The sequence below is a fragment of the Aegilops tauschii genome, chromosome 6 (assembly GCF_002575655.3).
Source record: "Aegilops tauschii subsp. strangulata cultivar AL8/78 chromosome 6, Aet v6.0, whole genome shotgun sequence".
NCBI lineage: Eukaryota > Viridiplantae > Streptophyta > Magnoliopsida > Poales > Poaceae > Aegilops > Aegilops tauschii.
In genome coordinates this window covers 13,820,550-13,892,164 of record NC_053040.3, presented here as the reverse complement: position 1 = coordinate 13,892,164, position 71,615 = coordinate 13,820,550, and the positions used below count along the sequence as shown (strand labels likewise).

Below are 71,615 nucleotides of genomic sequence, written 5' to 3'. Positions count from 1 at the left end.
CCTTGTTGTCAACTCGGCGGAGGAGGCCTGCTTGATCAGAGGGGCCATGTCCGGGACTAGGCTCCCCCGGGCTGGTATTGGGAGGTGCTACCTTCCGGGGGCGTAGGTTGGTGAGGAGCCAGCCCGTCGCTGACCTGATCCTTGTTTGGTGGAGGTCGCCTGGGCCAGTGACGGTGTCGAGGCTTCCGGACACCGCGGAGGTGGTACGTCACCGCGACAGCGAGGAGGACGACCACGTTCGTCGCTACATGGTTGCGTTGGAGGGCTGGTTCGACAATACCTGGCAGGTTCTTCAGGGATCTCACTGGAGCTATGATCATGTGATGGCTCCTTCTCTTTGGGTGTCCACCGCCCGCGCCGATACCCATCGGGCGCTACGGTTCTAACTGTGTATTAGCGATGCTATATGTATGATAGTATTCGAGGTGTATTAGTGATAATATTCGACGATGTACGGACGCAAGAGATGATGTAGTTTTGCTTATAATTGAATGCATGCTAATTTGAATACTACTTTATTTTACGATTTGGTTTTGCTTATTGAATGCTCAAATTGGAAAACTACTCCTACTTAGAATGCTAAAATTGGAGAGCACTATGCAAGGCGTATGCATTTGATTAGTTGATAGCTTATAGGGTTTTTGTTTTTGCAGAAATCTAGGAGCCCCCTCCATCATCCCCGCCGTCGTCCCCGTCACCGACCCCCCTCCGACCTCGAGGTGAGACCAGCCAAATCTCCATGTCAATATGAGTCCTATAAGATATTTTGAAATGTTTTTGCTCATATTTTCAACCATTGAAATGTAATGGCCATCAAGTTTGAATGCTCATATGATGTAGATAAAAACATGTATATTTCCATTCCGGCAAATTTCAGGGCTCGATATGTCCTTTTTTAGAAAGATAATTAAACGATATTTCGGGGTGACTTTAAGTCTGTCGAGTCTCCACCATATATGAGAGGACGAAGAATCCCGACTGTTGTCGTGGGGGTAGCTTCTCGTTCATTCCCGTGTGCTAAACAATTTGGTGTAATGCACTCGGGAACGAAACGAGGAGCTACCATCACCGACGGTCGCAAATGTCAGAGAGGAATCAATGAGGGAGAGTCTCCACCATATAATATATATATATATATATACGAAGAATCCCAACTTTTGTCATGGGGGTAGCTTCTCCTTCATTCCCGTGTGCTAGACAATTTGGTGTAATGCACTCGGGAATGAAAGGAGGAGCTACCATCACCAACGGTCGAATATGTACACCACGTGAGCTGAGAGTTTTCAAGAAAAGACTCGACAGACCGATAGTCAACCCGTGATGAATAATAATGATCTAATTTAGGTTTTTTAGTACATATATTTAATTGTACAAGTTTAATATTTGAATTATGAACAGAAATATCATACTCGGACGACAAAAGTCTCCCGGGGGAGTGCGACTGGTGCCACGACAACCGAGGTATGTGCGACAGGCCTCACCTAGACGAAGATCGGCGCTTTAGCATTAAGCTCGAGGAGACCTTCGATGTTGAAATGGTACGCAACGACGACAAGTGTTTTTTTCGTAATTAAGCACGACTTCAGCTATTTCAACATGTAATTTTCATCTTTTACAATTCGATTAGTTTATCCCATTCTCCGCCCTCGTCCGGAAGTTCCCGGTCTGAAACGGAGCTCGGCTCGCACGCATCTCTGCGATTGGACTGGGCCATTCCTTCCCCGCCCGTCGGCCCGCATCCGTTCATCCACGAGCGCCGGCACCTCCTCTGAGTCCGGCCGCCACCGCCACCTCAAGGCTGAGCGGTTCGTCCGCCAACATCTCCACGAAGCGGTGCTCTGCTTCACCGGCCGTGGATCCCCCAGTAATCCAGCCATGGCTTCAGCTTCTATGGTTTTCGCCGGCAAAGCTATTGCAACGTCAGTCATCACCAATATTATCAACAAGGCCCACTGGTAGAAAATGGGCCTTTAGTCCCGGTTCGCAAAGGCCTTTAGTCCCGGCTGTGCAACCGGGACTAAATATGCGCGACTAAAGACCCCCCCCCCTTTAGTCGCGCCTCTTACGAACCGCGACTAAAGGCCCGTCCACGTGGGCGCCAGGGGTCCATCGGGGCGGAGGACCTTTAGTCCCGGTTCTCGTGGCTAACCGGGACTAAAGGCCCGTCCACGTGGGCGCTAGGGGTCCGTCGGGGCGGAGGACCTTTAGTCCCGGTTCTCGTGGCTAACCGGGACTAAAGGCCTGCTCCGCAGGTTTAGGGTTTTAGCCCCCCTAAACCTGGTTTCTTTTTAATTTGTAGTGTTTTATTTCTTTTATATTTTATTTTAATTTTGATGAAGTTTCAGTACACATATTCTACGCTACTATATACATGCATATGAAATTTCAAACAAGAAGAATTCAAGAGGAATATATAATATATATTCAATCTCGGGTGACCATATACAACTTCGAACAAGTTTCCATACACAATTAGGATGGATGACCATATACAACTTCGAACAAGTTTCAATCTCGGGTATGCATATAAATTTCTTCGTCCTCGGTATAGTGTTCTCCTTTAGGATTGATGACTTCCCTCATGAAAAATCCTGCTAATTCATCTTGAATTGGTCGGAAGCGAGCTTCTGGACTAAGCCTCCTCCGCAAGTTATCCGTCGCCTTCCGCACGCTATCCGATGCCTTCCGCTCAGAGGTGTGTCTCCGGATGTTCTCACAAACATAGTATCCACATAGATTGGTCCCCGGTGGCTGCTTATCCACATTAACTAACCTTCTAAAATCTAGCTCATGTTTGAATTCACCGACAATTTCTTCTGAGAACCGTCTCCAAACCCTACAGGGCAAAGAAAATTAAATGAACAAGGGAGTTATTAGTTACTTGATATTAGGAAATGAACGAAAGAGACCGATCGATATAGAGCTCAAATGATTGAAAATAATTACTTTTGCAGCATTTTTCTCATGTCGGCCCAACGCTTTGGATCCGAATCCATAGAGTCCATGATTAGAACTCTGGAGGTGTGAAGTTCAATATTTAGCAGAATCCAGTGGAACCTGCGGACACGTTACATGCACAGTCATGCATAACTCATCGATTAGACATACCATGCATGGAGTAAACAAAAGAGAATGGGCACAAGAGAGAAACACTCACCCAAAATGGTAAGGAAATAGAATATGACTTTTGAGTTGATGCTTTCTAAGAAACTTGTACAAGTCTTTCTCCACGTCTTCGGGGTGATTTTGTAACACATGTCCATTAACGATATGTGGGTCAATGAACCCAACATCATGGATGTTTCTTATTTTGCATTCCCAAATCTTCAATCTGCATAATAGCGTACGCAACAATATAGTTAGGACAATATATATATATATAGTGCAGGCAATGAAGAACGAGATGAGGTAGAAATAAATCACTTACAGAACGTAGCAACTCAGCATAGATTTGTCGAGGTCGCGCAGATTGAACAGCTGGAACAATTCACTCATATGAACTTGTACAGAGTACCGTTTGGTGTGATGCTCCTCTGTAACATCCGCATAAACATATTCTTTGTCGGCCCATGTTATGAATTGCTTGTACCAACGTAGCAGATTTCGCATTTGTGGTGGTAGACTCTTTTCCCGCGCAGGCTCGACGAGAGGCCCATTCCGCACATATTGTAATGCTATCTCACATACTGGCGCATCCTCAAGGCCTAAGAAGGCACGAAGAGTCAAACCCATCTCGGACGCTTGTTTCATGGCACTCGCTACAATCAATCCAAGTGCTGCCGCAGCTGCTATGATCTCGGGGTCCTCTTCCGGACCGGCTTTCACTATGAGCGGGGGGATCGATTGTTTATTCTGCATCCTGAGCTGGTCAACTTGTTTCCCTCTTTTTTTACTTTCTTCTTTCTCCTCCTTCAATATTTTTGCTTGCCTACGAATTTCATGTCCATAGTCGTCAGGCATATTCAGCTCGGCTTGGGACGGTGTCGTCAAAAAATCCTTAGCCCACTTCTTTTGCTTCTCAGTGAATACTTGCTTGGGCTCAGGCTCTTTTATCGCCTTCATATCCGCCTTCCATTTCTCATAATGAGCAGACACGGCCAATTTGGTTTCAGCTTCACTAAGTTCCCAAGGCCTTGGGAGGAGAGGCTTCAGTGATGGCTCCGGTACCCTTGTGGTCTTAGGTACATAAGGGTCCGGGTTAATAGTCCAGGAGCGGGTTTCCTTGCTGTCCGCCTGCTTCTGCTTCTTCGCCGGAGGTGGATTGGGGGGCGTCGTACCCGCCGGAGGAGGATTGGGGGGCGTCGTACCCGCCGGAGGTTGTGGATCGGGGGACGGCGTCGAATGGCGTGAAGGAGGTGTAGGTGAACCACCACGACCACCACCACCGCCACCACCACCACCACCACCATCGGAGGGGGGTGGACTTGTTAGCCTTGGCGCCTCGCCTGGAAACACTATGTACTTCTTTTTCCATAGAATGATCTGGCGCTTGACATCTCCAAGTCTTCTCTCCCCTTCGGGTGTAGCTTTGTCAATCTCCAGGTCTTCAAACCCTTGGACTATGTCTTCCACCGTGACACGAGCATAGCCATATGCAATGGGGTTGTTGTGGTGGAGTGCTCCAGGTGTACAGGGTAAAGCACTGCCGCTAGCTACCTTCGTGGAAACGTTCCCCACGGGATAATGCAGATCACATTCTTTCATCTCCTTTACATCATCCACGGGGTAGTGAGGCTCCGGTGCACGAATCTCGATCATCGGTGCACTAGCACCAGGCGGGGCATCCGTGGAAGCCACGCTGCTTCTCCGCTGCTGGCTTCCGCGATCCGCTTCATGATCTTCATGCGGCCCTGCAGCCGATTTTTCTTTTACTAGTTCATGCACGGTCTGCTTCAACTCATGGAGTTCCGATGCAAACTTCGCCATAAGATCTGCATCCCGGTCCGTCTTTCTCTTACGGCTTCTGTAACAGTACGGGTCATTGTCCTGGGAAAACCCTACTTTCCACGGAACTTTGCCTTTGCCTCGTACACATCCTCCGTGTTCATCATTCCCAAGGGCTGTTGTCAGTGTATCTTTCTCTCTGTTGAACTTGATCAAGCCCTCTTGAGCTTGGGTCATTGCGTCAATAAGGGCTTGGGTGGGAGCAAACTTTTTCTTCCGGTGAACACACACCCCTGTCTCCGGGTCTAGCGATCCCCCATGCTCGTACCACCAGCTTTTGGCCCTTGGGTCCCATCCCTCTGTACCTAGAGGGATTCCTCGCACCCTCAGGTCCTCCTCCATCTTCTGCCACTTAGGCTCCGAAAGGCGGTATCCTCCTGGCCCCATAATATGATGGAACTTTTTCTTACTCGCATTATCCTTATTTTTTTCGATATTTCCTTGAAATCCTCCGATTGCTTCTGCCTCACAAATTCTGGCCAATCATCTTTCAGTTTCTCATGTTGTCCATTGAAATCCGGAGTCTTGCCCTTGTTGACATAGTCACGGGTTAAATTTTTCTTGAAGTTCCGGAATGCTTCGCCCATCTTCTGAAGAGCGAACTCTTTAACTAGCCTCCTCCTCTCACGTCCACCCGGAACCTCGTTACCGAATTCATCGACTTTGTTGTATTCCGGAGGTAGAATGAAATGTTCCATAAGCTTTCTCCAGCAATCCTTTTTCGTTCTCTTGTCGACAAAACTGAAACCAAGACGTGCCTTCTTTGGCTCCTTCCATTCCTGGATGGTGATCGGGACGTTGTCTCTAACAACGACTCCGCATTGGTTGATAAACTTTGAGGTGTGTTGTAGGGGCTTGCCGGTTTCACTGACAAACTCAATGGCATATGTTTCTCCTATTTTCATCGCCTTGGATTTGCCACGCTTTGTCGTACTCGATCCGGCCGAGGGCTAAAAAAAGAAAGAGAGTCGCACGCGTTAATACATATGTATTCACATTTCAGTAAGTTTGTATCACGAGAGGCTCAATGTATATATATACCTCGCCGGAGGTGGTTGCTACTTGCAATTCGAGATCGTCGTTTGTTGACGGTTGACCTCCGTCGACAATGTCCGTTCCTTCACCTTCTTGATCATCGACAATGTCTGTTCCACCGTCAAGGTTCAGAAAAGAAGAGACTACATCCTCTTCTTGCTCATATTCTGAGCCTGGCACATAAGGAATCTCGTTGTTGATGATGCCCATTAAATAACGTTCAGCCTCCGGATCCCTAAGCGGCTCGGCTCTATCGTCCGCCATATGTCACTCCTGCATGTAGTAAAAATTCTTTAAGTATAAAGGAATTAAAAAAATAAGATTAAGGGGTCATAGAGGAGGAGGAATTAAAAAATAAGATTATTGAGCACTAATTTGCATAGAAGTTTTTGTTTCGCACTGCCAAGTATTTTGTTTTTCCTTTTCTTTTTTCTTTTCTTTTTCCTTTTCTTATTTTGTTTTTCCTTTTCTTCTTCCTTTTCTTTTTCCTTTTCTTCTTCTTTTTCTTCTTCCTTTTCTTATTTTGTTTTTCCTTTTCTTCTTCCTTTTCTTCTTCCTTTTCTTTTTCCTTTTCTTATTTTGTTTTTCCTTTTCTTCTTCCTTTTCTTCTTCCTTTTCTTTTTCCTTTTCTTATTTTGTTTTTCCTTTTCTTCTTCCTTTTCTTCTTCCTTTTCTTTTTCCTTTTCTTCCTGCTTTTCTTTTTCCTTTTCTTATTTTTTTTTTCCTTTTCTTTTTCCTTTTCTTCTTCCTTTTCTTTTTTCCTTTTCTTCTTCCTTTTCTTCTTCCTTTTCTTCTTTTGTTTTTCCTTTTCTTCTTCCTTTTCTTCTTCCTTTTCTTTTTCCTTTTCTTATTTTGTTTTTCCTTTTCTTCTTCCTTTTCTTTTTCCTTTTCTTATTTTCTTTTTCCTTTTCTTATTTTCTTTTTCCTTTTCTTCTTCCTTTTCTTATTTTGTTTTTCCTTTTCTTCTTCCTTTTCTTTTTCCTTTTCTTATTCTGTTTTTCCTTTTCTTATTTTCTTTTTCCTTTTCTTATTTTCTTTTTCCTTTTCTTCTTCCTTTTCTTTTTCCTTTTCTTCTTCCTTTTGTTCTTCCTTTTCTTTGTTTGAGGAGGACGGCGGCGGGCGGGCGGCGGGAGGCAGGCGGCGGCAGGGGCAGGGGCAGCGACGGGAGGCAGGCGGCGGCGGCAGGGGCAGGGGCAGCGGCGGGCGTTGGCGACGGCGAGGAGGAGCGGGCGGCGACGGGGCAAGGCGCGGCAACGGCGAGAGTGCAGGGCGTCGGAGCTCACTGGGGGCAGGGCGAGGTCGGGGAGGCGTTGACGACGGCGAGGTCGGGGAGGCGTTGGCGTTGGCGACGGCGAGGAGGAGCGGGCGGCGATGGGGCAGGGCGCGGCAACGGCGACAGCGACGAGGAGCAGCCTGGCGGCGTCGAAGCGCAGGGGCGTTGGCGTCGGGGGAGAATGTGGAAAAATCCTAAGTGCCACCTATATAGGAAAAGCATTAGTCCCGGTTGGGGAGACCAACCGCGACTAAAGGTACCCTTTAGTCCCGGTTGGGGACACCAACCGCGACTAAAGGATACCTTTAGTCGCGGTTGGTGTCCCCAACCGGGACTAAAGGTTCTTTCGCGCCGCTTTCGTTCCCGCGCGGAAAGAGCCTTTAGTCGCGGTTCGTGTCACGAACCGCGACTAAAGATCCTTTTTCATATAAAATAAAACTAATTCATTTTAAAATCTTAAAAATACAAATAATATATCAAAAAAATCAGAAAAATAAAACTAATTCATTTTAAAATCTTAAAAATACAATTATATATCAAAAAAATCAGAAAAACAAAACTAATTCATTTTAAAATCTTAAAAATACAAATAATATATCAAAAAATTCAGAAAAATAAAACTAATTCATTTTAAAATCTTAAAAATACAAATAATATATCAAAAAAATCAGAAAAATAAAACTAATTCATTTTAAAATCTTGAAAATACAAATAATATACCAAAAAAATCAGAAAAATAAAACTAATTCATTTTAAAATCTTAAAAATACAATTATATATCAAAAAAATCAGAAAAATAAAACTAATTCATTTTAAAATCTTAAAAATACAAATAATATATCAAAAAATTCAGTTCATTGATCCCTTGAAGGTTTGACAAAAGGTTTGATACATCATTCAGTTCATCGACCAAATACAAATCATCCGGATTCGCCATCATACGTTTTAATTCACATGATCCATTCAACAAAGTTTGGTACAATAAATTATTACACATCAATTCTTCCCTTGTGTCCCTGCTTGCTTACGATTGTGCCATATCTCCTCTATGTAACCATAATATGTGACCTTTTGCCCATTCTCGGTTGCTGCATCAAAGCGGACACCACTGTTTTGGTTGGTGCTCTTTTTATCTTGGGCGATGGTGTAAAATGTATTCCCATTTATCTCGTACCCTTGGAAAATCGTTATAATCGAAGATGGTTTCTTGGCCAACATGTACAGCTGATCTCCAACATCATTGTCATTCATTAAATGTTTTCGCAACCAACTGCCGAAAGTCTCCATGTGGGCCTTTCTAATCCAGGATTCAGGCTTCCCCGGGTTGTCCGAACGTAAAATATTCTTGTGTTGCTCGAAGAACGGAGCCACCAAGCTGGAATTTTGCAGAACTGTGTGGTGTGCTTCAGTCATAGAATGACCGTCCATACATATCGTTGATTTCCTTCCGATCGTGCCTTTTCCACTTAGTCTCCCCTCGTGCCGCGATTGAGGAATACCAATCGGCTTAAGGTCAGGAACATAGTCAATACAGAACTCAATTACCTCCTCATTTCCATAGCCCTTGACGATGCTTCCTTCTGGCCTAGCACGGTTACGAACATATTTCTTTAATACTCCCATGAACCTCTCAAAGGGGAACATATTGTGTAGAAATACAGGACCGAGAATGGAAATCTCTTCGACTAGGTGGAGCAGGAGGTGCGTCATAATATCGAAGAAGGATGGTGGGAACACCAACTCGAAACTGACAAGGCATTGGACCACATCGTTCTGTAACCGTGGTAGATCTTCTGGATTGATTACCTTCTGAGAGATTGCATTGAGGAATGCACATAGCTTCACAATGGCTACTCGAACATTTTCCGGTAGGAGCCCCCTCAAAGCAATCGGAAGCAATTGCATCATAATCACATGGCAGTCGTGAGACTTCAGGTTTTGGAACTTTTTCTCCGCCATGTTTATTATTCCCTTTATATTCGACGAGAAGCCAGACGGGACCTTCATACTGCTCAGGCATTCAAAAAAATGACCTTCTCTTCTTTGGTAAGAGCGTAGCTGGCACGACCTTGAAACCATTCCGGATGCCGGTCATCTGGGTCTTTCAAAAGTTGCTGGTCCTGCCGTGCTTCCTTTGTATCATTTGTCTTCCCATACACGCCCAAGAAGCTTAGCAGGTTCACGCAAATATTCTTCGTAACATGCATCACGTCGATTGCAGAGCGGACATCTAGGACTTTCCAATATTCTAGCTCCCAAAATATAGATTTCTTCTTCCACATGGGTGCGTGCCCGTCAACTCCCCGCGGAACTGATTGTCCGCCAGGACCCTTTCCAAAGATGACTTTCAAATCCTTGACCATATCAAATATCTCAGCACCAGTACGTTCCGCAGGCTTCGGCCGGTGATCTGCCTTGCCGTTGAAATGCTTGCCTTTCTTTCTTACGTTATGATTTCGGGGAAGAAATCGACGATGACCCAGGTACACGTTCTTCTTACAATTAACCAAACGTACACTTTCAGTCTCATGTAAGCAGTGCGTGCATGCATTGTATCCCTTATTTGTCTGTCCCGAAAGGTTACTGAGAGCAGGCCAATCGTTGATGGTTACAAAAAGCAACGCTCGTAGGTCAAATTACTCTCCTTTGTGCTCATCCCAGACATGTACACCAGGTCTGGCCCACAACTGTAAAAGTTCATCAACTAATGGCCTTAGGTACACATCGATGTCGTTCCCGGGTTGCTTTGGACCTTGGATGAGCACTGGCATCATAATGAACTTCCGCTTCATGCACAACCAAGGAGGAAGGTTGTAGATGCATAGAGTCACGGGCCAGGTGCTATGGCTGGAGCTCTGCTCGCCAAAAGGATTCATGCCATCAGTACTTAGACCAAATCTTATGTTCCTTGCGTCAGCTGCAAAATCTTTGAACACTCTGTCGATCTTTCTCCATTGCGTTCCATCAGCGGTGTGTCTCAACTCCCCGTCGGACTTACGGTCCTCTTTGTGCCATCGCAACGACTTGGCATGCTTTTTGTTCCTGAACAGACGTTTCAACCATGGTATTATAGGAGCATACCACATCACCTTGGCGGGAACCCTCTTCCTGGGTTTCTCGCCCTCAAATCGTCACCAGGGTCATCGCCTCTAATCTTATAACGCAATGCAGTGCATACAGGGCATTCATTCAAATTCTCGTATTCACCGCGGTAGAGGATGCAGTCGTTAATGCATGCATGTATCTTCAGAACCTCTAAACCTAGAGGGCAGACAACCTTCTTTGCTTCGTACGTACTGGCGGGCAACTCGTTATTCTTCGGAAACATATTCTTCAACATTTTCAGTAAATTTTCAAATGATGAGTCACCTACACCTTCCTGTGCCTTCCATTTTAGCAAATCCAGTGTGCAGCCCAGCTTTTTCAGACTATTATCGCATCCTGGATACAACGACTTTTTGTGATCCTCTAACATGCGATCCAAATTCTCCCTATCCTTGTCAGTTTCGCAGCGTCTCCGTGCATCAGCAATGGTCCGACCAAGATCATCAGCGGGCTCATCATGTGCCTCTTCTTCACCTTCACCTAACCCTTCCCCACCTTCAGCATCATCCTCCATGAAAGTTTCACCGAAATGATCATGATAGTTGTCATCGATATCATCCCCTTCTTCATCTTCTTCCATTCTAACCCCTCTTTCTCCATGCTTGGTCCAACAATTATAGTTTCGCATGAAACCGTGCCGAAGCAGGTGCATGTGAACGTCTCTTGAGGAGGAGTAACCCTTCTGATTCTTACAGACAGCACATGGACAGATAATAAAACCTTGCTGCTTGTTCGCATTTGCCACTACGAGGAAATCTTTCAAACCCGTAGTGAACTCGCCGGAGAGTCGGGGACCGTACATCCATTGCCGATTCATCTGCATTATTATTATTATATAAAGTATATAATTAACCATCATGCATTTGTTAAACTAACTAGCTAGAAATAATACAAATTAAACAATGAACTACACACATGCATATTTTATCAATGACACATGAAAGGTTCAAGTTGCTAACCGCGATCGCGGAGGAAAAATAAATGAGAAAGCTCAAGTGTGGCTCGGACACTTCATATCATGTTTGTTTCAGGCTCTCGGGCATTTCATCGAACACCTTGTGTGCATAGGAGGAACCAAAAGCAAACCCACCACCCCCTTCTGAATATTGTGAAGTGAGCTGAGTGAAGTGAAGTGAGCTGAGTCCTATATATAGGGATGGGCCTTTATTCCCGGTTGGCCTGGCCAACCGTGACTAAAGGCCTTCGGGGACCTTTCCGCCAGCTGTCGACCGAGCGCGCTGGGCCCAGATAGTTGGTCGCGGGTCTCCTCCCGAACCGCGACTAAAGACCCCTTTTGTCGCGGTTCGATTATTTTGGGGACTAATGGGGGCGTATGGAAGCCTCTTTTTCTACTAGTGGCCTTTGACTATTTAAAAGACAACCAGAAAGCTGGAGGGCTCAAGACCACCAGAGAGAGGCTGCTCCCACAGATACAGGTGGTCTTTGATGCCGTTCATGCCGAGGAAATCAGGGATCAGAGCAACGCGTTGGATGCATGGCTGTGACAGCTCCGAGATGCCATCGAGGAAGCTGAAGACGCTCTTGATGAGCTTGACTACTACAGGCTCGAGGAGGAGGTGCAGGTGCCAAGGCAAGATAACAAGGTGCGTCGCTCTCTCCGTAAGTACAAGCGCAAGGTCATTCAAGGTTTCAATCGTGCATTCAACATGGGGTCACTAGAGAGGCTGAGAAATTCAGTCACGACTTTGGATGATGTTGGGGCGGGTGTAGAGCGTTTCTTCCAGGTTCTCAACCACTTGAATAATGATAAGATGAAGGAACATAAACGGGACATGGAGTTTAGAAACTCGCGCCAGACAAGCTCACAGCCTCGTGGCCTTTTGCTTGGTAGGGAGGAAGAGAGGAAGATTATAGTCCAGTGGTTGACCAAGCCTGAAACTAGTGCCAGCGATATTGCTCTGTTTTCTGTAATTGGTATCTGTGGGATAGGGAAGACGACACTTGCTCAAGATATATGCACCGCTGGGGATGTCAAAGAGCAATTTTATTTCGTCATCTGGGTTTGTGTTTCTCACGATTTCGACATTGAGACACTAACAAAAAAGATCCTTGACGACATAACTGGAAGAGAGACAACCATGGTTGGTCTAAATGCGCTACACAAAGCACTCAAGGAGAGGCTGAGTTCCAAGACCTTTCTCCTTATACTGGATGATGTGTGGAATGATGAGAGGTATGAGGAGTGGGTGAATTTTTTATGTCCATTGAAATGTGGGAAGGAAGGAAGCAAGATCCTGCTGACAACCCAAATGCAGTCGCTAGCTGATGTTGCTGCAAGAGCAGTGCAGCGGGAAAGAACACAACAGGTGGAATGCCAGTCTTTAAGATTTTTTGGGTTGGAAGAAACTGACCTCCTGCTTCTTTTGAACAGGCATGCATTTTTTGGTGTTAATCCTGATGATTACAGGAACCTACAACAGATCAGCTAGAAAATGGTAAACAAACTAAGTGGTTCTCCATTGGCCGCAAAAGTTCTTGGTGGATTCTTGAACGGCAACAGGGATAGTAGCACGTGGAACAGAATTTTGGACTTGGGTGTTCATAATGTACAATAGGGAAGTGAAGGGATTATGACGGTGTTGAGGCTAAGTTATCAACATTTACCAACACATTTGCAGGTGTGTTTCAGGTATTGCATTTTATTTAATAAAGACTGAGTTCACAAAGAAAGAATTGGTGTACTTATGGATGAGTTCAGGACTGATCCAGCCATTGGTGGATGACATGATACAACCAGAGGATATTGGAATGGAGTATTTAGACACATTGTGCAGAAAGTCCTTTTTTGACATAAAATCAAAGCCTCATGATAGTCGCGTTATCAAATGTTGTTTATATGATGAATATTATGAAGAAAGATTTGTTATGCATGATCTCTTGCATGAGTTGGCCCAGTCTGTGTCAGCGAGTGAATGCACAAGAGTGGACTTACATTTCTCTGGTTCTATTCCGAAGACTATCCGTCGTATATGCATTGAAATGATAAACCCTGCTGTTGTTGAACAGATTTCTCATGCAAAGAGACTGCACACACTTCTTATGCATTTTGAAGACCAAGACGAGGTAGATCAAGTGCACATCCCTCTTTTGTGCGCCTCCCCTCCTCCATGTTCGGCATGCGGGCCATCCTCGTCGGGCCGCGCTTCCTTGGGTCGCCGGTTCTGTATAGGAGGCGCTGCTGGTGGCGGGGATCTAGTTCGGGCGAAATCCCTGGTCGGCCATGGCCGGCCGCGTCGACGGCGACGCCTGAGGGCGTCGTTCCCCTCCTTGGAGGCGTCGGTATGGACTGATCCCCTCACTTCCCCTTCCCCTAGGTCTCCCGGGCGAAAGCCCTAACTTTGTTGGGCGGCGACGGCGCTCACGGCGTCGTTCTCTTCTTCAAGGCGCCGCTTTGGGAACCTTGGGACTGGGTGACGATTGTGGGTGGGGGGCGACGGCGGTGGTGCGGCCCTATCCTAGCATGGATCTGCGTCCGTTGCTTGTAGATGGACTCGCGTAGGTGGATGTCGTCGTTTGGCATCATGATGGCGTTGATGGCAGAGGTACCTTCCAAGGTTGGCACCTCAATCTGCTCTGAAGATGGAGCAGTGAAAGATGGTGGCGACGACACATGTGAGTGTGTCGGACCGGTTTGTGCCTCGGACCCGGTATGTGGCTCGGTCGGGGCCTCCGGCTTTAGATGTTAGGCTTAGGTGAGAGGTCTGGGTATTTGGCCCAGCTTGCACCCCTTCATCATATGGATTGGAGTAGCGGCAGATGTTGCCAAGATGGCGGATTCAGGCATATTGTTGTACTGCTTTGTAAGGTCCTCGAGAATAATCAATAAAATGGCCGCATGCATTTCCCAGATGCAGAGGCCGGGGGTCATCCTCCTTTTCTAAAAAAAAAGATCAAGTGCACATAATCAGTAAAGTTTTGCGTGTGGCCAGAAGCTTACGGGTGTTATCCATAATAAAAAAGTCACCGTGTAAGCTTCCTGATTCAGTGGGTGGTTTAATGCACCTTCGTTATTTGTCTCTTAAGTGGGCCTGATAAAAATGACACATTTGTGTTGGTTTCCGAAGCTTGTGTACAAGCTTTATCACTTACAAATAATGAAGTTCGATGATCGCCAACTCGCAGCTCCTTGGAAAAGGGAAATGGACAGAGTGTCCAACCTAGTTAATTTACGCCATCTGCACCTATATTCCGGAATAATACCAATGATTCCTTGTGTAGGAAAGCTTACTTCTCTCCATGAGCTATATGGTTTCTGCATCAAACAACAAGATGGTTACACTACTGGTGAACTAAAGAATCTGATGAACATCCATCATTTATATGTTTCTGGTCTTGACAAGGTAAACAGCGTAGAAGAAGCTGCTGAAGTTATGTTCGACCAGAAAAGGTGTCTGTCAGCAGTAACTTTAAATTGGTCCCAGGCTCTTCAAATTCATGCATGCCAAGCCAAGCTGAGTTGGTTCTTGATAAACTTGAACCACACCATAATTTACATATAAATTGATGATTCATGGATATCCTGGTTCTCGGTCTCCATGTTGGCTGCAAAACCCCACTCTCATTAATTTGACATATGTTTCCATACGCAATTGTGAAAGATTGCAGCATCTTCCACCTCTTGGTCAGTTACATTCTCTACAATATATTTACATAATTAACTTGGAATTAGTAGAGGGTGTGGATTCTTTGTTTTATGGAAGTGAAAAGCCTTGTGAATTGCAATATCTGAAGGTGCTAGAGATTGAAAGCATGCCAAGATGCCTGGAATGGGTTGGATTGGAGGGTAAGAATGTATTCCCTAGGCTTGAGATGCTAAAAGTTCGTGACTGTGATGCGCTGAGAACATTGCCAAGTGTACCTACCAGTATTCGCCATGTTGAAATCCATAAAGCTGGTCTGTTGGCTATGCCAGAATATTTTGGTAGTTCTGATACAACCTCGTCACCATCATTGGACCTAGCTCTCTCTAAGCTCATGATTTGAAACTGCCAAAATCTAGAAACTTTATGGCAGGGATGTTCTCTATCTGCACTCGAGGAGTTGTCCATCCAACAATGCCCAAGCTTGTCATGTCTACCGAAGGATTCATTTGGTTCACTTGCCTCCCTAAAAACCTTTAAAGTAGTGAAGTGCCCAAATTTAAGGACAGGAGAGATTAGGTTGCCCCCTACCGTGAAATACATTACTTTAGGATTGTGCGGTGAAGCTGAACAACCACTAGTTCATTCACTGAAAGGTCTTGATTCGTTGGTAGTGTTATTCTTAGATGGTTGTGCACTGTCACTTTTCCCTTCAGAAGTGTTTACATGTTTGGCAGGGCTAACTATTATGGTGTTTGGTAATTGTGCAATTACATCTCTTCCCTTGGCTGAAGCCTTCGCAACATTGACAAATCTTGAAAACCTATCCATATGGGATTGCCAAGAGCTAGTTTCAATCAATGGGATCCTTGGGAGTCCATCACTACTGTCACTGCAAATCGAGGGATGCAATAAGATCACCGCAGATCAGTGGGTGGATGACGCTGCTAGTTTTTCTAGCCTATATGAGCTTGATATTGACAATCCGCTGCTCTTGCTAAGCGAGCCATTACAAAGCATCTCGTGTGTCAAGAAACTTATAATTGCTGGTGGTCCTGAACTGAGATACTTACCTGAGGATTGGTTACTGCAAAATGAGGCACTAAAAGAACTAAAAGTATCTGATGCTTCTCACCTGATATGTCTGCCCCCACAAATGACGAGTCTGAGCTCTGTCGAATTATTCGATATATCCAATGCGAAATTGATCCAGAGTTTGCCAGACATGCCTGCTTCTCTAAGGAGTCTACGAATAAACGATTGCCACTCTGAGCTCAAGAAGCGATGCCAAAAGAATAAGGGACTTGATTGGGATAAGATTGCACATATCTGTAACATAGATATTAGCTAAGAGGTAGCAAAAGGTTATGATTCCTGACCTGCAATATGATTGGCCAAACCTAAACGCAGGCCAGTGTATGTTGGTTTCGATGGTGTTTGCCTTAATCTGTAAATAGCCAATGTGCCTGCGTACGCTCTCCAAAGAATGCACTGTTTTGGTATGTCCAAACTTCCCAATTCTTGTATTTTTCTTGTAATATGATCTGCCAAAACCTAGGAGCTTTAATATAATCTGCCAACACCTAGTTGCACTTCTGTATTTTACCTTTTTATTTTAACACACGTGGGAGCACACGATGTTAATGAGAAAGTGTTAAGATAGCGCAAAGTAGCAAATATAAAAGTATTTGCTTTAAAAACGGAAGAAGAAAGTATGTGTATTGCATTATCTTTCTACCATAATCAGGCTCACATGCATCAACCGTATCACTATGGAGCATTTGGTTCTGTGGTCTCGCTAACTATTTTTGTACTGACTACTGAACCGATCATTTGTGTTTCTTGAAAGTTGCAAAGTAAATATTATTTTTTATTTGAACTGGGCTAACCCCCTTTCCATTGCATAGAACGGAAATACACCAGTCTTACAAAGATAACAGGAGACGGGAAGGGAGGGAAGCGAGTTCAACGCACTACTGGGAAACCAGCTGTTTCCAGCTGAATGAACTGGAGAAATAATCCAATGATCTTATCAGGTACTACCGGTCTTCAATCTGCATTAAATTGGCTTATGGAACATGGAAGTGACCCAGACGTTAATTAGCTACCATTGGTTTGTTTGGTACGAACATTCGTACATACCCTTATTACTTTACTCGTGAGGAGACGAATGCATTCTATATTTTAGATTTTGTTTTTGAGCTTGGATACAATAGTTTCACATGACTACATGGTAGTGTACAGACACCCTCTTCAATTTTTTTGCGGGGGTACAGACACCCTGTTTAAACAGTATGCAGACTTCTTCACAATAAGTTTTTTCCTTGTTGTGACATGATAATTCTCTCATTTCTCCTGGTTTTGCTAAGGCTGTACAACCATGTACAATATGTAGTGGTATGTTATATGTGTATTCCTCCAATGCTTACTTTGTAATGCAGAGTATCAAATAGCTCAGTCAGTACATGTTAGTAGTGTCAAGTGAAAGCCAATTTGAAATTCATTAATGCAAAGAATAAATTTATTTTTAGACAGAACTTTTGTTGCTGTAGGGAATATCTGGTGTGTTCTTTGCGTGTGGTGACGATGATGAGACTAACAACAAATGCTTTGTTACATCAGCGAGCAAGGGAAATGGCAGCATGCTTGTTGGTTACAAAGAGATGAGTGGAGTTTCAGAAACTGGAGAAGCTGCAGGCACTGAAACTAGAGGTCTGGTCATGCATGCATCTTTCTTACAGATGCCCTGCTCTTTAGTCTTCACAATTTCAATAATCCAATCTACTAGTGCACTATATTTCTTTCTGGTCATTTTGTCTGAAGCATGAATTCCTTGTCACTTGCAGGGAGCGACACATAAAAAACTCTGCAACCAAAGAGATTTTCGTTTGGGTCATGGCTTAGAATAATGTGAGCACCCGCACATCGATCCTTTCATTCATAGTTCCATCCCTATGTTCTCCAAAGTATTATGAATCCTGTCCTATCAACTGCCCAAATCTGCCCCTTTTCGAGCGAGTATTACTGATGTTCTTTGTGCATTACTTATCTGGAGCTTCCATTTTATGGTGCAGAATCTTTGACACCTGCTCACCTTGCTTGCAGTTGCAGGGAACGACAACACCCAGGACTCTGCATCTTTCGTTTTTCATTCAGCTTCAACACCAACACTACTTGCATGGCACGACAACACAGCTTCAGAACCAGTGCTGATGCTGGTGCCGTATCGGTGCCTTGGTCTATTCAGTCTACGCAAGAAAAGCCTTAATATCATGATGAGCAACACGAAAAGCCTGGCTGCAGCTGGGAATGTGATTCCATCATTGCATCCTACGTACAAACACAATCTTACAACATCTTCTTGTGCTTCAGTTCACAACTGTCAGCTCGGAAAATCAACTGTACTTTCACTTTGTCCTTTCAATAAAAACACCCGTCATCAATTACTACTGCGAGACTGAATCACAATTGCATTTCCTTTAATAAGTCTATCTAGCAACTCCTATTGAGTAATTTGCTAATTGAGTAAGATGCATTTAAATGAACTTGCAGCATGTTCAATGTTGGGATTAACCACGTTGTCCAGTCCGGCTCGAGCTTGGAACCGTCACCGTGTAGGTTTTGGTATTAGCTAGCCTAGGTGCTATTTATATACTTTGTAACCTGCCCCTGTAATTGTACCAAACCCAGTTCAATAGAAAGATATTCAATGGGAGCGACACGCTCACGTAGCCATCAATCTCGGCGTCTCGTGTATCCCGTGTGTGTCCACGGCAAGTAGTACTTTGTAAGTGTGTCTTGTCCAGCTAACCGGCGACTCGTTCAAGCTAGCTAGCTGTCGTAGCTAGAATCGATCCACCTGCCTGAGTGTCTTCTTGGTTGTGTTGTACATGCATGTGTTGGCCAAAAGAATCGGCCGGCTAGAACGCATCAAGCAGCCGGTTGTGCATGCGTGCCACCTCGACAGAAAGTACTCGTCAGTGTCACATCGTACGGGACCAGTGCAAACAATTGGTATCAGAGCTTGGTTTGTCGTTCGTGATCTTCGGAAAGCACTCGAAGATCATGTCGAACACAGGCAAGGAGATCGTGGCGGCAGCAGCGGGAGTACCGATGCCGATGGTGGGGTGTCGCAATTCTCCCATCTGGATCAAGAGGACTACGCACTATGGGCGATGAACATGGAGGTCGCGATGGAGGGGGTTGAGTTCTGGGAAGCCGTCGACCCCGGCGGCGCTGAGTATGCGAATGGCGCGGTGAAGTATCAGATTGATCGTCAGGCGTTAACGGCTATCTACTCCACAATGCCGAAGGATGTGCTGCAGCACCTCGTCAGAAGGAAATCATCGAAGGAGGCATGGGAGACCATCAAGATCCTGCACTAGGGTCATGACCGTGTCAAGGAAGCACACCTTCAGTCCCTGATGAGAAGCTACGAGTGCCTGAGATGGATGAAAGTGGGACGGTTCATCAGTTTGCCTCCCGTCTCAAGACTCTCGTCAACGGCATACGCAGCTAAGGTTCAACTCTAGAATAAGTTGCCATCGTCCGACGATTTTTGCGCACCGCGCCGGCATGCTATATCCAGATCGTCACGTCGATCGAGCAATGTCTCGACCTGAAAACTCTCACGGTTGAGGATCTCGTCCGAAGGTTCAAGCCCCATGATGAGAGAATTCGTCTCAGTTTCGGCGACGTGGAGGCGAGTGAGCACCTGATACTAACAAAGGCGCAATGGATCGCCCTGTCAAAAGACAAGCAAGGCGGATCCATGAGCAGCGGCAAGAAGGGGAAAGGGAAGCAGCGCTCGGAGAGAAAGAACTTCGCCGACTCGGATGATGAGGATGCGCCTGCACCACTGAGGAGGAAGTTTGACATCATAAAAGTAAGGTGTTATAAGTGTTCCCTCCTCAGTCACTTCAAGGCTAACTGTGAGGAAGCACCGAAGCTGAAGGCGCTCATGGCTAAGAAAGGAGACGATGGAGATATGATGCTGATGTGCGAGCTAGTGGATGAGTAGGATCCAGATGATCTTGGTCAGCTGGACACAGGTCCGGTGAGTGCATCCGCGCCAGTAAACCCAGGCGAAGTCGTAGCGCCAAAAGACCATGACACATGGCGTGATGGTGTGATCACGCTAGAACCAGGAGAAGAAGTGGAGCCAAAAGTCCACAACAAGGGGCGGGACGGTGTGGTCGCGCCCGAAACAGGCGAAGCTATGGCGTCAGAAGACCATGACACACTACATGACGGTGTACGTTTATATTGTCCTTTTCGCACCCAGCCTGCCTCATTGTTCAAAAATGGTGCCGCAAGATATCGGTGAATTAACATATAGTTGGAATCCACTTCATTTAAGAGGACTAAACCACCTTAATTTCATCATTAATTGTTCTGGGAGTGGCTAATATGCATCGAGCGAAATTTAAGTTTGGCTAATAGTGATTTTTTTCATCTGGTTGGAGAAATGGCAATCTAACTCTATGATCGACCATGCCACTTATAAGCTCGTGAATGACACAAGCCTTTTCATAATGTATTGTTTTGAAATCTATTTTTTTAGATAAAGGGAAAAGCATTGCGCAAATAAGAGGATCTTATTGTGAAACACTTATAAACGAGGCCTGTATTGTTGCTTATGTTGGACCATCATGGACCAAACATGCATTTATGCTTTTATGGAAACCATTTGGTGATTTGATTGGCCAGCAAAATGATCTCAAAATAAATTCAGAATACAATCAAATTTAAAACATACATTTTGTTGTCAAGATCTGTCAATATGTCGCCTTGTATATTTTCATGCAAGTTTAAGAATACAACTCACGGTCTATGTATATGTATGCAAACTACAATAAGAAAATAGGTGCACTTGTGCAGGGGTAATATATCTCCATTGCTGAGTTGACATACATGATTCAGTCCACTAAGAAAAGTAGGGGAGTAATAAATCTTTGGAGTTTTAAAAGCCCTGCAAAATGCAAAAAAGAAAAGGCAATGAGCTGTGAGTTGAAAACATGAGTAATGGTGCAATTGGCCCATATAAAAATATAAAGCCACATTGCTTGTTGTCTTAGTTACATGCTTGATGGATAGAAAAAAAAATCTCATTGAATGATATTAGGCCTAGAAGGTCATGACTCCTATTTTAGTTCCACTACCATGTTTTTTTGGAGATTATGATGACCTTTTTGCGACTACGACTCCTACCAGTCCTATTTTAGTACCGTGGATAACCTTTGGTAGGTGTTCATCTTTTGGGAAATTTGGATCCTCTGATTTGTTTATAAAAAATCAGTTATAAAACCAATGGTACATATGACCTAGGTTAACATGCATGCCACTAGAGGAAAATGTTACAGGTGGTGGGACCAATTCATCCCAAGGGAAGCAATAAATTTGTAGGGAACAAGCAACGAGTTTAACTATGGTTTAGAAATCTCAAAAAAGATAGATAAAGATTAAAAAAATCAAGGAAATTGAAGGATACCAGTAGTGCATACTTATAAACAGGGCATCCTTGGTGCGTTTATTTAACTTTTGGGGACCGGACTTATAATGCTTAGGTGGTACAATTCTTTGCGGCTTTATGGAATGTCAATATGTTGCAGGTTTAATACAATTCAATAAAATTTAAATCATATGTTTTGCTATCATAGTTTATTAATACAATTTTAATAAAATTTAAGAATACAAATCATGATGTCAAACGAGTCCATATATGCAAAGTAGAAGAAAGATGTCGGGAAATTGTGCAAGGATAAAAAGGTTGGTATTTTAATTGTTGACTTGGCATACACTCTTGAGTCCCCTAATTTGAGCAGTGGCATGACGAGTGGTCAGATTTGAAAGCGTTAAATGCGTCAAGAAAGGTGCAAATGTACAATTCGAGTGAAATGGGGCAATGGTGCAATTGGACCTTATAGAAATGTGTGGCTACATTATCTGATGTCTTAGTTTCATGTTTGAAGACTTCTAAATAATTTTATCATAATTTTTAATGGTGCACCCCAAGGAGGACTTATTTTGGTAGAAATATCATGTTTTATTTTGAGATTTTAAAGAAGTTGGGCAAATTTCTTGGCTACTTTAATATATTTCCGTCTGATAGTAGTTCTTTATATTTATGTTCTTTAGGATGCATACCTTGTGTTTTACACAAGGAGAGACAACCATCACCACTATGTACATATGTGTAAGCTTTTACGTGGATGTATAAAAACAAAAAGTGGATGAAGAGGAATTCGGTTTTAAACTTTGGTCTAGTAATAAATTGAGAGGATGCAGTGCTCTCTGCTTATAAATGTGCCAGTATACTAAGGTTCCTCGTCTCGACAAGCTAGATGTGGTGTCTTTTGGCCAAGAAGGACTGGCTCCCCAACCCCACAAAGGACTGCATCATGGCCCAATTGGACTTCTTAAAGTAGAAATATTTAGAGTTGGTGAATTTGAACCCCAAATACATCTCATAATAGTTGGTATTTGCACATCCCGGTGAGTTATGGGTAGGAATGCATCCCTCGTTGGAGGTGTTCGACTACCTTACTTAATGCATAAAAACTACAAGAAGTAGCGATATGGTGGAGGTAGTGGGCGAAGCTAGCCATCTCGTCTCTGCTAAAAAAAGTAGATGTGTTGCATCCTAATGTCGGCCCAGAAATCTTGGTTAGCTCAAGACCCAAAATTTACCTACCGCTACTGCAAAACCCCCACGGTGGTCCAGCATAGGACAAGATGATTTTTTGCTTTAGATGACTACTGATCCTTCCCACCACTTTCAGGAGAGACTCACTTGACAGTTAAACATATTATAATCATCACCAACAAAGGTATCATCAACTGTTACACCTCCGATGACTACCTAAGCAGTTAGATTAACCCACTAGGTGCTGGCAACCAAGATCCCCACTAGGTGCTTGCTTGTTTTTAAGGAAACAAGTGATGATTTTTCTCAAAGATATGTTGACCTGGTTTGTAAGTCGTTATCCCAATTCTTGGATAAAGTCACAACCCTTTACATGCAATCCCCGGTGAAAACTTAGGTCATTTATGGATCATAATGACTCCCACCTCCTCATCTACACCACTGGAAGTTGAGGAGTTTGTCAACAAAGACAAAAAAAAATCATGGAGATCCAGAGGAAGCTAGCTAGGAAATTATTCGTTCCTTTTATTCCCCTTCTAGAGATATATTTGAAATACAAGGAAACAAACCCCCTTTCCATCTTCTAGACCTCTTGAATGTATGTTACTAGAGTAATGTGTCTGGACACTCATATGTAGACGTACTATGTTTGTTCATGTTGGTACGATATACCTCCCTGATTATAGACCTATACACCCGTACACTGCCCTTCTCTCTATTGTCGTCAACAACCTTCTAGTGGATCATAAGATCGTTGGTGTACTAATATCTGACATGGACCCTCTCACTAGTAGAAAAAGACCCATTTGTCCCGGTTCATGAGGCCCATTTGTCCCGGTTCGGGAACCGGCCGGGACTAAAGGGTCGGTACTAAAGCCCAATACCTTTAGTCCCGGTTCTTATACGAACCGGGACAGATGGGGCTCCACGTGGATGTTGCGGCTTGCCCTGGCAGGGGGGCCTTTTGTCCCGGTTGGTGATACCAACCGGGACCAATAAGCTACCACGCGTCATCATTTCAGGGGGCTAGGGTTTTTGTTTTTTTCTGAAGGGGGGGGGGGTTGGTGGTTTTAGGGGGTTTGTAGGGTTAATTTAGGTGTTTCATATATTGTTTTAGCTAGATAATAGAGAGAAGTGTCCTCTCTTATCTCCGTGCTTGGTCGATGCTACGTACTATACGTATAGAGAGGACTCGACACGCTAGCTAGTAAGCAAATGAAGGAAACCATTAAGTACAGAAGATTGTCATGAACATATGCATACAGACAGAAGTGATATCGACCTCTCCTCCGAGAGATTGGTCGAACAACAAGTTTTCGTATATCTATCCGACGCTACTACTGGTTACATATATACAATATAAGATCTCTTACAATCCCCTAATATCTGAACTCAACTTCCACATGGTATTCTCCGGCTTTATTGATGACGTGATCAAGAAAGAATCCCGCCAATTCCTCTTGAATTGCTTTCATGCGATCTTGTGGTAGGAGTTCATCCCGCATCTGCCACGTCTAATTTGAACAAGAGGCTCACCACGGTGGTGCCGGCGACGAGATCGGTGCGGGCGATCGACAGCGGTGAAGACGGGGATGGGACGTGATGGACCGGTAAACCTAGACAAATCTCGGGGAAAATGGAGCTTGGAGGTCGAGCTTCGAGAGGAGAAAGCTTAACTAGTGTGGCTCGGGCATTTCATCGAACACCTCATGTGCATAGGAGGTGAGCTAGAGCACCACAAAGCTCTCCCCTCGCCGGCAAGAAAAACAGAGCAGTGGAGTGCTCTGCTCGCGGGCGAGGGTTATATATAGCCACCTCATTGGTCCCGGTTCATGGCTGGAACCGGGACTAAAGGCCCCCCTTCTGTCCCAGTTCTAGGCACGGACCGGGACCAATGGTTGTGGGCCAGGAGCGAGGACCATTGGTCCCGGTTCGTGCCTAGAACCGGGACAAATGGGTCCACACGAACCGGGACAAATGCCTCCCGAGGCCTGGCCGGCCCCCTGGGCGCACGAACCGGGACGTATGCCCCCCATGGGTCCCGGTTCGTGACAGAACCGGGACTAATGGGCTGGCCAGGCCCCAACCAAAGCCCTGTTTTCTACTAGTGTCTCCTTCATTTCACCTTCAACTAAAAATGGCATAAGATCGAATGTGTACTGATCACTGACATGGACCCTCTCCCTTCTTCGATCTTTGACTACAAATGCCATTACGCTATGTGTGATGAATGCTTTGTGTATCATCTGTGTACTACGTGTGTTCCCAAATTTTCTTGTGTGATGGACATGTTATGTGATGAATGATATGTGTGATGATGGGTTGATGACAAGTTAAGAGATGACAAATCCAAGATCGAATCATGTATTATGCAAGAGAAATCACATGCATCTCCTAGATCCAACAATCTTTGACATTTGTGTATCACAGTTAATTAAAGTATCATTTGTGGCGAATCCTAAATACAAGGACCTATAACTATCTAACAACATATGGTTCGCAACCCATCTTTGCTGTGGTTTCTAAACAGTATGTGATATACATGTTTATGGTCGTGCTCTCCCCTAAAAGATAGTCATTATGTGAACTGCTTGACTATCCTTAACAATTATATGAGTAAAGACATTATCATTCACTTCAGTAATAAGAGAAGTGTGTATATCTTAGGATGTGAACTCAAATGGCTTAGAATTATTTTAAGATATTTTAAATATTCATGCGATTTCTTGGAACATTATGAAACTATAATTATCTTTGCGGTATGCATAGAAAGCAAAATAATATAAGCACTTAAGTATGGTGTGGAGGCTTGTATATTTAGCTTCAATCAATTTGTTGTTAATTTTGTGTGTTCAATGCATGTAATTATACATAGTAATTTGTTCGCAAATACATATGTCAGGTGTTTTATACCACTTCATTTTCTTTCTTAAACTATTTCTTGTTATGGATTGGGGCAACACACACAACCTAAAGAGCAATATTTAAACCAAGGAAGGTTTGGATCAAAACAAATATACATGGTGTTATTTATATGCGGGTTGATGCATAAGATCATAAAGACATCGATTTATAAATATGGTGCATGAAGCGCTATAAAAATGTTTAGACCCATGATAGCTAATAATTTTTCCAAACCTGTAGCAGTGTCATGTCAAGTTCTATCTATAAAGGTAATAGAAGGAATGCATGCAAGAAGAACACTTCAACTTATGACCAGGAAAGTATATGGGCACATTCTGACATGATTTCTAAAAAACCATATTGTACACCACTTGTAATATCATCCTCAATTCTGGTTCGCCAAATGTGGAAACATATTTATTTTTGTTTCGATCAACATTAAGATTGCTATTGCGATTAAATATAAATCTTACATTTAGTTCCCACATAATATTATTTGTGAACAAGGTAAACTATGGAGATAAATTTGAATTCAGGGTACATACCAATAGCTAAATGACATCTGGATGCATTTGGCTCTCTTTGACAATAATTATCTCAGGCGATATACCAAAAGTAATCAAAATATTTATTATTTCCTGAACCCACATATATTGTCTTTCACAATTGACTTTGACTTCCTTAAGGGTCTCCATTAATAGGGGATGTTCCAGTTGATAATGTTCTCCGTTAGATTCGACCACCTCTTTAGGCTCCTAGAGTAGACAAATAAATTCATAAATGTTATCGACCGACAATCAATTTTCAGAAAAGATATAGTCATAGTGGCCATACCTCTAAAAGTAGGAGATTCGGCTCCTCTAGAATAGGTGAGTTGCGAAGAACGCGTGCAAGTCCATGGAGGTTAGCAACCAAAAACCATTCATTGAGTATCAGTGTCCTCAAGTTTCGAAATGTAGGGCATCGCCGCAAATCCCTATCAAAAATGAACTAGATAAAAGAGAATAAGAATGATGTATTTTTAGGTGTATTAAGTATATGCAAGTGTGGAAAGCCATGTGTTCTAGTATTGAAACATGTAATAGCCAAAGTTGATTATAGTAAATTGGTGAAAGCAATAAAGAAATATGCATTTCTTATCTCTAATAAATAATTAGACATACCAATGTTGGCAATATGCAAAGAAGTCCTAATTTTTAAAATATAATAACTCTAATATATGGTTTCAAGTTACATAGTGTTCAGGGCTCTATAGATTAATATTCTTGTATGGTGTTCCAACAAATCCAAAATAACAGCCCACTAGAACATAATAGTAGAAATCGACATGTATGTTGTTTCTAGTGTTAGAGTAATGCATATATACATTTTGATTGCATGTTACTTCAATAGAAAAGGTTACAAAACAATATAAGTAATTCAATTGGTGGATAATCTACCATAGATTGCAAGAGCAAGGAAATATGAGCAATAGGGACGCCCAAAAAGTGCAAACATACCATGCTTGGTTCACTTAGCAACTCCAAGTAACTGGCATTTGATAAACCTTCCAGAAGAATGCTATCATATTTGTAACCATCAGTGCAACCAAAACCGCAGTCCACATTATCACATCCCCAAGATTTATTATTGTTACAATAGTCTAAACAGTCCTCGCCTAGACTGACATATCCAACTTCAAGTGAAGGCATGGCTTCAAATAAAGGAGTATAATGCCAAATATCAGTTAACTTAAGAAAGATGAGGTTGGGGACAGAAATGTGAGTGCGTGCACCCACTATCAAATTCACATTCCACTGCAATCAGGCGCTTTAATGACTTTGATATAATGTAATTTGCTTCAATCCAACAAAACATCAGATCTATTTCTTCCAATGCAGGGCAGCTTGAGAAATCAATAGTGCTAGCTTTTAAGCAAACCTTATCAAGCTCTAACCTCTTCAAGTGCTTGGAGATGAGAGCTTGATCCCTGAACTGTAGGAAATCATCCTCTATACAGCTAATGACTCTGAGCTCCTGAACATGGCAAAGATTCACGATATGAAAGATCCATGTGTCTATCATGTCATGCATTTCTACCTTCTCGAGATTAGTCAACTCGATATCACAAACAATGATTGCGGTGTTTCCACGGCCACGCAAAAAATTGTCTATTAAGTTGTTACATTTATCGATTGTATCAGAAATACGTAGGGTAGGCACAAATTTCCATATGTAGCTCCAATTCTTGGAAAGAACACAAGTCCTCACGGCCTCATTCAATGATAGGAAGGATACTATGTGCTCAAGCATATCATCCGGGAGGTCTGAGATTCCAAAATTACAACTCTCTTGCGCTAATTTCTTCCTCTTGTTTATATCACCCATTCTGCAAATTGGTAGGAGGTGATAGTGATGTGGGGGAACAAACCAAGCAATTTATGAAATAAATCAGGGGAGGTGTGATAGTGATGAGAGGATGAAATTGTGGAGAAAAATAACCTGGGTGCTCCACGGGTGGCGCAGTGGATTAGGGTAAGTGCTGCTCCATGGCGTGGTAGCTCCAAAAGTATGCCGATTAGGAGGTCAGATGACGGAAAGACCTACCACCCACTAGAAGATCTCGATTGAAGTGTAGATCTAGGTGGAGTAGATTGGAGGGGCGAGGGAGAGGAGACAGAGCGGATCGTGGCGGTAGAAGGGGCGAGATCTCGGAGATATAGTAGATCTGGGTGGAGGAGATTGAGGGGAGGAGGAAGAAGATCTCAATGGCACAGTAGATCTAGGTGGAGGGGGTTTTGTTGGATGGGGGAGGAGACAAAGCCGATCGTGAGAGGGGCGGGGGATTAGGGGGGAGAGGAGGAAGATCTTTGTTTGAGAGAAGATCTTGGTGGACGGGATTGGGGCCTAGGGGAAGTAGGGAGGAGGAGGAAGATCACCGCGGTAGAGTAGATCTTGGTGAAGGGGGTTGAGGGGAGGGGGAGAGGAGTAGTAACAGGGGATCGTGGATGGTCGAGGGGACTGAATGAGAGGAGGAGGCTGAGAAGATCGTGGGAGGTGGATGAGATCTGGGAGAGGGGGGAGGAGGCAACGCAGATTGTGGGAGGGGGTAATTAAGCTAACGCGTCAGGGGAGGAATTGTTCAGTCTAGTATCTTAATGGGATCATGGTGGGGGTTGGGGTAATCCAGTTCGAAACAAGGTTGTGATTCGTTTACATGGCATTTTCGTAATGGGGCATCGCTATGAGTAACGTGTCTGAGGTCCAAGTGTAATTTGATAATGAGCTAAAATCCCAAACCAACCACCACCATAGTGTGTGTAATTGTGATAATATCATTTCTAGGGAGAAATTATGCACTGGCTTTCCTCCCAAAATTTTAATGACATGAACCATATACCAATGCACGAATATTCTTACCATGGCCTTTACATGACTTGGAGCATGTGACAAATAATGTACTGACCAAGAGTTGTGCACAAAAATCAAAATAAAATGTATACATTAAATGCATAGTGTTGCCATCCAACGTGATGATGATGGGGTCCAAAGTAGTAAGGACCAATATGGTGTTAAAAAGTGCGACACAACTTAATATTCAGCTAAAAACAATGAAGACATACTATGGATCGATTTATTTTTTGGTGCCATTCACTAGCAGGAAACCACATCCCCCCCCCCCCCCCCCCCCCCCCTCCCGGAAACAAAAATGGACATCAAACTGGACGATACTTACATTCTCTTATAGCCGTTACATGAGTCCATTTTATGAGTTTTCTGTTCTTAAAACAGCTGCATGAAGAAAGAAATTATAGGAGCTGGCACATGCATGTTCTTACGAAACCTGAATGTGTATCTATTGCTTTTACGGTTAATCATATTTCCGTATACTTCTATTCAGGGCACATAAGATCATCAATCCAAGGATATGAATATTCCAACCTTTCAACTAAAGAACTAGTAATGTACACATCCATTTGTTCAAGTGTGAGTGTGTTTTTTCAAAGGCCGAGCTCCACGGCACCTCCTATCAATGCCATCCGACCATTTAGGGATATGTGCACAGCCTAAATAGTTTGCAGAATGTAGCAACAGAAACGACACCATTTGCAGAGCGCACTTAATCACATGCATGCATAACACGGTTCTCTGACATGACTGCCCACAGTCTCACACGCTCTCTCTCCGCATGCTCACTCTCTTTACAAACAACATGACATGCAGAAGTCAAATCTCAAATATCTAAGGCTGATGTGACTTTTCTTTTCTCTCTCTCCTCTCTCCCAGCCTCTATCTTACGAAAAAAATGTTTTCTCTTTCCTGCTGCCATTTGTCCTTTCTCACATGAGATTATAAAGAAACGCTTGTGCTGAAATAAAAATAGAAAAATAAATGCTCTCTCTCCTTTCACATGGGCACCGGACTGAAAAGGTGAAGAAAAAGGGGTAAAAATAATTGGGTGTGAGGAGCTGGTGGTCATGTGACGAGGTTCACATAAATTCTTGGGCTGCGAGGTCTGCAAAGCTGTGCTGTCTCAATGAATGAACAGTGCATATGCGTCCACCAGAGTTTAGACGCAGCAGGTATCCCATCAGAGTTGAAAGACCTTAATCACTCTAGCGTACAGTGACACTAGCCTGCAATTGTGCGAATCTCCAGGAACAGAAAGGAGCATGGACGGCAGAGATAGTGGGTACCGAGGAGCTTGTCCTACACTATAACTTTCCGTTTGTTCAATCCACCCATCCAACAAATGGGAAAAACTCTGGCTAAGATTGACAAAGTACGAATTGAACTTTTGCAGGGCTGGGGTGTTGTTGGGCCTAGAGTACCACCATAATTTATCCTCCTACACATTTGGTTCTATTTGCAAATCAGTACCTCCTACGAATCAGATCCTTAGTCAATCTTAGAAATTATGGTCATTGGACATAATCTCTAACAAGATTATGGCAGACCCAATATTCTGAGTTATATGTATCAATATGACTTGTACTATTGTTTCTTATATAGAAAATTGACCTGCATTTTTATGGCTATTTGACAAAATGTTTTTTCCTGAGTTTTTTCAAACCCTACATACTTCACTGTAGCAATAAAAGAAACACATGGTATGTATTTTTATGAGTTTTATGTGCATATTGAATTGCTGCCACTGATAAACCTACTCTAGTTTACTATTCCCCATATTACTTTTGAACTACTTTCAGGAAAAGATGTTGCGACCTTACCTATTAAATTACTCCCTCCGTTCCTAAATATAAGTCTTTGTAGAGATTGCACTATGAACCACATACGGATGCATATAGATGCATTTTAAATGTAGATTCATTCATTTTGCTCCGTATGTAGTCTATTTAGTGAAATCTCTACAAAGACTTATATTTAGGAACGGAGGAAGTATGTAAGAACAATTGGAAAGAGAGGACCGGAAATAAAAGGTTGATGTCATGTTTAATTATTTGATAAAAGTTTGTGTTTCTCTCCTCGTGTGGGCTAATTCCATTCAAATTTTTCCCTCGTTTCAGAACCACATTGTGAAGAAACCTAAAACGGCGAAGGCTAGATTATTCTTCACAGTAAAGCTCCTTCTCGATTTATATATGCTTCTTGAGTGCTTCATCTAAAGTAAATTTGTGTGTACTTCAGTAAACGACCTGCATATATATCATGCGGTTCTGCCTTAGGATGATGACCATCTAAAAAACTTGAGGAGCCAGCAAGCCACTCTCAGCACAAGGATGACGCGCTTCGAATTTGGAGGAACATGATTCCACTGGGTTGATCAGATATGTCATTGGTTATAGTGGAAAGCGTTAGAGTTATTGTGGTTGCTCGTTGCACCGACACTCTACCATATCGGTCAAGACAACGTCTGTCAAGGACGTTTTGGAGTGCTAGGAATGCTAAACTACTGCTTAGTAAAGGTGAGAAGGGTGGTGTGCAACACTGTCGCTCAAGCACATGGATAAAGAAAAGAAGAAAGAAAACCAACAAGCGCTGACGGAATATATATTTAGTCCATATCATCTGAAAATTTTACATCCAGTTTCACAAGAAAGCAATGGCATTGTCATGGAACCATAATGAAAGAGGTAAATACATTGGAAGTCTTAGAACTTGCGCGCGGCGGTCAGCTTGATGCACAAAATTGCAAAATACGTGCTTCTGGTCATCAAACTTGCGCTGACGTGTTCCGCGCAAATAAGATTACATTTTTGTACGTGGGTGTATTCGCTGGCACGTCAGCATGGACAGGGCCCATTGTCAATGGCTATGAGCGGCTGAACTGTAGTGCACATGTTTTTTTCTAGGAGAGGCTGAAGTGCAGTGCACTTTTTTTTTGTGAAACACCCTCGGTTGTTTTATGTTCTTACAAGTCGATGTACGGTTTAAACAAATGGGTAGGTGTGGGATCGAACGGGCGGCATGTCACACTAGTGCACGTCTCCTAACCAACCAACCTGATCTGCTTGATGTTAAATACGGACTACTACATATATATTCTTTTGAATAAAAGGACACATTCTGAACTATATTTCATTTTCTCTAGATTTTAAAATTTAAAATTATTCGGATTCAAACAAAATTTCCGTTTTTCTATTTTTTTTGCGTACATTCATTCTGCACTATATTTTCTTTTATCTATATTATTTAGGTAAACTTTATTTGAATTCAGACAAAATTTAGTTGATTTTTCTGAAAACTTTATGTACATTCATTCTGACATATATTTTCTTTTATGTAATTTTTCAAATTTAGAACTATTTCAATTAATAGAAATTCTTCATTTATTTGTCCAACAAAATACGTACATTCATTGTTCACTAATATCTCCTTTTATCTACATTTTGAAATTTATAATTATTCAAATTCAAATAAAATTTAGTTTATTTGTCCAAGAAAATTACGTAGATTCATTCTGAACTATATTTTATTTATCTAGATTTTTGAATTTAGAATTATTTTAATTCAAAAAATATGTTGATTCGTCCAAAAGATATTTATGTACATACATTATGAACTATATTTTATTTTATGTAGATTATTCGAATTTGAACAAAATTTGGTTGATTTATCCGAAAAATGTACGTAGATTCGTTCTGCACGATATTTCGTTTTATCTATTTTTTAAAATTTATTAAAATTATACGACTTCAAACAAAAGTCTAGTTGATTTTTCCGAAAAGATTTCTGAGAATATAAGTTATCTTCTTACATAGAAAAAAATAAAGAAGAATACATAAGGTAAATTGTGTTTATCTGTTTAAGTCTATATAATTGTGGCCGGATGGTTGGCGCTCGCACACGCAACGAGCTTATGCGATCGTAGGTTCGAAACGGGGCTTCCCCTTTTTTCACACCTTTTTCGGTTTTGATTTCTACTTTAATTCGTATACTCTATCTTATATAAAGAAAATTGTGCTCATTAAACGTCAACCGTCAGCAGTTCAGGTTGCTATCTATGCGTGGTGAAACCCAGCAGGTAGTGGGTACAAATCCTAGGCACCGCTCCTGTATTTGTCATTTTATTATTAGAGGAGTTTCATCGTTAATAAATAAAATGCATGGGGGCTTTCTAAAAAAGTGCACGCGGATTACCCGCCGACAGTGGCCTCCTGCCATGTTGGCATGCCACGCGTGCACGGATACGGTCGGATACTATAGAAAGCACCGTATATGAATGGTAGGACAAGTTAGATGACCGAAAACACGTATTTTGCAAGTTTATGCACCAAACTGGCCGTCATGCGCAAGTTCTATGACTTTAGGTCTATTTACCTCATAATAAAATGAGTTTACGTCGTTCATGGCATGTCAGAGTAGGTTATGTTTCTAGTATTATCGATGCTAGACGCACCACCGGGACAGGGGGCTAAGCGGGGAGAAGCTTATTCCATCTTCAAGTAGTCGCCACCGTCTCGTCTTTCTGAGCAAGAAAGCAAACCCTAACAAAACTCGAAGAAACATCTTAAAACATAATCCTCCCGCCTGCAAGGGCCGGGATCCACGGTGCCGCCATGGCCCTAATGCCACTGGAGACGGGGCGTTCTGGCGGCGGCACCGACATGAGGCAGAAGAACCCTAGATTTGTTTGGGGAGGAGGCGGCCATGCTCTATACTAATTTAGCGATTAATATTAACTTTAATGACAAAAATAAAAGGCCTGCACACATTGACACTAATTGCTAAAATAGTACACCATCCGTCAGTCCAATAATGTAAGATGTTTTTTGGCAGGATTTTTACTCCCAATTAGGTTAATAGATTGGAAAATGAAGAAGGAGAAAAAACTCTGCTCGCATTGTACTGTGTGCCCTTCTGGTATAGCTTGCTCGCTTGGGTTTCTGCTACTGATTACAAGCACTGAATTTTCAATGCTGTTCAACTGCTGCTGCCTACCATATTCGCCATTTTGTCGCTGCTGCTGCTGCTACAAAGCTTTCTTTTGCCCAGGCGCACTACTAGCTACAAAATGATCGATCAGACCCATTTATCATGGTCGGCAGATAAGGCTGTCGATCTTTTTAATAATTTTTGATTATTTTTGTGCATGTTAATTAATTGAAGGAGCATAATTTGACAAATATCAAAGTGATGCTCTTTATTAATCACAGCACTAAAAAGAAAAGCCTCTCAGCAGGGCACATCAGCAAATAGCACTGTTGTGGTCTTTTTAGTTGACAGACTGGGCTGGACTTGGATGGCCCAAATTCAGTGTCGACTTTTTCTTCTCCGTCTCCACTCCACTGCACTGAGCGAGAGGAGCTGGTGATTTCGCTCCCTGCCCCGTCCCCATCCCCGGAGCCGAGCCACCGGCGATTCGCGGCGGTCAGGCCACCCATTCTCCTTCCTCTCCCTCTCCATCTCCTAGTGATTTCTTTTTTCTCTCTCTTCTTTCCCGGCTGAAAACCCTAGCTCGACCCTCCCTCCCAAACCCTAACATTCCTCAACTGCTGCAACGGCTGATTGAGAGAGGAGAGGGTGTTTCAGTAGCTAGATGATGGATCCTGATGAGATTCTCCAAGGACAAGGGTAAGATTCCCCATCTAGTTCCTCCCACTCTTCATTCTGCGCAGCGCCTTACTCTGTCTTTCTGTATGCCACATATGAATCTCGCAGGACTTGTGAACCATGTCATGTAATAGGATTAGTTAGGACCTGCTTAACTTTTATATCTTCTCCTATCTATCCCTTTTACCTCTCTCACGCTTGTTTGAACAACCGAATACTTGTACCTACGAGATTGGACGAACCGCGTAAGTTCCACATCAGTAGATGTCCAAGGTTTCACTGTAGAACATCAGGTGTAACATATGATTCTAATTCCCCCTGTGCCTCCTATGCCTAGTTGTTCAAACACTTCATCCCGGAGGCCCTTGATCGCCTTGTTCACCCACTTCATCAGGTTGCACTCCTCCAAGAGCAATTTCCCAAAATTGGAAAGGAGGGTGCCTAATGCACGATGGCAATCTCCATGGCCATGTTCCCTAACTTTTCCCTGTGCGTTCTCTTTTCCCCCTCTCACTTGTATCATTATACAAGAATAGGATTTGATGAGGGAACTAGCGGGCATGTAGGAAGTATTTATATATGAAGGTGTGAGGGATATCACCTTGGTAGGAGGGTATCATGAATGGCGAGCGTTGCAAATGCATTGGGCATGCATATTTGCTCAGTTCCCGCACATGCACATGGTATATATAGTACCATCTAACCAGGTTCCATTTGTCATCCTCAACTAAGGTCTCAGCTACTTCTACTGTTCTGTTATGTTGGGCTGGACGATACCATAAATTCCTCTATGCACTTCTACACTTGTAAGTTGTATCCTTTCTAGTACACTACAGAAAGAACAACATGGACGTCTCATGACAGCCGGGAGGAGACTTGGAGTCAAACATGCGCTAGCTTGCTCAACTCCCTATGTTCCGTCCTCCACGTACAACAGGTGATTGCTATCTATCCTAGGTTGTTGTGTTCGTGCAAGTTCTACCTACTCTCGGAGTAGATCGACACTATAACATTCAGTTCGCATTTGAAGCTCTTCATCTAATCTGCTTGTTGTGGCACCAGTCTCATTTTCACTGAATAAATTAGTGTTGGTTGCATTTAATTTTTCTAGATGTACAGTATCTAAAACTAATGAACCAGGAAGAAAAACGTAAAAATTGTGAGAGCTAATATACATACCGGTAAAGTTGAGGCTTTCTGGTGATAGCCTGAATGAAAAGATCCGTGAATTATTAACATGCACATTTTACCCGCTAAAATGAAACATATTTTTTTGATTGATTAGTAGTCATGCATGACAATAACGATGGGCAAATCCTATTCGGAGCCCGATACTAGTAATTTTACTAACGGGCGCACACCCCGTCGTCACGTTTGGGCCGGCCCGTGTGTAAAACGACAGACATCCGACCACACCACTTGTTGCTTACTTACATTTTTTTTGATCTTTTCTTCTTTCCTTATTTTTCTGTTCCTTTTTTTCCTTTTTCAAATTTTTGAAACTTTCTTTCATGAGGAATTTGTTTTCGGAAAGATGAATAAACTTTTTCTCACGTTCGATGGTTATTTTTTCAAATTTTATGAATTGTTTTCAGATAAAATGAACTTTTTTCAAATTTGATGAACTTTTCTTTAAAATCGGTGATTTTTTATGAATTCAGTGATTTTTTTTTCAAAATGATGAAAAAATTTCGACATTGATGAACTTTTTTCATATCAATGAAGTTTATTTTAAAAGATTGATGAACCTTTTTCAAATTCGATGAACTTTTTTTCAAACCGATGAACTTTTCTTCAATTTTTTTACTTTTCTTTGAAATTCCGTGAACTTTTTTGAATTCATGGTTTTTTTTTTCATTTCGTGCGATTATTTTCTCACACCAGCGTCTACGCGTGGTGCAAGGGAGCTTCTGTTGCGCTTGAAGCGCCGAATAGGAGCTCTAACAGTCTCTACCTTATATTCAAAATACAGCTTTGAAGGCTAGAGTGAGTGCAGGCAAATCCCCAAGCCGTAGTCTGAGATAAAACAACCAGCTTAGGCAAACGACGTCTTGTATGTGCCGCTCAGTGCGGCAAATAGTTGTCGACCATTTGGATATGCGAGTTTGAGGGGCCGGCCCATGTAAAGCATTTCCGTGTTGTGTGTTTCTATCCATTTTTTAACGAGTCACTGTAGCGATACTGTAGATCGACCTCTGTAGCGACCCATGTTACTGTATCAGCCTGTTTTTAGTATTTTTGTATCCAAATTTTTCTGAATATGTTAATGTTTTTTGGAAAATTTGAATATTTTATTTTTAATGCTATGTTGAATTTCTGAACATTTTTAAACATGAAAACATTTTTTATAAGTCTGAACGTTTTTAGGAACTGGGAACAGTTTCTTAGACCGGGATAAAAAAATCAGATGCTGATTTTTTTAAATGGGATCATTTATTTGAATTTGAAATAATTCGACCGATAGCAATGTTTCTCAGCGTTCCGGTTGGTTTTTGAAAATTTCGGCAGGAATAAAGAACCTTACTCTAAGCTGTAGAGAAAGGATAGGAAAAAAGGTTCCTTTATCAGTCATCACCATTTCATGGTGGAATAAGTGGAAGCCTCACAATTCGATGATTTTCCACAATGAAATCGAGGTTTCACCTATTGGGATCTAGCCTTCTCATGTTGACATTATGGTATGGTCCAATAGATGCACTTCGGCAACTTCAATTTTCGTTCCATTAGAGGAGTTATGATTTTCCTTCTTGCTTCATGTTTGTAATACTTTCTATCCCCTGTATGTAGCTTCTCTAAGTTCTTCGTTTTTGGTTTGGTTCCTGATGACTTTTCCCCATCACAGTGTTGTCAAAGTACACTACAAAGGCAATAGCCTTGACCTACACATTGGACTATAGAACATAATAGAAGAGCCCATTGCACGCAGCCAGATTTGATTGAGTTTGGTTGACGATGATAGGTGCGCCCAGGCTAGTAGGAGTTGTACCATGTGCATCTGCATGAACTTAACATATATGCATAGCCATGTGAAATATCTTTCACATTTTCCGAAGCTCCACATTCTACCTAGCCTTCTTATTCTTCCCCACTTCTCCATTTGCATAGCATGCTAGTTCCAGTTGAGACATGCTCCGGTGATATATAACTTGATCCTTTCATAATAAATTTGTCCCCACTCAACTTCATAACCATCAGAGGCAAGCATGCTAATTCCATTATATAATCATTATCATCGAGTTGGCCATGAGGCATTAGGCACCCTCCTCCTCAAGCTGGGGGGGGGGGGGGGGGGGGGGGGCTCTTAGAGGAGTGCAACCTAAAGAAGAGTGGGAATCAGAAGATGGGGTGCCTCAGGGATGAGCAATCGTTCTTTGTAAGGCAGAACCATTAATTTGAAGAATCTACGAATGGAACCCTGCAGCTGGGGGACAATATTATATGGGCAATTTTTCAAGTAAAGATGTTCCTACGGAGGAGGAAATAAATTCGCACTGGTTAGGACTCTACCACGAAGCCATAACCGCACGAAAAAACCGGCATTTGGGAGGAACCGGTGTTTTTCAAAGTTTGTAAAAACTGATGTGTGAGAAAGAACCAAAGAAGTTCCGTCAAAAAAAAAAGAACCAAAGAACCGGCAGCGGTACGAGGAAGCAGCGGTGTATACATTGGATGGAGTCCACACCCAACTGATGGTGTCCTCGATGTCGGCTTGCAAGCCCACCTGGCTCAAACGCAACCAAACATGAGTGAGTTGCTGGAGCTCGAACCTCGCTGTGATCCTGTGCAGACCGGCCATCCAGCCATGAGCAGTAAGTGCCTGGGCAACCTTGATGTTTTTGCGCCTAGATAGCTTGAAGATGTCTGGAGCCGTGTGCCGCAAAGCCTGGCCGTCGAGCCATCGGTCGCTCCAGTAGCTAGTGCGCTGACCATTTCCAACCGTTGTTACATAAGTAGATGCCGAGAAAAGAGCCAAATCATCCTTGGTCACATTGGATTGAGGAACTAGACCATGGCTCTTGCCCTTATCGTAGCCGCAGGGCACGTCCAAATCTTCTTAGATCAAGGACAGCTAGACCACCCATATCCTTGGGACGACACACTGTTTTCCAGTTCACAAGAGCCATGCCACCAGCAGCGTCCGGCTTGGAGCGCCACAAAAAATTCCTTCGGAGCTTGTCAATCTGCTTCAGGGCCCAAATATCCAGCTTGAAGAGGGAGATTAGGTATACCGGGATCGCCGAGAGTAGGGAGTTTACCAGCCGGAGGCGGGCATCGCTGGAGAGAAGCTTACCACGCCAACGTTGCAGCCTGGATGCCAGCTTGTCGAGGATTGGTTGGATGTCAGATCTCGTGATGTTTCTAAAACGGAGGCAAGCCCAAGTATCAAGGGAACTGGCTGATAGGCACCGGGAAGCACCGAAGCAGCAGCTGGAGGTTCATGTGTTCACAAGCAATAGGAAGGAAGACATTTTTCTGAACATTGGCTTTTAGCCCAGACGCAGACCCCAAGAGCAGCAGAATTTGCTTAGTAATACAATTTGCTTAGCAATTGTGAAAAGCATCGGGGAGAGAGGGTCTCCCTGACGCAGGCCTTGCTTGTGGCAAAAACGCAGACCAGTCTCTACATTCACCAGGATCCTAGAGAAGGTGGAGGACCATAACAACGCAATCAGGTCACACCAACGTTGGCCGAACCCTAGTTGATCTGGACATGAGTTCGAGCAGGTAACTCCAAGACACATTATCAAAAGCGTCGGCAATATCCAGTTTCAGCAGCAAGGCCGGCTCTTTGTTCTTGTGCAGCTTTCTGCAGGGCATTTCTGACATAAAGAAAGTTGTCTTGGATCGAGCGGCTCTTGATGAAGGCACTTTGAGAGGGGGGTGATCTTGAGCAGGAGGGGTGCGAGTCTGTTGAACAATAACTTGCATATGATCTTAGCAATGGAGTGCATAAGGCTGATTGGCCGAAAATCCTTGATCTTGGTGGCAGCATCAGATTTTGGCAGAAGAGTTATATGGGCAGAATTGAGCAAGAACCACCACTTTCCCCTGAGAGAGAACAACTGATTGAGGGTGCAAATGAGATCAAACATAACCACATGTAACTTCACTGTGCAAGAAAAAGAGCAGCACAAAGGGATCCTTAGGGTACAACACTAACAGGCATCACAAGCTCGTGGAGTAGATCAGTACTCCTTGTTTTCCAAAATGCCTGACTAGTTCTATTTATTTATTCTATAACACATTTGGCATCTCACAGAACTTCAAGTAGCTTCACCGTGCAAGAAAAAGAGCAGCACGAAAGAGATCCCATGAAACACAAATAGTACTGCTAAAAGTAACTTCACTGTCCAAAGAAAGAGCAACACAAATAGATTATAAGCCAACAGTTCTGCTTAGTTGCAAATACCTCACAAACTCAAATTGATCACTTTTGACTACTCACATGGTCTTTATGCGGCAAACACACCAACCATCGTCATATTGAAAGCACACAGGATAAACTTCAAGTCAAATTGAAAGCACACAGGATAAACTTCAAGTCAAATCGAAAGCACACGGGATAAAGATAAACTCCAGGTCAATTACTACGGACCAAACAGAGCCGCCTATTACAGACCCCAACATGTGGTCAGCTGTCTGAGTTGCAGCACAAACTCAATCAGCGCCATCTCTGATCCTCGGCATGCCAGGGTGACCTCCAGCATCAACACCATCACCGGCGCTCCCACCATGCTGGCTGTCCACATGTTCTTCAGCTTGCTGCGTTTCCGTGTCTTGTTCCAGCATCTCCTTCTCACCTTCCTGAGTACCTATACCCAACATGAACATACTCAAGTTGCAGATATATATTCTGGAGCTTGCGAGCAAAATAAACAATAGGTCTTACTATTCGACAACACTTGGTAAATTTCTTTTGAGAAAAAACACAGTAAGAAGCATAATAGACGAGGTACCAAAGGACCACATACAAGTTGGAGAATCAATCTTCATAACTCATCCTTTTTTTTCGAATTAAATAGCACCGGTCCCATTTCATATTGCATGACAAAGATAAAGACAAAGTCGTCACAGAAAGGTTGTCACAAAGGGACAGCACTCTTTTCTGAACAACAACGACTTGAATCAAAAGTTCAAAACCTAAAGCCCTTGCTCCAGCCAACATACATACAAAACAAACTAGACAACTTAAGAACTCCCTTAGGAGACCAAACAGAACATAACCACCACAATGTTTGACGCACCCCAATCACAATTTTATTCATGTGCTTGATGAGCGTTGCCACAATCATGGAAAAGGTAACAGCTACCAAACCATGTAAATGAAAATACCGAGTATCAGACAAGTTGTTGGATAACTATACAAGGAAGGAGTTAACTAAGAAAGCTTACCACTTGCTATTGTTGGTGATGCCAAAATTGATGGTGGAAAGTTGCTATATGCAAGCGGATTAGGGATCCATGTCTTTGAAGAACACACCCTTTTAAGCTGGAATGTCTTGAAGTCTAGTGAGAAACAACCATAGCCAAGCGACGGGCTTTCCACATCATATATGAACAAGTGTTTCCCATTTGAACCCGCAGAGTAGTGCAAAAAATGAACTGAGATCGTCTTCTCCAACTTCCACTGCATGTAAGTCCCACCATTGTTTCTCCAAATTGTATAGAATTCAAGTCCATTTCTGCCTACTCCTGGCACAAACATCCCGACTCTACCTTCCCCTGCCTCCACAATGGCTATATCCAGAAAAGAAAAAGATATTGCTTGAGGTGGGGGGTTAGCAATGTAGAACTCTATCTTCCGAGTGTCAAGCACCAATATTTTCTTGCACAGATGTAACATCCAGTAGAAACAGCCATGCGCGTATTGGCGTGCGGCGAAGAGACAATACCCTCTCAGTGGCAAGTTAGCAACTAAAGTATCCCAGCCCAGGGATGGAATGGCTCGCCATTGTCTGGTACTAGAAGAGAAGACAAAGGCAACCATCGTAGTTTCACACCATGCCATCAAAACCACTCTAAATGACGTCTCTTCCACAGCTGTTGCCTCCCCATCATTATCGCAGGGAGGCAAAAGGAAGATCTGGTACAAATAATATGCCTCTTCCGTAAAGTGTGGATCCTCCACTGGATTTACTAGATCCTCGGGGATTGGCGGGAGCAGGAGATACCGCCGGTGCAGGGGGTCGCACACCACCATCTCCTCGAAGATTCTCCCCTTCTGACCGATACCAGCCTCATGGATTTTGTTGAGGAGGACACGGCCATCGCGGATGTCCTGGATGGCCCAGTCGTGGCTGGCGCCAGGAAGGAAAGAGAAGGAAAAGTCAGCGGCAACAGCGACGGCACTGGCTGCCGGCGCGGAGGGGTGAGGCGGGCTGGCAGGGTGGAAGACTCGATGATTGTCGAGGAACCCGAGGAGGGGCGGGTTGTGGAGCTTGCGGAAACGGCGGAGGAAGGAGCGGTTGGTGATGATGTTGTAGAAGGAGATGCAGCCGACGGCGGCGCGGATGAGGTCGGCTGGTGTGGGTAGGCGAAGGAAGATGTCCGCTACGAGATCGTCGGGGATTGGCAACGAGGCCATTTTCTGGCGTACGTGCTCATCCACTCGGGTCTCGCATGGGTACGGCGCGCCGCCGCCGCCCATTCTGTCGCCGCTAGGTTTGGAAACCCTAATTTGGTGGTTTGGACTGAGAGCAATGTGATGACACTTCTTGCTGCATTCTGGACATTTTGCAGGGCCTTCTTAAAAATGTGCCAAGTATACACACCAAGTCCAATCATATCCCTTCCTTGCGGATGCGACGGCCAAGATCTATCGAGCGGGACTAACTTATGGTGCTTTCATGTTTTGTTCTTTTCTTCTCAAAAGTTAACACGAATAATCCTTTACTTTGCCCTTTTCTCTACACGTGTTAAAATAGTAAAAATAACAAATCTTAAACAACAAGAGTAACACTCCAACGTGCATAGTGCAGAAAAATGTAAATTGCTCGAGCATAAACCCAAGGACAACAAACCTAAGGTGCAAATATGCTCACACCCAAGTCGAGTACTCGAATGACAGGGATGAATTGGTCCAAGGGATTCACAGAATAACCTATCCCTTCACCGGTCTAATCAATGGCCGTGACACAAAATCAGTTCAGCTTCTCGTTCCTCGACTCTACCGCATATGGCAGTGAGGACAGGTGTCACATGTCTAAAAAAATCACACCAAGCCCAATCACATCCCTTCCTTGCACATGCGACGGCCATAAGAAAAGATTAACTTACAGTGGCTTTCATGGTGTGTTTTTTCCCTTTGAAAACACAGGTAGTCCTTGCCTTATACCCTTTTCTAAATAGATGTGAAGGTAGTAATTTTTCCCTGTAACAAGAAATCACACTCCAACAGTGCATAGCATTGAACAGAAAATTGGTCGAGCATACATTCAAGGACAAACCTGAGCTGCAAATCTGCTCTCAGATTAAATCAACCCAGACGGCAGAATTAGTCCAAGGGAATAATCCTAACCCTTTACCAGTCTAATGAAATGCTGGGACGCAAAATTAGCTCACCTTCGCTGTCGTGAACCCGGATGTGCATTAGATTGCCTTCTTGTCCTTTGGAAGACTCCCTTTAACGACTTGACCCGATTGCAGATACATGTCACATCAGGGAAACTTCCTTTCATGCACGTTCGCTGTCTTGACCCTGGGTCGACAAGAATCTTCCTGGCTCAATCACCTGCGGCACCCACAAGATTAAGTTTAATCAGCTAGCTTTAGTTACTGGCGATAATACTAATTACAACATTTGAACAGGTCATCCATGCATCCAGGATAAAAGAGTCGGTCTCCGGTCTTATATGTGAATTCAGATTCACCTGGAGGCTGGGGCCTACCAATTACCAATTTAGCACTACACTGATTCCATTTCATAAAAGAAACTCCAGTTGTATAGATAACAGATGTGACATTTCCATCAAAGGGGACAGGGAGGTTAAGCCAAATGGAGCACGACGGGATAAGTATCTGATCATCAGGTCATCTGGTAGGTGGCAAGATGCTTTCGGGGGAGGCAAGTTGGCCCAAGCAAATCTAAATTAACGAGAAAAGGGGGGATTTCACTGTTATAGCCATCATATTGACATCTAAACGCGTGGCCCGGTTTTTCAAGGACCTGAACCTCCTTTTAGCTTTATGCTAAAGCCGGGCAAAGGTGATCTCTGTCCAGCATTTAAACATGTGCCTAATATAAGAGCAGATTTGCCTTTCCACCTAAACATGGCACTAATTTTAGCGCACTAGTGTGTGATCATGACCAATTGGAAACTTTATTTTGTTGATATGCTACATAGAGAGAAACAATTTACTGGAGAGTGGCATACTGCATTAAATATATTTTTTCTGCTGCAGTTGTTCAGTGTGATCATATCAGGCATTTTGAAGATAAAAAGTAGTCTAAAATTGAATGCTCCAATTGGTAGACCAGAATTGCCACACCTAAGAATAGGATCCATATCTCTTAAAAAAACATTGTAATTTGTTTGATAAAAATATATTATAGGTTAGGTTCGTAAAACTGGCTAAAACAAAACTGCCAACTGGACGCGGTCTCACATTTGGTTGCTGAGCGGACAAGCTATCGCATACCCCCAAAACCACCTCTGACCGCCTCTACACCCTGATTGGACAAAAAAGAAATGCCAGTGGGGCCAATTAGTCCACATCTTTTCGCTATATAAGCATAGCCAAGTTAGAGAAGGAGAGCTAATCATAGGACAGACAGAAAAGGAGTCAGGACCAGACAAAGAGATGGCAAGAGCCTTACCATGGCTAATCTTTGCAGCCACCCTGCTGCTGCTAGCAAGCATCAAGAGCAGCACAGCATCCAGGATGGCGAAGCCTGGATGCCAAGAAACATGCGGCAACCTCACCATCCCATACCCCTTCGGCATCGGTCAAGGTTGCTTCTACAGTGAAGGGTTCGATGTTTCATGCGAGAACAATCGTGTGTTCATGCATAACTCGAGCAGCCAAATGGAGATCTACAACATCAGTCTGGCAGGAGGGCAGACCCGAGTCAGCACCTTTATTGCCTCCAAGTGCTTCTACAGCAACAGCAACAACACAGATGGATGGGTCTCATCAAATACTGCTGATTTCTTTAAGATATCCACCAAGGCGAACAAATTAACAGCAGTTGGATGCAACACCCTTGCATTCCTGGGAGGCTATAACGAGCACAGTGTGGGAGCTGGGTGTTTCTCGATGTGCGCGGACAAGCAAAGTGTGGATCACAGTGGGCAGTGCTCTGGCATGGGCTGTTGCCAGACATCTATTGCACCAAACCTCAGTTCCTCCAATATATCATTCGATGACAGATTCGACAATTCGGAGGTGCGTGGCTTCAACCCATGCAGCTATGCTTTTGTCGCAGAGCAGGATTGGTTCAGGTTCGAGGCTTCCTATCTCGAAGATAATAAATTCACAGAGAAGTTCAACAACGGGGTACCTACTGTGCTTGACTGGGTTGCTGGACATGAAAACTGTGATGAAGCAGGGAACGACATGTCATCTTCCGCCTGCATCAGCAAGAATAGCCATTGCATCATGTCGCCAAATGCTACAGGATATCTCTGTACCTGCAGCGATGGTTTTGCAGGCAACCCCTACCTGGAAGGAGGATGCCAAGGTCGATAACTCACTGTAACTCACTTCTTTTAACTTCGCCTTAAGTTATCTGTACACTGATCTTCAGTTATTTATCTATCCCTTTGCAGACATCAATGAGTGCAGTTTTCCAGATCAGTATCCTTGCCTTGGAATCTGCAGCAACGCAATTGGGGACTACAGTTGCTCATGCAACTCTGGGACTACCAGTATAGATCCAAAGAGAGAAACCTGCAAACCAATTGCAGTTTCAGAAAGAGCTAGATTAACAAAAATATTTATAGGTAACCTTCATATACTCAGGATATTTTGTAAGTGACTCTGAATAGTGTGGATAGGTCAAACTGATATAGCACATATAGGGAGGCATCAGTGACATTCATTCCTAGAAATCTAAACTTAGCTGCATATATGAACAAATAAGAAATGACACTTTTTCACTCTTATTTGCAAAATATACATATTAGGACATTCATCCTACCTTGTCCTAAAAGTATGCACTGTACTCGCAATAAAAATAAGGTGCAGAACCAGGTGCCGTGTAGCCTTGTGCATAAATGCTGGTGGTAAATAAATTAGTTATAAACAGTATCCAGGTGCTGTGTGTCGCAAGCATCACAGCAGATCATAGATAAATGGTACCAAAAATTCTTACAATAGAATGTGACTTCTTATATTCGTATGCTGTTGGTGCTCATCTAGTTTATTGGAAAAAAAATGCTGATTTGTAATCTGCCTAAAACTGATTACTACTCCCTCCGTCCCATAATATAAGAGCGTTTTTGACACTAGTGTCTTATATTATGGGATAGAGGGAGTAGTAAAAGTTTTTTTAGTTGTGACGAAAAGGCTTGGGTTATTTTTACAGCCCGCGTAAATATTTTTTCGAAAAGGGGGCAAGTGCTTTGAGCACCATTAAGCATTATCTACAAGACCTCAAGTAACTGAAATAATGTTATTCTTGGCAGGTATTTCAGCATCTGCTGTACTTCTCCTTATCTGCATTTTTGCACTCCTGGTTGAATGTCAGAAGAGAAGGCTGGTGAAAGAAAAGCAGATATTCTTCCAACAAAATGGTGGCCTGCTACTATATGAGCAAATCAGGTCAAAGCAAGTTGATACAGTGAGAATATTCACAAGGGAAGAACTAGAGAACGCAACGAACAATTTTGACTCAAGCAGAGAATTAGGAAGAGGTGGCCATGGAACTGTTTACAAGGGAATTTTCAAAGACGGCAGAGTGGTAGCCATAAAGTGCTCAAAGGTTATGAACATGGTACAGAAAGATGAGTTTGCGCAGGAGATGGTCATACTTTCACAGATAAACCACAGGAATGTGGTAAAGCTTCTAGGATGTTGCTTGGAAGTGGAAGTTCCAATGTTGGTCTATGAATGCATCCCAAACGGCACCCTATTCGAGCTGATGCATGGTAAAAACAGAAGACTTTCCATCTCACTGGATACACGTCTCAGGATAGCTCAGGAATCTGCAGAAGCACTAGCATATCTGCACTCATCAGCATCCCCTCCCATAGTTCATGGAGATGTAAAATCTCCAAACATTCTCCTAGGCGACAACTACACAGCAAAAGTGACTGATTTTGGAGCATCAAGAATGCTTCCTACGGATGAAATACAATTTATGACAATGGTACAGGGAACTATAGGTTATCTTGACCCTGAATACTTGCAAGAGCGTCAACTAACAGAGAAGAGTGATGTTTATAGTTTTGGAGTTGTGCTCCTAGAGCTCATTACAACGAAGTTCGCAATTTATTCTGACAGTGCTGGAGAAAAGAAAAACCTTGCATCATCCTTCCTTCTGGCAATGAAAGAAAATGGACTTCAATTCATCTTGGACAAGAATATATTAGACTTCGAAGCGGAGCTGCTCCAAGAAATTGCTCAACTGGCAAAGTGTTGCTTGAGTATGAGGGGGGAAGAACGGCCATTAATGAGAGATGTCGCTGAGAGGTTGAGATCAATACGAAGCACCTGGAGAGAACAATTGATTCAGAATCCTAGCAGGGAAACTGAATGTTTGCTTGAGAACTCGTCACACTATGACCCTTCTAGCACTGGACAGCACGGAAGTCTGATGGCGCTAGATCTGGAAAGTGGTAGATGATAAATTGCTTATGAAATCACAGATTGTAGCAGAGATTGAATTTACTATTTCGTGCCATAAATGTCATGCAAAAATGTGTCATTTTGTTTTTAATTGTAACAAACCTCCTTGCATGAATAGCAAACTTCTATGTACCATGATTTCAAGTAATTCCAGTATGTTAACAACAAAGAGTTGCTAAATTGTGTTAACTTTTTTTTTACCATCACCTTCCTAGCATGTGCTTGTATCCACTGAATATAGTTCCTTCTGTATAACCTCTGATATGCAACTCCTGTATATATCTTGTATACCTTTTACTCTATTTGACAATATATTACTGTCAGAGCCTCCCCTACAGTTTTCCAGTAAAAAAACAAATAGATGCTATAGCGTTGCCTATTTTACACCATGGAAGTTGTTGATCATACATTACAGGTATTTTAGAAGTGAATGCAAATCGAACCCCAAAGCAGTGAAGGGTGCAAAAACTTGCCAACGCTTAAAACTAGGCTCGAATTGAAAGTAGAGTAATTATCAGTAACAAATTTTCATATGAGATTCATTGCACCGACAGTGGATAGTACTTACCAATAAGCAGGAAAAAGTAGGGGGAAACTACGTTGATAAATTCAAACTCGAGCCTGTGCGCATTTATTAAGCAGAAACTTACCCGCTTCCACTATCTCACATACCAGTTGCAAACATAGAGGCATTAATTCTTTTTTTAATTTGTACCAAGAAGGGAAAAGATATTTTCATTTTGGATTTTTCCTATGACTCAAGTAATTAGCACGAACTTACCCGCTTCCACTATTACACTATTCTCCATGAACAAAGATACTACAATATACCGATGACCTCAAGAACACCTCTAACTTAGAAAAAATTACACCTCAGGCTAAGGTATATGTATGGTACACATGGAAGCCAGAATTTCTTGATATTACAGCACAGAATTTGTCACAGATTGGTACAAGTTTATGGACCTGATGAGATACAGCACATGAATTGTGCTGTGTTTTTGCTAATTCCTTAAAAAAAACAGGTCTTTCAGCACTGGGTACACCCTCTAAAAATACAGGTATTTCCTTTTCCCTTTTTTTACTTATATATAAACTAACTCAATAGCGACTTGTCAGAGACATTTCTTAGCTGAGCTGGTAAGTTCCCCTGTTACAAACTAGTCCACACCACAATGCATAGCACAGAAGAACACAAGTTTGGTCAAGCGTAATTCAGGGACGAACCTGTGGTGCAAATCTGTTCTCGCGGCGGAGTCGATCAAGACAGCAGAACTAGTCCAAGGTATTCACAGAGCAAGCTTACCCCCTTTACCAGTCTCATTCAATGCCATGACACGAACGAGTTCACCTTCACTTTCATCGAGCAGGATGTGCATATCTCCTTGTCCCTTTTGAAAGATTCTCTTTAATGACTTGACCTGGCCATGGATTCAAAGTCGCCCTGATCACATCAAGGAACCTGGGTCACTTCCCGGCTCAATCACCTGTGGCAAGGCAACATAAGGTTAAGTTTTAAATTAGCTGCTGCTAGTTACTGGTGACAATGCGTTACAGTGTTTGAAGGTAAATACGCCAACGAGACATTTCATATATTGCAGCCAGGATAGAAGAGTCTCCCCAGTTATATGTGTGTCCAAGGTCGCCTGGGACCTACCAATTGCCACTATAATCTGCACCGGCTACTTCCGTTTCATAGAAGGCTAGTTGTGGATGTGACATTTCATCAAATAAGCATGGTGAGATTAAGCCAAATGGAGTACGTTGACGCAGCAAAAATCTGATGGCCCGGTCTTCTATGGTAGGTGGGGAGTTGCTTTCAGAAAAGGCCAATCCGCCAAGCAAGGGATATAGAAGGGGGAAATTGCACTGCTATAACCACCATATCGGCCAATATGTAAACGATGCCCCAGTTTCACCTGAACCTTCTTTTGGCTTTCTATTAAATCTGGGCAAGGCGCTTTGTGTCTAGCATCTAAATGCGTGCCTCATATAAGAGACATACTTGCTTTTCTGCCTTAATATTAAACTAATTTCAGCACTCTGGCAAGCTGTGATCATGACCAGTTTGAAACTTTATTTTGTTAAAAAGTAGTGTAAAAGTTAATACTCCAAGTTGTAGACAACGAGCATGATTGGTTTGCACCAGGACTTGCCAACTATTGGCAATTTTATGTGAGATAGTCAAGACAACTCGGTAACCAACCAAGCAGTACCCAATATTTGGCACAATACCAAACATTGGCATGCCAATTTTTGGCACCAAACCAATTATGCTCAACAATTTCCATGCATAATTTGATAAAGAAATACAAAAGGTGGGTTCGTAAAAGTGGCCTGCCTCCCTCCCTCCCTCTCTCAAAAGATAAAAGAAACTGCCAATTAATTAGCGGTCTCATGTTTGGATTGCAGAGCAGACAAGCAAGCTATTTTTATGACTGAAAGAAGGCTAGTTCAAACCCCAAACCACTTCTGACCTAGTCTACACTCTGATTGGGAAAAAAACATGAAAGATCAATTAGTCCACATCCATTTCGTTATATAAGCATAGCCAAGTTAGAGAAAGGGAGCTGAATCATAGGACAGGCAGAAAAGGAGGCAGAAATACACAAAGAGATGGCAGCAGCCCTACCATGCCTAATCTTTGCAGCCAGCCTGATGCTAGCAAGCATCAAGAGCAGCACAGCATCCAGGATGGCAAAGCCTGGGTGCCAAGAAACATGTGGCAACCTCACCATCCCATACCCCTTCGGCATCGGTGAAGGTTGCTTCCGCGAAGGGTTCGATGTTTCATGCGAGAACAACAGTGTTTACAGGCATAACTCAAGCAGCAGAATAAAGATCTACAACATCAGTCTGCTAGGAGGGCAGGCCCGAGTCACCACCTTGATTGCATCCAAGTGCTTCAACGAGACAGGGGGATGGGCCTGGTTAAATACGGGTAAGTTTTTTACAATATCAACCAAGGCAAACAAATTAACAGCGGTTGGATGCAACACCCTTGCATTCCTGGGAGGCTTTAACGAGCACAGAGTGGGAGCTGGGTGTTTCTCGATGTGCGCAGACAGGCGAAGTGTGGATGAAAGTGGTCAGTGCTCTGGAATGGGCTGTTGCCAGACATCTATTGCGCCAAACCTCAATTTCTCCAATGTAACATTCGATGACAGATTCGACAATTCTGAGGTGAGTGGCTTCAACCCATGCAGCTATGCTTTTGTCGCCGAGCAGGATTGGTTCAGGTTTGAGGCTTCTTATCTAGAGGATAATAAACTCAAAGAGAAGTTCAAGGATGGAGTACCCACTCTGCTTGACTGGGTTGCTGGAAATGAATACTGCAATGAAGCCGTGAAGAACATGTCAACGTATGCCTGCATTAGCAAGAATAGCCGGTGCATCACGTCACCAAATGCTACAGGATATCTCTGCACCTGCAACAATGGTTTTGCAGGCAATCCATACCTGGAAGAAGGATGCCAAGGTTGGTAACTCACTTCCTTCTTTTGGGTTCACCTCAAGTTATCTCTGCATCCATCTCAAGCTATTTCTCTGTTCTTGAATTATGTGTGCAGATATAAACGAGTGCAATTTCCCAGATCAGTATCCTTGCCATGGAATTTGCAGTAATATAATTGGGGACTACGATTGTTCATGCAAATCTGCGACTCAGAGTGCAGATCCAAAGAGAAAAACCTGTGACCCAATTGCAGTTTCAGAAAGAGCTAGATTAACAAAAATGTTTGCAGGTATATGTTCCAAATATGTCAGTAAATATCTCAATAGCATGGATAAGTCAAACTGATATAGCGCATTAGTGAAAGTAACATTTATTCTAGAAAGTATAATCTTCTGCATAATTTAAAAGATACCGATGGTAAATTACATACTTAAATAGTGGCCAAGTGCCCGTGTGTGACAATAGATCACACACAAAGTTCATAACATAAAACAATGCAGAGTTTCTTACAATTGGATGTCATTGGTTGCTTGTACTTCACAACAAGAACTCAACTTTTCCCCGGAAAAAAAAACTCAGCTTTGCACTAAAAACACTATTTATATTAATATAAAGCAAAAAAATGAAATATATCGAGCACAAATTTATCATTTAGCCAATAATAGTACCTCTCATGCAAAAAAAAATTGTAATTCTGGAAACTGTATACAGATTTGCATTGGATCAACAAGCCACAGATGATAATCTCCTCCAAAAAAATTGGATACTTGCACATGCATGCATTGTATTAGTTGTAGTAATAACTAGAGCCAATTTTTAGAACATGGTACATATGAACCCAATGTTTTTAACTTAGCAAAAATCGTGATGTATTTATGCACAACAAGTTTCATAACTTGCATTCTACAGCAATTTATTCGATATCTCATTTTTTTTCTTACTTTTGCACAGCTCGTAGATGATCATATTTTTCCACAAATTTTTTCTGAATACCATTTTCCTGATAACGACAGCAGAAAACCAAAAAACACAAAAGGCTGAAGGTTGTCATATAAATAATAGCTGCATATGCTACATTGACTTACATGCAGATCAAATGCCCACTTTTATCATCGCATATCGCATAAGGAACAAACGCATACCTATTTATGTGTTCAAATGTACTAAATGATAAGACTATTAAGGCTTTCTACCCCTTCCTTTCTTCTTTAATACAAAGATACACAACTCACCTGCGTGTTCAAGAACCAAAACTGAAAGAATATTATTCTTGGCAGGTATTTCGGCATGTGCAGTACTTCTCCTTATCTGCATTTCTGCACTCCTGATTGAATGTCAGAAGAGAAAGCTGGTGAAAGAAAAGCAGATATTCTTCCAACAAAATGGTGGCCTGCTATTATATGACCAAATCAGGTCAAAGCAAGTTGATACAGTGAGAATATTCACAAGGGAAGAACTAGAGAACGCAACGAACAATTTCGACTCAAGCAGAGAATTAGGAAGAGGTGGCCATGAACTGTTTACAAGGGTATTCTCAAAGACGGCAGAGTGGTAGCCATAAAGCGCTCAAAGGTTATGAACATGGACCAGAAAGATGAATTTGCGCAGGAGATGGTTATACTTTCACAGATAAACCACAGGAATGTGGTAAAGCTTCTAGGATGTTGCTTAGAAGTGGAAGTCCCAATGTTGGTCTATGAATGCATCCCAAACGGCACCCTATTCGAGCTGATGCATGGTAAAAACAGAAGATTTCCCGTTTCACTGGATACTCGTCTCAGGATAGCTCAGGAATCTGCAGAAGCATTGGCATATCTGCACTCATCAGCATCCCCTCCCATAGTTCATGGAGATGTAAAATCTCCAAACATTCTCCTAGGTGACAACTACACAGCAAAAGTGACTGATTTTGGAGCATCAAGAATGCTTCCTACGGATGAAATACAGTTTATGACAATGGTACAGGGAACTATAGGTTATCTTGACCCTGAATACTTGCAAGAGCGTCAACTAACAGAGAAGAGTGATGTTTATAGTTTTGGAGTTGTGCTCCTAGAGCTGATTACAATAAAGTTCGCAATTTATTCCGACAGTGCTGGAGAAAAGAAAAAACTTGCATCATCGTTCCTTCTGGCAATGAAAGAAAATGGACTTCAATTCATCTTGGACAAGAATATATTAGACTTCGAAGCGAAGCTGCTCCAAGAAATTGCTCAACTGGCAAAGTGTTGCTTGAGTATGAGGGGGGAAGAACGGCCATTAATGAGAGAGGTCGCTGAGAGGTTGAGATCAATACGAAGCACCTGGAGAGAACAATTGATTCAGAATCCTAGCAGGGAAACTGAATGTTTGATTGAGAACTCGTCACACTATGACCCTTCTAGCACTGGACAGCACGGAAGTCTGATGGCGCTAGATTTAGAAAGTGGTAGATGATAAATTGCTTATGAAATCATAGATTGTAGCAGAGATTGAATTTAATATTTCGTGCCTTAAATGTCATGCAAAAATGTGTCATTTTGTTTTTAATTGTAACAAACCTCCTGGCATGAACAGCAAACTTCTATGTACCATGATTTGAAGTATTCCAGTATGTCTAAAAAGCAGAGTTGATATATTTTGTTTTTAATTGTAACAAACCTCCTTATATGAACAGCAAATTTCTATGTACCATGATTTGAAGTATTCCAGTATGTTTAAAAAAGCAGAGTTGATATATTATGTAATGTTTTTTTTAGTTATCATCTTCCTCTAGGGATCTAGTGAACAGTTCTTCCATAAAGGCTCAGATATGCACCTCCTGTATATATCTTCCAACACCTTCTACTCTTCAACACCAATTTTACTTTACATCATGGAAACTGGTGATAATAGATCAAAGAAATTATAGTATTTTACAATCACAAAAGTGAATGTGAATCAAACCTCAGAGCAGTACGGAGGGTGCAGGAACTTGTAGGCACTTAAAATTAGGATTGAATCGAAATCAGAGTATCTACCAGTAACAATATTTCATATGAGATTTATTGCACCAGCAGTGGATAGTACAATAGAAAAGGTGAAAGGTTATACAAAAAAGTTTATTCATTATTTTCCCCTTTCACTAAGCATAAGCAGCATGCCATTTGTTGCACTAAGATGATGTACTGAACCTTTCAGATAAATGACAAAAATGTGTCTGGAGAAACCAATAAATCAGAGCATAAATGGATAAGATAGTGTACTTATGCTGCCGACAACAAAATTTTTTTTTGGGGGGGGGTAATTTGTACATGGCATGTAATTTTTTGATAGATTTTGTTAACTGGGTAATGATCTCTTTGTGCTAATAAAAAATAAGTGATGAACAAGCCACGCACCTCACTCTTGTTATCAGTCATTGCTGCAAGGAAACACTGCCATTTCTAGCTTTTCGTCTTAGAAATGCATCATGGATATGGAGACTTTCTTATGCATGTTCCATGTTGTTATACAAAATCTGACCCATACAAAAAGGATAGGCACAACATGTCGGAGGGGTAAAAAACCATAACAGATTGCCAAGTTCTAGTATCCAATAGTGTTACAGCTAATTTCAGAAATAACAAACTAAAACACTGTGAAACACAATCAGAGGTTGTTAGATGGGGTAACAAGCTTTTCTCGGCAAAAGCAATCATAGCACATCCCTCCGTGAATATACAACAACAGACGACTGAAGGTCTCTATCAATCTTGAAGTGGGAATGGAAAAACCTCCTAACCTGTCAACCATGACACATGTTAATGAGTCCTTATCAAGGAGATAAGGAAGGAAAAAAATGGCATTTAGTATAAAACTGAAACTGATCATACAATGTAGTACGGCTCATCCATTTCACTGAAAGAGATGTAACAGTAATTGTGATAAACAATTAACTATGAGAATTACAACAAATGATATCCTAATGGTATTTACTGTTGAGAATTTTGGAAACTGGACTGTTCTCTTTGGCAAAGATAGTGCTCACCACTTGGAAGCAATTGGAAACTCAGGTTATATACTTTTATGCTTATTCTTACCATTTCATAAGAAATACTTTCTAGGAAGCCAGAAAATGATGTTCTTAGGAATAGGACTATAGGTGTAATGGTGTATGCTATTCAAATCCACCTGAACCTCACAAGAAAAGGACAAACATTCAAGTGTGACCTCTCTTTGACAATAGAGTTTTCTTTTTTTTTTACTGTGCTAGCTAGATTGTAGCCCTTGTAGAAGAAAAGGGTAGTCAATATCATATTTGTTGAAGCAAGTATATGGCACGGTTCTTTGCCTGCCTTCCTTTCAAGTTGTGTTTGCTATGACTTTGATTCGACTGCTTATGCGTAAACAAAAATGAGCATTTGCTTCTCGAAAAGAAAAGGGCATTGTTACTAAGGTGAAATGGCATATTACCTCTTGAAAGGAATCGTGCAGAAGCAACTGAATAACATGTCTTTCTTCAGATTCAAATAACACAATGTGACTGAAGGAAGATAGATTTCCAAAAACCTCACCCACAAAATCAAGTGGGTTCATGAGGAAACGGTCTGATTCATCCAGGGTCCCTTTATTATCACTGAGAACATGAAAATTAAGTCAGGGGTCATTGACTATGTCCTTTGGCACAACGTAGTAACATCAAATGTCAAATCTACTTGACTAGAAAGAGTAAAAAGACAACCACCTGGGAGTACAGTCCAAAAAGCGCATAGGTAGGCTGCTATGTAAGGTAGAGTAATAAGGCGTCGAATGGCAAGGCATGAGAAAGAGGACACCCTTAACTCTTCCATTATGGGCTTCTTTTGATAGATAAAACATGACATCTTCAGTTCCTCTCTGCCACAACAAAAATTGCAGATAGCTATATAAGAACATATCAACAGGTGAAAAAATATCTTGGAAAGGAAAACTAATCAGAGGTAACAGTGAAACAAAGTATTCCATAGAACAAGTTTTCCGTACAAAGTAATACGATAAACATCAAAAACAAGGCAATGTTGACACATACACACAAAGAGAAGGGCTTACTTGATGGAACAGGGACATATATAAGGCCATTGGAACATTGGTTATGATGAGAAGAATAACAGAAAGTTGCAACCTTGAAAAGTGTCTTTTCCCATGCAGATTTTTACCCTTGAATTGCGACATTGCAGCTAAGAAGTAACCCGAGAACATCAACGCTAAAGGTAGCACTGGAAGAACAAACCTGTGGTATTCAATCTATTATATGAGTGTGAATACAAAAGATATTAGTTGATTCCAAGAACGGTATACACTAATGAGAAGAGACGAATACCTGAACTCTTTGTGTCCAAGTATGCTATAAACCCCTAATACCCAGGCAATTAAACCTGAAAGCCTCCATTCTCGAGACTTTATGACTCCAAAAACTGAAAGTGGTAAGAACGTCCAAATCATAGATGGAAAACCTTGGGTGAAGTACCAGTGGAAGACATGTGTTCCATAGTAATCTCCTCCTGAAGAAAATAGGTTGAATTTCAAAAAATTAAGTGGCACTATGACCCGGGAACCATACATCCACCAATCAAGGAATGTTGTTGCTGCAAGGACGATGGCCCTGCATAAATATGAAACAACAACAAAAAATTATATGGAAGTTTAATCAATTGTGACAGAAAAAAAATAAAAGAAGAAAGATGCTACTGTTGCCAATAAAGATAATTACTGACAATATAATATTCTAATTTGTTACAACTTCATCTTACAACTCTGACTATAAGGAAATGCCTTGCTGATACCCTACGAACATTGCACCTCCCACCCACCCAAAACGCTCCACCCCCAAATGAGCCGAATGCCAACAAATTAAAAAAAAAAGGGGGGGGGGGGGGGGGGGGGGGGGGCAACTTCCTAATATGTCACCAGCAATTCAGCATTATGCATATCCAGTGGAACAGACCAAGAAACAATACAGGGAAGGCATACAAAAGGAATGACCTCAAGAAACAGAAATCGAGTATGACATGAGTTTAATGATGACTTCTTACCCTAGAGGAATGACCTCAAGAAACAGAAATCGAGTATGACATGAGTTTAATGATGACTTCTTACCCTAGAGGAATGACCTCAAGAAACAGAAATCGACATTTTGATTTTATATAAATGAAGTCCAAAAGACCAACATACAACCATGTTATGGCACTTGTTGGCCGAATGGCGCAGGCTAAGGCTGCTATGAGTAGTGCCACTTTTCTTGAATGAGGACTTTGGTAGCTGGAAGCCTGCTGCTTTGAAATAACTGAAATTCCCTTGGAAGACTTGATTGCAATAAACCAATAATAGAGTCCAGCCACAGTCAAAACTGTCTCCAAGCTGTTTGATAGAGTCCGTGTAATGCAGAAAAACATGAACCAGTTCACCAACTGCGAAAATAACTGTAAATGATTTGTTAAGGACGCCATCCAGCAGGTAACTGCAATAGTTACTCGTGAAAGTAAAATTATATCGACACAGATGAGTTTAAGGATACTGTCCACTGGGCAACGTGCTCGTTGAAAATAAGTTTGGAGAGTTTATACAAGTATAGATCTCCAAACGCTGCAAATACTGACTGTAGAAGCCGTGGAGCCATCACCTACAAAAGAAGCGATTAAATGGATAAGAACATGCTCCCTATATGTGGAAAATGGTAAACCTGCTAAGTTACGATGGAGAGGGTGGGGAAGGGGGTATCTGGGTAGAGGTTTACTAGCCATATTAAATCCGCTACCCAATTGGCTATAATCAATAGAAATAGAAAACACATTCTGGGTGTTCTGGACGACATTTGCATCAGAAAACAAAATGAATAAGGAATGTAATTACCCTCTTACCGAACATAGCCTATTCAAACTGAGGTCTCGTATTCCTGGACATGGCTCTCACTCTACCGCTAGAATAGCAGAACCTATGTTCACTGACAGTTCAAGCTCCACATGACTTGTGACTAAAAATCACATTTCTCCCCTCCAAGTGATATTTGCTCAAAAATATATCTAGCACAGACACTCTATCGGTTTCATTTCAAAAATGCCGGAGTAATTACCATGAACCACGGGGTATCGAGGTGGAGAAACGCCAGAAACTTGTAAAGGGCGGCGAAGATCAGCGGGTGGAGGTAACCTCGAAGGCCCCGCTTCCACTCCCAGGTGAGGTGGCCGTACCTGCAAAAGCAGCACCCAAAATCATCCAACGCAGCAGCAGCAATCCAGCATCGAAACTTCAGGATGCGCGAGCGGACAGGGCATCCCGTAGCGGAACGGGACTGCCTCGCGCTGTTGAACGGGCACAGGGTCGTCCGATCCCGATCCGGCTAGCGTAGCTAGCACCCGCGGAATGGGGAGCGAGAGGCGGCGAGCTTACCCGAAGGCGACGCGGTGGGCGACCTCGAGGCACTGCCAGTGCTCGTCGGGGTTGAAGTAGGTGCGCACCAGCAGCGCGTTCACCGCGCGGAACGCCAGCGCGAGCGCCAGCACCCGCCGCTCCGGCCACGGCCGAATCCGCGGCGCCTTCCCCGGCGACTGCGGAGAGGGGTCTCCTCCTCCCTCTTCCGGGGGTGGCGGCGGGCCCGCGGCGTGAGGTCGCCTGCGGTGACTCATCGCGGCGGCACTCTCGCTCTCTTCTCCGGCGCGGCTGCGGGCAGAGGAGGGGATTGGTGAGGCTGGCGCGTGGGCCGGCAAGGAAACGAAGGATTGGCCAGTTATGACTCGCTGAAAGGGGCTAGCGAGATGGGCCGGCCCACCAGCGCCGATGCCACAGAGTCTTTTTCTGTTTTTTTACGTTTTAATTTTCGTTTTTTACTATGTTTTGTACTTTTGTTTGTACTTTAAAATATTATAGATATATATATTACAAAAGACAATCTACTAAAAACATTTGAAAAAATGTTGAAAAAGTATTTGAAAAATATTAATCAGCATTCGTAAAATGTTGAACAAGTATTTTAAAAATTGTTAATCAAGCATTCAAATATATTGAGTATTTCAAAAATGTTAATCAAGCATCCAAAAAAATGTTGATGTACAGAAAAAATGTTGATCATGTACTAACACTGATGAAATTTTTAATCGTGTATATAAAAATGTTAATCAAGAATTTGAAAAAACAAATGTTTGAAAAAGTATTTAAAAATGTTAATCAAGCATCCGGAAATGTTAAATATGTATACAAAAAATGTTGACAATGTATTCAAAAGATGTTGAATTAGTATTTGAAAATGCTAAATGTGTATAAAAAAACTGTTGAACATGTCTTTAAAAAATATTGAACTTGTATTTGAAAATGCTAAATGTGTATAGAAAAAATATTGACCATGTATACAAAAAAATTAAACTTGTAATTTAAAAATGCAAAATGTGCATAGAAAAAATGTTGACCTTCTATTCAAAAAATGTTAAACTTGTATTTCAAAAATGTTAAATGTGTATAGAAAAAATATTGAACATGTATTAAAAATGTTAAGCTTGTATTTGAAAAATCTTAATTAAGCATTTGAAAAACAAAATGTTGAATATGTATAGAAAAAATATTGACCGGGTATTCAAAAATTGTTAATATGGTATTTATAAAATATTTAAAAATGTGTATAAAAGAAAGGTTAACCATGTATTAAAAAAGAAACTTGTATTTAAAAATATTAAACATGTATTAGATATGTAACAATAATGTGTATTGGAAAAGAGTGAAACAATGGAGAAAAACCAAAAGGAAAAATATATGAAAATGAGACAGAAACGAACAAAACTCAAGAAAAAAGAAGGAAAACCAAATAAAACCGGAGAAGATCAAAGAAAAAAGAAGAAACCAGTAAAAACAGAGAAAGAAACGAAGAAAAACTAGTGGAAAACAAGAAGAAAAAAAGGAAAGTAAGAGGAAACCCGTCGTATTTCCTTCAAATAGTTTGTGCCCTTCTAAACTAACGTGCAGTCCATTCTGTCTTAGTGCCTACCAGCGCTTGGAAGGAACTACGAGATCTGAGATTTGAATGTTGCATGTGCTATTTTTCTCCCTACTTTATTTGTTTCAAACGCGCTAAGACGTTCGCGGAGCACTGATGAATGTGTTTGGTTGCAGCCAAACACTGGAATGGCACGGGTCCGACCCGTTCCTAGGCCTCGTTCTCACGTGACATATGGAACGGTCACCCACTCATTCCCGCGGACCAAATATTTGGCCCAGATGCGGAATGTGGTGAGACCACAAAACTAGACGGACGACGCGGAACCGCTCACCCCACGCACTCTCGCAACCCTAGCACCTCACACCCCATGGTGCGCCGCCTCCCGCGGACCGGTCACCCACTCGTCCCCACGGAACGAATATGTCTCGCATCCCACCACATGAGCGGAAGTGTCGTTGAAGGTTCGCGCGAGTTGGGCCGGCCCAGGCGCGCTAATATGTCTCTTTTTTGCTTTTTTTTTCTTTTTTTTGCGGTAACAAAATCAATCTACATAAAATATTTCAAAAATGTTGAGCGGACATTTAAAAAATGTTAAATGTATCTAGAGAAAATGTTTATCACGTATGTTAAAAATGTATACAAAATAATAAAATTTGCGTGAAACAATTTGATCTTGTATTTAAAAAATGTTAATCAAGCATTTGGAAAAATTTGTTAAATTTGTATAGAGAAAATGTAAATCATATATTAAAAATGACGAATTGTTTTCATCATGTATATAAAAACTGTTAATCAAGCATTTTGAAAAAAATAATTAAACAAATTTTTGAAAAATGTTAATGAAGCATTTGTGTTATGTTAAAAGTGCATAGGAAAAAACTTGACCATGTATTAGAAAAATAAAGAAATATGTTGATTATTTTATATATAAAAATTAATCAAGCATTGAAAAATATTGAACAAGTATTTGAAAAATTGTTAATCAAGCATTTGACAAAATGCTAAATGTGTATAGAAAAATTGTTGACCGTATATTAAAAAGGATGAAACAATTTGCTCATGTATATAGAAATGTTAATCAAGAATTTTAAAAATGTTGAACAAGTGTTTGAAAATTTTAATCAAGCATTTGGAAAATGTTAATTTCCATAAAAAATGTTGACTAGGTATTAAAAAACTGTTAATATCATTTGAAACTGTTAATCAATCATTAAAAATGTATAGAAAAAGTGAGGACCGCATATTAAAAAATGTTAATCTTGTATTTGAAAAATGGTAAAATTGTGTATAGAAAAAATGTTGACATATACAAAAACATATAATTTGTGTTGGAAAAAATTTAGACATGTAATAGAAAAATGTTGTTAACCTGTACAAAAAATAAAGAATAATAACCAAAAAAACAAAAAAGAAACAAGAAAAGAAAAAAGGAATATAAAAAACAAACAAAGAAATGCAAAAAAGATTAAAAATGAAGAAACAAATCCAAATATTCAAATAAATATATTAAAAAATCAATCTGTGTAAAAAATAAAAATGTTAAATGTGTATAGAGAAAATATTTATCACATATAAGGAAAATGTATGCAAAAATATAATAAAAAAAGAAAACCGTAAAAGAAACAAAATGCAAAAAAGAATGAAATAGGTAAAGAAACAAAATAAAACAAAGAAAAGGAAAAAATGCAGAAAAGATCGAATAGTCTGCGCTCCTAGTTCTTACCACAAATGGGACTTGGGGGAGTGGCTAGCTGATGACCCACAAGTATAGGGAATCAATCGTAGTTTTTTCAATATAAAAGTGTCGAACCCAACAAGATGCAAAAGGAAATGATAAGTGGTTTTCAGGAAGATATTCTCTGCAACTACTCAAAATAGTGGTAACAAATAGTTTTGAAATAAAGTAATTCGTAACAAGTGGCAATAGTAACAAAAGTGCGGCAAGGTGGCCCAATCATTTTTATAGTAAAGAACAAGCCGGAACGTTCTCTTATAAAGGAAAGCGTTCTCGAGCACACATGGGAATTAGCGTCTAGTCACTTTCATTATGTTTAGTTGATTCACGTTCAATACTTTGATAATTTGATATGTGGGTGGACTCGTGCTTGGGTGTTGTTCTTACTTGAACAAGCATCTCATTTATGATTACCCCCTCTCGCAAGCATTCGCAACTACGAAAGAAGAATTAAAATAAATCTCCAGGGGGATCCAGCCAGTGAGCCACAAGCTCAGGGGGCGTGCCCTATGAGTTTGTGGGACCACCAGCATGCCTCCAAGGCCCACCTTCTCCTATATGAAGCCATTTGCCCAATAAAAAATCAAAAGAAGACTTTCGGGATGAAGCGCTGCCGTCTCGAGCCAGAAGTTGGGCAGGAGCACTTTTGCTCTCCCGTGGAGCGATTTTGCCAGGGATACTTCCACCGGAAGGGGGAAATCGAAGCCATTGTCATCATCAATGTTCATCTCATCATGGGAGGACTCGTCCCCATCAACATCTTTACCAGCACCATATCATCTCCAAACCCTAGTTCATCTCTTGTAATCAATCTTTGTCCCAAAAATATCAGATTAGTACCTGTGGGTTGCTAGTAGTGTTGATTACATTTTGTAGTTGATGCTAGTTAGTTAATTTGATGGAATATCATATGTTCAGATTGTTAATCATATATTTATCTCCTGTGATCATGAACATGAATATGATTTGCGAGTAGTACCATTTGTTCTTGAGGACACGGGAGAAGTCTTATTATAAGTAATCATGTGAAGTTGGTTTTCGCTCAATGTTATGACGATGTCTTATGTTGTTCTTCGTCTAGTGGTGTCATGTGACTATCAACTACATGACACATTACCATGCTTGGGCCTAGAGGAATGTTGGGAATCGTAGCATAATTTAAAAAAAATTCCTACGCTCACCAAGATGCATCTATGGAGTATACTAGCAACGAGGGGAAAGGAGTGCATCTACATACCCTTGTAGATCGCGAGCGGAAGCGTTCCAATGAACGTGGATGACGGAGTCGTACTCGTCGTGATTCAAATCACCGATGACCGAGTGCCGAACGGACGACACCTCCGCGTTCAACACACGTACGGTGCAGCGACGTCTCCTCCTTCTTGATCCAGCAAGGGGAAAGGAGAGGTTGATGGAGATCCAGCAGCACGACGGCGTGGTGGTGGATGTAGCGGGATGCCGGCAGGGCTTCGCCGAGCTTATACGAGAGAGAGAGGTGTTGCAGGGGAGGAGGGAGGCGCCCAAGGCTGTCTTGTTCTGCCCTCCCTCCCCCCCCCTTCATATAGGCCCCCTGGGGGGCGCCGGCCCTGGAGATGGGATCTCAAGGGGGGGCGGCGGCCAAAGGGGGGAATGTTGGAAATATGCCCTAGAGGCAATAATAAATAGGTTATTATTATATTTCCTTGTTCATGATAATCGTTTATTATCCATGCTAGAATTGTATTGATAGGAAACTCAGATACATGTGTGGATACATAGACAACACCATGTCCCTAGTAAGCCTCTAGTTGACTAGCTCGTTGATCAATAGATGGTTACGGTTTCCTGACCATGGACATTGGATGTCGTTGATAACGGGATCACATCATTAGGAGAATGATGTGATGGACAAGACCCAATCCTAAGCCTAGCACAAGATCGTATAGTTCGTTTGCTCAGAGCTTTTCTAATGTCAAGTATCATTTCCTTAGACCATGAGATTGTGCAACTCCCGGATACCGTAGGAATGCTTTGGGTGTACCAAACGTCACAATGTAACTGGGTGACTATAAAGGTGCACTACAGGTATCTCCGAAAGTGTCTGTTGGGTTGGCACGAATCGAGACTGGGATTTGTCACTCCGTGTAAACGGAGAGGTATCTCTGGGCCCACTCGGTAGGACATCATCATAATGTGCACAGTGTGACCAAGGAGTTGATCACGGGATGATGTGAGTTACGGAACGAGTAAAGAGACTTGCCGGTAACGAGATTGAACAAGGTATCGGGATACCGACGATCGAATCTCGGGCAAGTAACATACCGATAGACAAAGGGAATTGCATACGGGATTGGTTGAATCCCCGACATCGTGGTTCATCCGATGAGATCATCGTGGAACATGTGGGAGCCAACATGGGTATCCAGATCCCGCTGTTGGTTATTGACCGGAGAACGTCTCGGTCATGTCTGCATGGTTCCCGAACCCGTAGGGTCTACACGCTTAAGGTTCGATGACGCTAGGGTTATAGGGAAAGTATGTACGTGGTTACCGAATGTTGTTCGGAGTCCCGGATGAGATTCCGGACGTCATGAGGAGTTCCGGAATGGTCCGGAGGTAAATATTTATATATGGGAAGTCCTGTTTTGGTCACCGGAAAAGTTTCGGGTGAAATCGGTAATGTACCGGGACCACAATCGTTGAGCCTGCAAACTATGGGAGAAAAGCTCAATCGTTGAGCATGTGCTCAGATTGTCTGAGTACCACAATCGCTTGAATCGAGTGGGAGTTAATCTCCCAGATGAGATAGTGATGGTTCTCCATAGTCACTGCCACCAAGCTAGTAGAGCTTCGTGATGAACTATAACATATCAGGGATAGTTATGATGATCCTTGAGCTATTCACGATGTTTGACACCGCGAAAGTAGAAATCAAGAAGGAGCATCAATTGTTGATGGTTAGTAAAACCACTAGTTTCTAGAAGGGCAAGGGCAAAAGGGATACTTCATGAAACATCAAATCGTTTGCTGCTCTAGTGAAGAATCCCAAGATTGAACCCAAACCCGAGACTAAGTGCTTCTGTAATAAGGGGAACGGTCACTGAAGCAGTACTACCCTAGATACTTGGTAGATGAGAAGGCAGGCAAGGTCGACAGAAGTATATTGGATATACATTATATGAATGTGTACTTTGCTAGTACTCCTAGCAGCACCAGGGTATTAGATACCGGTTCGGTTGCTAAGTGTTAGTAACTCGAAATAAAAGCTGCGGAATAAACGGAGACTAGCTAAAGGTGAGATGACGATATGTGTTGGAAGTGTTTCCAAGGTTGATGTGATCAAGCATCGCATGCTCCCTCTACCATCGAGATTTGGTGTTTGCGTTGAGCATGATTGGATTATGTTTATCGCAATACGGTTATTCATTTAAGGAGAATAATGGTTACTCTGTTTATTTGAATAATACCTTCAATGGTCTTGCACCTAAAATGAATCTCGATCGTAGTGATACACATGTTCATGCCAAAAGATATAAGATAGTAATGATAGTACCACATACTTGTGGCACTGCAATTGAGTCATATTGGTATAGAACGCATGAAGAAGCTCCATGTAGATGGATCTTTGGACTCAGTCGTTTTTGAAAAGATTGAGACATGCGAACCATGTCTGTTGGTATATATGCATGAAGAAACTCCATGCAGATGGATCGTTTCGACTCACTTGATTTTGAATCACTTGAGACATGCAAATCATACCACATGGGCAAGATGACTGAAAGTCCTCGTTTTCAGTAAGATGGAACAAGAGAGCAACTTATTGGAAGTAATACATTTTGATGTATGCAGTCCAATGAGTGCTGAGGCATGCAGTGGATATCGTTATGTTCTTACTTCACAGATGATTTGAGTAGATGCTAAGTGTATTTACTTGATAAAACACAAGTCTGAATTATTGAAAGGTTCAAGTAATTTCAGAGTGAAGTTGAAGATTGTCGTGACAAGAGGATAAAATGTCTGTGATATGATCATAGAGATGAGTATCTGAGTTACGAGTTTGGCACACAATTAAGACATTGTGGAAAGTGTTTCACAATTAATACCGCCTGGAACACCATAGTGTGATGGTGTGTCCGGACATCATAGCTGCACCCTATTGGATATAGTGCATACCATGATGTTTCTTATCAAATTACCACTATCGTTTATGGGTTAGGCATTAGAGATAACCGCATTCACTTTAAAAGGGGCACCACGCAATTCCGTTGAGACGACACCGTTTAGAGACACCTAAGTTGTCGTTTCTTAAAAGTTTGGGGCTGCGATGCTTATGAGAAAAAGTTTCAGGCTGATAAGCTCGAACCCAAAGCGGATAAATGCATCTTCATAGAAAACCCAAAACAGTTGGGTATACCTCCTATTTCAGATCTGGAAGCAAAAGTAATTGCTTCTAGAAACGAGTCCTTTCTCGAGGAAATGTTTCTCTCGAAAGAATTGAGTGGGAGGATGGTGGAGACTTGATAAGGTTATTGAACCGTCACTTCAACTAGTGTGTAGCAGGGCACAAGAAGTTGTTCCTATGGCACCTACACCAATTGAAGTGGAAGCTTATGATGGTGATCATGAAACTTCGGATCAAGTCACTACCAAACCTCGTAGGACGACGAGGATGCGTAATACTTCAGAGTAGTACGTGATCCTGTCTTGGAAGTCATGTTGTTGGACAACGATGAACCCATGAGCTATGGAGAAGCGATGGTGGGCCCATATTCCGACAAATGGTTAGAAGCCATGAAATCCGAGATAAATGGATCTTTAAGAAGAAGACGGACATGGACGGTAATGTTACCGTCTATGAAGCTCGACTTGTGGAAAAGAGTATTTTCACAAGTTCAAGGAGTTGACTACTATGAGATTTTCTCATCCGTAGCGATGCTTAAGTCCGTCGGAATCATGTTGGCATTAGCTGCATTTATGAAATCTGGCAGATGGATGTCAAAACAAGTTTCCTTGCCAGTTTTCGTAAGGAAAGGTTGTATGTGATACAATCAGAAAGGTTTTGTCGATCCTAAGGATGCTAAAAGGTATGCTAGCTCCAGCGATCCTTCTAAGGACTGGAGTAAGCATCTCGGAGTTGGAATGTACGCTTTGATGAGATGATCAAAGATTTTGGATTTATACAAAGTTTATTAGAAACTTGTATTTACAATAAAGTGAGTGGGAGCGCTACAACATTTCTGATAAGTATATGTGAATGACATATTGTTGATCCGAAATGATGTAAAATTTCTGGAAAGCATAAAGGGTTGTTTGAAAGGAGTTTTTCAAAGGAAAACCTGGATAAAGCTGCTTACACATTGGGCATCAAGATCTATAGAGATAGATCAAGACGCCTGATGATACTTTCAAAGAACGCACACCTTGACATGATTTTGAAAGAGTTCAAATAGATCAGCAAAGAAGGAGTTCTTGGCTGTGTTACAAGGTGTGAGTATTGAGTAAGACTCAAGACCTGACCACAGCAGAAGAAAGAGAAAGGACGAAGGTCGTCCCCTATGCTTCAGACGTAGGCTCTACAGTATGCTATGCTGTGTACCGCACATGAAGTGTGCCTTGCCATGAGTTGGTCAAGGGGTACAATAGTGATCCGGGAATGGATCACATGACAGCGGTCGAACTTATCCTTAGTATCTAGTGGACTAAGGAATTTTCTCGATTATGGAGGTGAAAAGGAGTTCGTCGTAAAGGGTTACGTCGATGCGAACTTTGACACTAATCCGGATGGCTCTGAGTAGTAAACCGGATTCGTATAGTAGAACAATTATTTGAAATGGCTCCAAATAGCGCGTGGTAGCATCCACAAGATGACATAGATATTCATAAAGCACACACGGATCTGAAAGGTTCAGACCCGTTGACTAATAACCTCTCTCACAAGCATAACATGATCAAACCAGAACTCATTGAGTGTTAATCACATAGAGATGTGAACTAGATTGTTGACTCTAGTAAACTCTTGGGTGTTTGGTCACATGGTGATGTGACCTGTCAGTGTTAATCACATGGTGATGTGAACTAGATTATTGACTCTAGTGCAAGTGGGAGACTGTTGGAAATATGCCCTAGAGGCAATAATAAATAGGTTATTATTATATTTCCTTGTTCATGATAATCGTTTATTATCCATGCTAGAATTGTATTGATAGGAAACTCAGATACATGTGTGGATACATAGACAACACCATGTCCCTAGTAAGCCTCTAGTTGACTAGCTCGTTGATCAATAGATGGTTACGGTTTCCTGACCATGGACATTGGATGTCGTTGATAACGGGATCACATCATTAGGAGAATGATGTGATGGACAAGACCCAATCCTAAGCCTAGCACAAGATCGTATAGTTCGTTTGCTCAGAGCTTTTCTAATGTCAAGTATCATTTCCTTAGACCATGAGATTGTGCAACTCCCGGATACCGTAGGAATGCTTTGGGTGTACCAAACGTCACAACGTAACTGGGTGACTATAAAGGTGCACTACAGGTATCTCCGAAAGTGTCTGTTGGGTTGGCACGAATCGAGACTGGGATTTGTCACTCCGTGTAAACGGAGAGGTATCTCTGGGCCCACTCGGTAGGACATCATCATAATGTGCACAGTGTGACCAAGGAGTTGATCACGGGATGATGTGAGTTACGGAACGAGTAAAGAGACTTGCCGGTAACGAGATTGAACAAGGTATCGGGATACCGACGATCGAATCTCGGGCAAGTAACATACCGATAGACAAAGGGAATTGCATACGGGATTGGTTGAATCCCCGACATCGTGGTTCATCCGATGAGATCATCGTGGAACATGTGGGAGCCAACATGGGTATCCAGATCCCGCTGTTGGTTATTGACCGGAGAACGTCTCGGTCATGTCTGCATGGTTCCCGAACCCGTAGGGTCTACACGTTTAAGGTTCGATGACGCTAGGGTTATAGGGAAAGTATGTACGTGGTTACCGAATGTTGTTCGGAGTCCCGGATGAGATTCCGGACGTCACGAGGAGTTCCGGAATGGTCCGGAGGTAAATATTTATATATGGGAAGTCCTGTTTTGGTCACCGGAAAAGTTTCGGGTGAAATCGGTAATGTACCGGGACCACCGGGAGGGTCCCGGGGGTCCACCAAGTGGGGCCACCAGCCCAGAAGGCTGCGTGGGCCAAGTGTGGGAGGGGACCAGCCCCAGGTGGGCTGGTGCGCCCCCCCCACCAAGGCCCAAGGCGCATGGGAGAGTGGGAGGGGCAAACCCTAGGTCCAGATGGGCCTTAGGGCCCATCTAGTGGGGCGCCCCCCCTCTCCTCCCCTTGGCCGCCCCCCTTTGATGGGATCTAGGGCTGGCCGCCTCCTCTTGGGGGTGGAAACCCTAAAGGGGGCGCAGCCCCCTCCCCCCTATATATAGTTGAGGTTTGGGCTGCCATACACACACGAGAAAGTCTCCTTTTGGTGCTGCCCTACCCCTCTCCCTCCTCCTCCTCTCCCGCGGTGCTTGGCGAAGCCCTGCGGGATTGCCACGCTCCTCCACCACCACCACGCCGTCGTGTTGCTGCTGGATGGAGTCTTCCCCAACCTCTCCCTCTCTCCTTGCTGGATCAAGGCGTGGGAGACGTCACCGGGCTGCACGTGTGTTGAACGCGGAGGCACCGTTCTTTCGGTGCTCAGATCGGAATCAACCGCGATCTGAATCGCTACGAGTACGACTCCCTCATCCGCGTTCTTGCAACGCTTCCGCATCGCGATCTACAAGGGTATGTAGATGCACTCCCCTTCCCCTCGTTGCTAGAGTACTCCATAGATTGATCTTGGTGTTGCGTAGAAAATTTTGAATTTCTGCTACGTTCCCCAACAGGGAAGGGGGTGGCTTCCCCCACAAGCCAAAGGGGGGCGCCCCCCACCCCTAGGATTTCCAACCCTAGGCGCAGGGGGAGGCCCAAGGGGGGCGCCCCAGCCCACTAAGGGCTGGTTCCCTTCCACTTTCAGCCCATGGGGCCCTCCGGGATAGGTGGCCCCACCCGGTGGACCCCTGGGACCCTTCCGGTGGTCCCGGTACAATACCGGTAACCCCCGAAACTTTCCCGGTGGCCGAAACTGGACTTCCCATATATAATTCTTCACCTCCGGACCATTCCGGAACTCCTCGTGACGTCCGGGATCTCATCCGGGACTCCGAACAACTTTCGGGTTTCCGCATACACATGTCTCTACAACCCTAGCGTCACCGAACCTTAAGTGTGTAGACCCTACGGGTTCGGGAGACATGCAGACATGACCGAGACGCCTCTCCGGTCAATAACCAACAGCGGGATCTGGATACCCATGTTGGTTCCCACATGTTCCACGATGATCTCATCGGATGAACCACGATGTCGAGGATTCAATCAATCCCGTATACAATTCCCTTTGTCAATCGGTATGTTACTTGCCCGAGATTCGATCGTCGGTATCCCAATACCTTGTTCAATCTCGTTACCGGCAAGTCTCTTTACTCGTACCGTAATGCATGATCCCGTGACTAACGCCTTAGTCACATTGAGCTCATTATGATGATGCATTACCGAGTGGGCCCAGAGATACCTCTCCGTCATACGGAGTGACAAATCCCAGTCTCGATCCGTGCCAACCCAACAGACACTTTCGGAGATACCCGTAGTGCACCTTTATAGTCACCCAGTTACGTTGTGACGTTTGGCACACCCAAAGCACTCCTACGGTATCCGGGAGTTGAACGATCTCATGGTCTAAGGAAAAGATACTTGACATTGGAAAAGCTCTAGCAAACGAAACTACACGATCTTTTATGCTATGCTTAGGATTGGGTCTTTGTCCATCACATCATTCTCCTAATGATGTGATCCCGTTATCAACGACATCCAGTGTCCATAGTCAGGAAACCATGACTATCGGTTGATCAACGAGCTAGTCAACTAGAGGCTTGCTAGGGACACGTTGTGGTCTATGTATTCACACATGTATTACGATTTCTGGACAATACAATTATAGCATGAACAATAGACAATTATCATGAACAAAGAAATATAATAATAACCATTTATTATTGCCTCTAGGGCATATTTCCAACAAGGAAGGCATTGTGGGATTTCATAAGTAGATGATGATTTGCGAGAGTGATAGAAGCTTAAAATTTAGTTTATGCGCTATTCCGTAAGGGGCTGATTGGGATCCATACTATATAAAGGGGGTCCTCTTCCCAGGAAGACCTACCTCTTCTCCATTGGTCCATTGTTGCCCTAAAGTTCGAAGTCGCCTGATGTCCCTTTCCCTAGCCATCAAAACTTGTTCATACTCTAGGGTTTGGACGAGAAGGTCTCGATCTACACTTCCATCAAGAGAAATTCGATTCCCCCGCTAATCTATTGCGGATCTTGTTACTCTTGGGTGTTTGGGCACCCTAGACGGAAGAGGTCACCTCGGAACCATGTTCCGTTGCGATTAAGCTTTATGGTGGTGTTGTGAGCCCCCAATTAAGTTGTGAAGAGAGTCCCAAACTTGTTTGTAAAGGTTCTGTTGCCTCCTTCAAGTGCACCACTTGTGAAATCACGACATCTTGCACTGTGCGATGGCGTGAGGAGAATACGGTGACCCAGTGGCTTCTTGAAGAGCATTGTGCCTCGACACCACTCTAATGGATACATACCTCGCCTTAAAGGGAGGGAACTTCGGGAACACACCGTTATCTCCACCGGTCCCACTTGTGGTTACGTCTAACCTTTACTTTGTGCAAGCTTATATCATGTTCAATCTTGTGCTTGGTTGTCTTGTTGTTTTTGTTGTGCTTGTCATATAGGTTATCCACCTAGTTGTATTTAGACAACCTATTTTGTTGTTAAGCCTAATTTGTTAAGAGAAGCTAAAAATTGTTAGTCGCCTATTCACCCCCCCCCCCTAGTCGACTATATCGATCCTTCCACTGCTTTCTATTGTTACATGGTGGGTATACCTTGTGGGAGGGACTACAAGGGAGTGTATGAAGTGCTACCAAGAGTCTAATCCACGAGAGTAGGTGGGCATGAGAGCCGCGTAGCCTCCACCTTACATGCACAATGGGAGCCTAGGGTTTTACAAAGAGATGTGATCTAGGCCGCCACTGACTTATGCGCCTTTCCTCCCCTCCGAGCTCCTTCATGTCGCCAGTCACGTGGTGGGCCTTATGAGCCCTTGGGCAGGCCTACTGTTGGGCTCCCCGGAGATGA

At 42.6% G+C, this 71,615-nt stretch overlaps 3 protein-coding genes, 1 long non-coding RNA gene and 1 pseudogene across 16 annotated transcripts; 3 read left to right on the top strand and 2 right to left on the bottom strand.

Annotated features, from left to right (window-relative positions):
- Positions 1–13,902: 13,902 nt before the first annotated feature.
- On the top strand, positions 13,903–16,309 carry LOC109784674 (disease resistance-like protein DSC1). The gene is made up of 4 exons (XM_073500591.1): positions 13,903–14,025; positions 14,443–14,718; positions 15,110–15,272; positions 15,378–16,309. Exons 1-4 carry the CDS (start codon positions 13,903–13,905, stop codon positions 16,307–16,309), a joined length of 1,494 nt encoding a protein of 497 aa, XP_073356692.1.
- A 4,316-nt stretch (positions 16,310–20,625) lies between these two features.
- LOC120966062 (uncharacterized) lies at positions 20,626–28,558 on the bottom strand. Its single transcript, XR_005759051.3, has 5 exons — positions 27,989–28,558; positions 27,007–27,875; positions 26,342–26,497; positions 26,053–26,262; positions 20,626–20,929 (listed from the first exon to the last, which is right to left on the bottom strand). It is a non-coding gene; the product is annotated as an uncharacterized lncRNA (long non-coding RNA).
- An 11,319-nt stretch (positions 28,559–39,877) lies between these two features.
- Positions 39,878–58,418, bottom strand: LOC109784690 (mannosyltransferase APTG1). Of its 13 annotated transcripts, XM_073500845.1 has the most exons (20): positions 58,110–58,418; positions 57,793–57,910; positions 57,238–57,342; positions 56,820–57,142; positions 56,044–56,325; positions 55,773–55,953; positions 55,429–55,580; positions 55,158–55,320; positions 51,977–54,486; positions 50,750–50,980; positions 50,593–50,658; positions 48,518–48,777; positions 46,965–47,155; positions 45,164–45,391; positions 45,003–45,072; positions 44,319–44,598; positions 44,108–44,171; positions 43,064–43,232; positions 40,895–42,872; positions 39,878–40,314 (listed from the first exon to the last, which is right to left on the bottom strand). In XM_073500845.1, the coding sequence occupies exons 1-9, from the start codon at positions 58,343–58,345 to the stop codon at positions 54,400–54,402; spliced, it is 1,647 nt and encodes a 548-aa protein (XP_073356946.1). In that variant the 5' UTR covers positions 58,346–58,418; the 3' UTR covers positions 39,878–40,314; positions 40,895–42,872; positions 43,064–43,232; positions 44,108–44,171; positions 44,319–44,598; positions 45,003–45,072; positions 45,164–45,391; positions 46,965–47,155; positions 48,518–48,777; positions 50,593–50,658; positions 50,750–50,980; positions 51,977–54,399. The 13 variants fall into 13 exon arrangements, with proteins under 13 accessions (XP_073356946.1, XP_073356942.1, XP_073356941.1 ...); XM_073500841.1 differs by having other exon boundaries at positions 44,319–45,072; XM_073500840.1 differs by having other exon boundaries at positions 40,895–43,232; positions 44,319–45,072; positions 50,589–50,658.
- On the top strand, positions 44,241–47,470 carry LOC109784683 (wall-associated receptor kinase 5). Its single transcript, XM_020343279.4, has 3 exons — positions 44,241–45,182; positions 45,271–45,444; positions 46,129–47,470. Exons 1-3 carry the CDS (start codon positions 44,303–44,305, stop codon positions 47,286–47,288), a joined length of 2,214 nt encoding a protein of 737 aa, XP_020198868.1. The 5' UTR covers positions 44,241–44,302; the 3' UTR covers positions 47,289–47,470.
- LOC109784684 (wall-associated receptor kinase 5-like) lies at positions 48,794–53,347 on the top strand (annotated as a pseudogene).
- Positions 58,419–71,615: the final 13,197 nt, after the last annotated feature.

Bases quoted from the DNA above. Each gene is read 5' to 3' on its own strand.
- LOC109784674 (XM_073500591.1), top strand. From the start codon at position 13,903: ATGGCGTTGATGGCAGAGGTACCTTCCAAGGTTGGCACCTCAATCTGC. The intron at 14,026-14,442 runs GTATGTGGCTCG...TGGTTTCCGAAG, and splicing joins CGGTTTGTGCCTCGGACCCG to CTTGTGTACAAGCTTTATCA. The intron at 14,719-15,109 runs GTAAACAGCGTA...CAATATCTGAAG, and splicing joins ATGTTTCTGGTCTTGACAAG to GTGCTAGAGATTGAAAGCAT.
- LOC109784683 (XM_020343279.4), top strand. From the start codon at position 44,303: ATGGCAAGAGCCTTACCATGGCTAATCTTTGCAGCCACCCTGCTGCTG. The intron at 45,183-45,270 runs GTCGATAACTCA...ATCCCTTTGCAG, and splicing joins CCTGGAAGGAGGATGCCAAG to ACATCAATGAGTGCAGTTTT. The intron at 45,445-46,128 runs GTAACCTTCATA...TATTCTTGGCAG, and splicing joins ATTAACAAAAATATTTATAG to GTATTTCAGCATCTGCTGTA.
- LOC109784690 (XM_073500840.1), bottom strand. From the start codon at position 58,345: ATGAGTCACCGCAGGCGACCTCACGCCGCGGGCCCGCCGCCACCCCCG. The intron at 57,911-58,109 runs GTAAGCTCGCCG...CTGCTTTTGCAG, and splicing joins GCCCACCGCGTCGCCTTCGG to GTACGGCCACCTCACCTGGG. The intron at 56,326-56,819 runs GTAAGAAGTCAT...ATATTTATGCAG, and splicing joins CTTGAGGTCATTCCTCTAGG to GGCCATCGTCCTTGCAGCAA.